We start from the raw sequence: 67,507 nt of genomic DNA on the forward strand, positions 1-67,507 counted from the left end.
CGTAAGAATGGAGTCATCATATTCAGATGTTCAAAGTCAGATTAGAGGAGACCCGTTGGATAGGACCGCCGGAAGAGATCCATCTTCAATGCCCTCTTGAAGGCTTCCAAAGAAGGCATAAGATGGATCTCTTCCAGTAAATTGTTCCAAAGTCTAGGGGCCATCGCAGAAAATCTTTTACAAAAGGTGGTTTTCAACCGGGTTTTGAGTTGTTCTAATATTTTTGTGCCAGATGTCCTGAGAGTGCGGGCGGATTGTGTAGGGAGAGGCGTTCCCTTAAGTAACTCGGGCCCAGGCCATGTAGGGCTTTATAGGTAATAACCGACACTTTGTATTGGGCCCGGAAGCTAATTGGCAGCCAATGTAGAGATTTCAACACCGGTGTAATGTGCTCTGATCTCAGTTTCCTGGTGATCAGTCTGGCTGCAGCATTCTGAATCAGTTGAAGCTTCCAAAAGTGGTACAAAGGTAGCCCCATGTAGAGCGCATTACAGAAATCTAAACAAGAGGTTACCAGCGCATGTACTACTGTTTGAAGGTCCCACTGAGCCAGGTAGGGATGCAGTTGGCCTATCAGCCTAAGTTGACACCATGCACTCCTGGCTATCGCCTCCACCTGAGATGTCAACTGTAGCGACGAGTTCAGGAGCACAAACTGCGGACTTCATTCTTCAGGGGGAGTGTGACCCCGTCAAGGATGGGCTGGGAAATCTCCTTCCCCAGACCAGGGGCACCTATCACAAGCACCTCTGTTTTCTCTGGATTCAGCTTGAGTTTGTTTTCCCTCATCCAGCCCATTACTGACCCAAGAAAGGCATCCAGAGGAGAGATGCCATCCTTAGTCACTGCAACAGTCGGAGACATAGAAAAGTGGATTTGGGTGTCATCGGCATATTGATAACACTGGGCCCCATGTCTCTGGATGATCTCTCCCAGAAGTTTCATGTAAATGTTAAACAAAGTGGGGGACAAAATAGCTCCCTGAGGGACCCCAGATGTTAGTTCTCTCTTAGAGGAGCAAGTGTCCCCCAACTGCACCATCTGGAATCTTCCTGAGAGGGAGGAACAGAACCACCAATGCCCAACTCCCTCAGGTGTGCCCCCAATGCCCAACTCCCTCAGGCGTTCCAGAAGGATACCATGGTCAATGGTATTGAATGCCACTGAAATGTCCAAGAGCACCAATAGGGCCACACTTCCCCTGTCGATGCCCAGACAGAGATCATCGACTAGGGCGACCATGGCAGTTTCAACTCTGTATCCTGCCCTAAAGCCAGTTTGAAATGGGTCCAGATAGTCGGCTTCATCCAAGACGGCCTGGAGTTGGAAGGCGACTGTCCTCTCAATCACTTTGCCCAAAAATGGTAGTAAAGAGACTGACCTATAGTTGTTCCTTATCAGGGGATCTAGAGAGGGTTTCTTTAAGAGTGGCTTAACCAATGCATGTTTAAGTGCTGATGGAAATTTCCCCTCTCTAAGGGATGCATTTATTATAGTCTGAAGCAATGATGTTACAGCATCTCCTCCCTGAACGGCGGATCAGTTTAATGGATCCTCCACCCCCAAGGGGGGGTGTGGGTAGTGGCTGTTAGGCCAACCTTGACCAGGAAATGGTCCGTCCATGACAGGGCAGTGGTGTTGATAACCTCTGCCCACGGGCTTTCCTGTTCCGTACAGAAGAGCACATCGAGTGCGTTACCCGCACAATGTCGGACCCGAGACTAAAACACCTGGAAGTTTGGAAATCACTGCAAGTCTGGATAATGGGATTCCTGAGCTGAGATATGCAATCTTCCTCTTAGAAGATGGACTCCCAAAGTTTGTACAGTGAAGAAACCAAAACAGTGCGCAAGTGTGACCCCTTCAATAATAATAATAATAATAATAATAATAATAATAATAATAATAATAGGATTTATTTATATGCTGCCCAATCACTGGGAATCCGGGCATCTTACAACAGAGGGGATAGAATCACAGAATCACAGAGCTGGAAGAGACCGCAAGGGCCATCTAGCCCAACCCCCTGCCATGCAGGAAATCCAAATCAAATCATCCCAGATAATAGATAATAGACGGTTCCCTGTCCTCAGGCTTACATTCTAAAAGACACAACACAAAAGGAGAAGGGAATGGTGAGGGAGGGAGGGGATCAGGTCCAGCATTCTTCTCTCCCTCTGAGGCCTGGACCAAGGCAGATGGACCGGAAGCAGGGCTCGACTTCTTAATCGAGGCCGGGCCTGATGGCGTTGGGCCTGTCCTTTCACTCCCTCTAAGACCAGAACATGACAGTTGGAAGGAGGGAAGGGAGGACCACTTTGGGACCACTTGGCTCAGTGCTATGGACTCCTGGGAACTGTAGTTTTGTGAGACATTTAGCCTTCACTGTCAGAGAGTTCTGATGCCATGATAAATTCCCAGAATCCCCTAGCATTGAGCCAAGGCAGTTAAAGCGGTCTCAAACTGGAATATTTCTGCAGTGTGTTTGGGATGCTTGGGGTCTGCATAAGTCAGAAATGACTTGAAGGCACACAACAAAAAGCACAAACCAGAGGGACCTATAGTTCAGGGAAGTGGTCTCCAAACTCTTCTTCCAAACTATAAATTCCAGGACTGTGCTGCCATGGCATTTCAAGCGGGCTGAAAGTGGTGGCAGAGCTGAGTCTTTGCGCAGACAACTAACTGGCCTCCTCTACGTGTGACCTCTGACCTCGGCCCTCCAAAATCCCCCCAGGACCCCTAGAACGGCCAGGGACCCCCGGCACGTGCCCAGGGCCTCCCCTGCCTCTTCCCTTTCCAGGAACAGAAGGGATCATGGGGGGGGGGGTGAATGGGAAAAATGATTAGGAGAATGCTGCAATTGCATTCATTACGCTATAATGGCTGCTGCTGGCTTTGGACGACCCTCTCGGGGTGGTTCCTCTATTTTTAAATTATGATATCAAAGCATCACAATGAAAAGAAAGAAGACTTTTTAATAATACAGTACTACTAATAATAATATACGAGCCTATATATGCATATAGCCCTTAAAATTATTCCTGTTAACTTCTGTCCGCCTTTTCTGCCCAGGAGGAGCAGAGAGATTGTGTTAAATAACAGAAGAGGGAGAAAAATAGAAAACAGAGCAAAGGGTGTTTGTGAAAAGCAGGCAGCGAAGTTAGAAAGTGGGAGCCCTGTTCAAGGAAGGACTGGACTGAAGGAAGAATAGATTTGAAGGCAGACAGGCAGGAAGGAGTAGGCTTGGAATAGGGAAGGAAGGAAGGAAGCTTGAAGGGAGGGAGGGGAAGGGAAGGAAGGAAGATAGAAGGAAGGAACATGGATGGAAAGATGGAAGATGGAAGGAAGCTTGAAGGGAGGCAGGGAGAGAAGGAAGGTAGGAATATGGAAGAAGGTGTGAAGGCAGTCAAGGAGGGAGGGCTGGGGGCTGAGCCTGGGGTCTGCCTGGGGTCCCTCTGGGCTCCAGTGGCTTTAGCCTGGGTTCCTTCCTTTTGGGGGGCCACCAAACCAACAGCCCCTCCACTCCCCTGCCCCCCCAAAAGTGCCTTGAGCCTGGGAAGCCCCCTCCCCAAATCCCCTCTCAGCTTGGGAAGCGGCTTTGGGCCAGGAATAGGGGCTTCTCTCCTCTCCTCTCCTCCCCCCTTGAAGAAGACCCTTCAGATGCCCTCCGGGGGAGTCTTCCCCTTGGATCCAGAGGAAAGGGGATCACTGGGGCTTGGCTTGGGAAGCCTCTCTGCCTGGGCTTGGGAAGCAGCTTGGGGGGCTCAGGAGTGACCCCCCCCCATGGACCCTGCCCCAATGGCTGGCCCTGAGATCTATAGGGAGAAAGAAGGGCTTGGGGTATAGATCAAGAGGGTCTCATTCCTCCCCCCAAAGAAAAGGAGGGCGACCCCTCCCCCCAAAAGGGGGATCCGTTGAGAGAAGTTGTAGGGCAGCCCCCTTGCATTGTTTTATTGAGTCCATAGCGCTTTAAGGCGGGGGCCAAGCGACGCTGGCCCTAAAGCTCATCCCAAGGATTGGATAGGATTTGCATTTGTATTGTGCTGTCTGGGTGCTTTTAAAGGGAGGCAGCCTGGAGCAGCCGGGCTGGGAGTCTGGCTGGGACTGACCCCCGAGAGAGTCCCCAATGGGGAATCCTGGCCCATAGGGAATCATTGCTTCTCTCTGGGCCACTTTGAGCGGGGGCCCTTTGGGAGCCTCCCCCAGCTGGCCAGCCCCTCCCTCCCTCGCCCTCTGGGGCGGGGCCTAAGGCCAGGAGGAGGGGCGGGCCAGCAGGGGGCGGGGCTGGGGGCGGCTCCCTGTCAGGCTTAAAAGCCAGCTGGGCTGACTGTCCCTGGCCTCTTGCTCTTCTGCTGGCCTTCCTCCTCCTCCTCCTCTTCACCTTCTTCTTCATGGCGCCCCTCTCCGGAGCCCCCCTCGAGGCCAGGCAAGAGGCCGCCCGGGTCAGGAAGGTGAGTCAATGGGCAACTCAGGGCAGGACTAGCTGCCCAGGCCTCTGAAAGAGAGCCTCCCTGGCACCTCCTCGGCGGTCTCCCCTCCAAGGGCCAGCCAGGACTGGCCCTGCTTAGCTCCCAAGAGCAGAGGGCAACCTGGGGCCTTTGGGGCACCTTAAGGAAGGCAGCTCAATTCCTAGATAGATAGATAGATAGGACAGATAGAAAGATGAATGATAGACAGATGATAGATAGATAGGCAAATGGTAGATAGATTAGGCAGATGAAAGATAGATGGCAGATAGATGAGTCTGCCTAATTATCTATCTAGCTATCTATCTATCTATCTTATGTCTGTCATCAATCTATCTGCCTATCTAGCAAGCTATCTGATAGACATATAGATAGGCAGATGATAGACAGATAGATACATATATAGATAGATGGTATAGATAGGCAGCTAGATGATAAATGATGATAGATAGGAAGATGACAGATAGAGAGATAGGCAGATCATAGATAAGGTATAGAGAGAGACAGGCAGACAGATGATATATGATCAACAGATAGATAGGCAGGCAGATCAATGATACATGACAGATATAGCAGATATTTGGGGTTTTGGAGAGTCTCCTTGGCGTTTGGACTAAAACCCAGAGCAGACCTTCCCTCCTTGCAGCATCCCCTTTGGGTTTTGGGTCCGGCCCCATGCCAGCCCCTCTGACCCCTTTCCTTGCCCCTTTTGCAGAGCCTGAAGCCCCTGATGGAGAAGCGGCGCCGGGCCCGGATCAACGAAAGCCTCAACCAGCTCAAGGCCCTGATCCTGCCCTTGGTTGGCAAAGATGTAAGTCAGGCCCCAGGGTTTCTCTTTGGGGGACTGTAACTCCCAGAATCCACACACTGGCACCGGGGGGGGGGGATCCTAAGACTCCTCCTCCATGGCTGAACACAGAGAGGCTGGTATTCTCCCAGACAGACTTTGGAAATCTTATTTTGGACTGCAGTTCCCAGAATCCCCCATCAGCATGCAGACCATCACTGCTGGCTATGATTTGCCGGCTTTTCCAGGCAGACTGTTTGGAGCCCTTGCTTTAGACTCCTGAGTTGCAGTCCAAAGAAAAGCATTGCCAAGTTCTTTCCCCACCAATTCATTGTGAAAATGTCTTGGACCTCTCTTTCTTTATACTTTTCACAGGGCTCTCGCTATTCCAAGCTGGAAAAAGCCGACATCTTAGAGATGACTGTCCAGTTCCTCCAAGATCTCCCCGGCCCCTGCGCCTCCATCTCTGGTGAGTGCGTCTACATTGCAGAATGCAGTTTGACACCACTTTAACCGCCATGGCTCACTGCTATGGAATCCTAACATTAGTTTTGTGAGATATTTAGTCCTCGGTCAGAGAGATCTCTAGTTCCATAGCAAACTACGTATCCCATAGCATGAAGCCATGAGAGTTAAAATAATATCAAACTGCATTAATTCTGCAGTGTAGAGGTTATAGTACTTCTTCCCTGTTGTTCTTCCATTAGCAAGTTTAATGCTTTGTTTAATTTTTTGAGGAACAAAATGCTTTCAGGAAAGGGCTTCCACAAATACAAGGTGTTGATTTTAAAACTACTTTTAATTATATACACACACACACACACACAATATATATATATATATATATTAAAATGGATGCTCTAAATTGTTTTTAAGGTTAGAAAGAGTTAGCGGTGATCTCATTCAAGCAGGCTTTTGAGGGATAATCATGTCAGGGAGGCTTTAATGCCATTCAGTTTTCTATGTGTATGAAATATTATCCTGTTTTTAATTAGTTAATTTTTAATTTATTTTTTAATTGCAAAATTTTTCAATGGTTTTATTTGTAAGCCACTTTGGGAGAAAGGTGGCATAGAGATTAAATAAACTGTTTTATATTATTTTAAAAATGCGGAAACTGCTTTGAGGCAGGAAAAGGGTGTCGTTTTGCACAATGAGGGCTGGAACATGGTGAAGCGACGAGGTCTTTTTGTAGAATGAGGAATGTTTGCATTCCCTTAAAGGTCCTGGAAATAAAGTTGTGCAAACTATGGTGGAGCATGTCTGCATTCAGTTCTAGACTATAGCCATGACCCTGGGCATGCCATACCATGGTGCGCATACTTCTTGTTGTGCCAGTGAAGTGTGTCTTTTAGTTGCACACCACTGCTATTTGGGGCCAGGAGCCCTGGTGGCGCAGTGGGTAAATGCCTATACTGCAGCCATTCACTCGAAACCACAAGGTTGCGAGTTCAAGACCAGCAAAAGGGCCAAGCTCGACTCAGGCTTGCATCCTTCCGAGGTCGCTAAAATGAGTACCCAGACTGTTGGGGGCCAATTAGCTTACTTGCTAATTAGCTTACTTGCTGTTCACCGCTATGATCTTTGGAATAGCGGTATATAAATAAAACAAATTATTATTATTATTATTAAAGGTTTGTGCAGCACAACCTTATGTGGAGCTTTATGCTTTACATTGGGCATTTGCAAACATTCTGCTCTATGGCAGTGCCCCATTGTATGACAGTGTCCCTCCTTGGCCCTTCCGTAACTCACATCTCTCTCTGCCCCTTAAAGACGCAGCCAACAGTTATCGCAAAGGCTACGGCGCCTGTGTCTCCCGCCTCACGCTCCTCCTCCCCAAATACAACCTCTTGAACCCAGAGGCCTGCCATAGACTCTTGGGGCATCTCCAGCAGGCCTGCGACCAACACCACCATTGCCTTCGAGACTCTGCCACCCCCCAGGACTTGTCCCAAACCTGGGGCAGGGGGCGAGCGGCCGGAAACCCACCCACAGCAGTCCAAAGACACTCGTGCCCACCGTCCCCCACAGCTCAGCCGCCAGCCCTGTGGAGACCATGGTAGGGTCTTGTTTCTCCATGGCGAAAAGCCCTGCGTGGTGCATACAGCCTCGTACTACAGAAGGATCGTTGGTGAGCCCCTGAGAAAGGATTGCCCAGCAAAGAGGGTGTCCACCATCCCTCTGCACCATTTCCAGCACCAGCCTTCCATTGGCAGATGGCTTTCTGGTGGCAGATGACCAACAGCTGGATGCCTTTTAAGCCTCTGCATTGGTGGGATCTGAGCCTTCATCTCTCCCCTGCAGTCAGGTTACAACTCTTTGTTGCATCTCTACATGTCAGCTTTCCTTTCTTTTTTGTTTTTGTAAGGGAAGGGCTATAGTTTGTGCATCGAATGCAGAAGGAGCCAGGTTTGATGTGGGACATCTCCAGACAGAAATCCTGAAATCCTGGAGAGCTGCTAGCATTGGGCAGTTTGTTCAAAAATCACCTTTTCTCCAGCGAAAGCAAAAAAAAAAAAGGTGCTCAAGAAATGGCGACATGCAGGAACTCTCTCCCTCTCAAGAAATCCTCCAAATAAACTCTGCGTTGTGCATGTATGGGAGGGGGTGACGTATACATTTCAATGAATTCAAAGTCAGCTATCAGAAACAGACTTGCAAGGAGGGTTGACTATTTAGTCAATAGTCAAGCAGCATCTAGAACTGGAAGGGGAACACTTTCCAATCTCTGTCTTTGGGGCCAGGATTTTGTTTTTCCTCCTCCCCTGGGCATCCTCTACATGAAAAGAGGGGACCATGAAGCCCATCCAGCACCTTGGACTGTTGGTTAGACATTCTCTTCTGGTCTGTGATTTGCACAAACCTGGCACAGCGGTGTCCGGACAGCACTTTAATCCTGTATATATTTGTTAGTATGCAATAAAAATGTTGCGATCGGTAAAACAAGACAAAAGTGTGTGTTTCTCTTTCTTCGCAAACAAAGAAACACGATAGATTGGACAGACAGACAGACAGACACACATACACACACACACACACACACACACACACACATATACACATGTAGGTAGAATTCAGAAACCTAGCCCTGTTAAGCCTGGGATTTGCAAAGTGATCTTTGTAGCACTTTTGAGAGGGCAGAAGAAGTTGTAGCAGAAGCTTTTGTGGGCATGGGGTACTTCCTTTGCATACTATGAATGCGCTCATGTGTTTGTACATATCAAAGTATACATGTGGGTACACATAAAGAGACACAGGTAAATATGGACCAGCGGTTCCCAAACTTTGGTTCTCAAGATGTTTTGGACTTCAGCCCATTGCAGAGACTGAACCACCTTCCTTCTGCAGAGACTATAATGGAAGGATGCAAGGCCAGAAGAGAGAGCCATGCAGAGGCACCAAAGGTGGCCTCCTCCTCCTCCTCCAGCAATGGAGGTCCAGCTATAGACCCTCCAGGCCCAGCTGAGGCCAGTGAGTTTAAACCCCCACTCCCCCAATTTAGTTTTCTTGTGATGTGCCTTCAAGTCTTTTCTGACTCATGAAGACACTAACCAAGGGGCTGTCTGGGCTGAGAGTGTGTGATGGTTTCCATGTCTGAGCAGAATCCTAGTCCAGGGCTCAAACCACTATGCTATGCTGGCCCTACAGCAGGTGAATCTGTTTGGAAAGGACAGCTTTGAATGCGCTCCTGCGGAGATGGAGGAAGGGCCAGCAGGTGACCCCCCCCCCTTCTGTCCATCCGCACCTCAGGAAGAGCAATGCAGGGGTCTTGCATTGGGAAGAAGGCGTCCCTCAGTCACAGACCTACACACAACGCACACACACCTGGCTGGAGATGTGGTTCAACATCAATAATTTGCAAAGCCTGGGAACAAGGCAGGGCAGGGCCTTGGTGGAAATGTAAGTCTCCGGTGTTGTGCCAGGACACGCCTGGGCACCCTGCGCCTGGGTAAAGGAGGCGCTGCCAAGCGCTGAGACGCAGAAGAATGGGTTGCGAAAGACCGAGGCATCACCCACCGCATCCACCCAGCCCTATTCTGACACTGAACCCACGGAGGAAGGTGAGGCAGGGCAAAGGGTAAGAAACGTCGCGGAGGGAAAAGCTGGAGCTTGGGAAAGTGACTCCAGGCGCATGCAGACGATGTAGTCATTCTCACACCATTATGATCCCACTTTAGCTGCCTATGGCTCTGTCCCAAGCAAAAGGGGGATTTGTAGTTTGGGGACGCATTAGAACTTTCTAAATGGTTCCCCCCTGGACTGTAAATCCCAGGACCCCACAAGATGCCACCCTCACAATTAAAATGGAATTGTACTGCTATAACTGCATAGATTGATGTATTCATATAATTGATTCTCAAACAGTGGTCCTCCAGATGTTTTGGACTTCAGCTCTCAAAATCCCCAAACTTGATCCAAGTCCAAAACACCTTGAGAACCAACCTTTGGGAACCTTGCTGCACTATACTTATATACTTGTGTATCTACTTACACTACATTTATATACTTGCTGCACTCCCCAAAAGCCAAGTACAAAAGAGCAAGAAGCAAAAGTATATCTAAAGTCTCCATCCCACACCCCACTTTATTCGTCCCAGGAGGATGCCGAAGGTTCAAAAGTCTCCCCCAAAAAGTGTTCATCCTCCTCTCCTTCTGGGTCAGAAAACAGCTTTGCAAGAGTTCTGGGTTTTCCAGCAAAAGGGGAGACGAAGGGCAAGGGCTGGGCGGCGAACAACCGCAAATTAAGCCATTAGAGCCAGTTCTCCCTGATCCGGATTTATTTATGAGCAAGACCTGAGCAGCAACACCAGCAGCACCAGGGGATAATAGGGCTTATCTGGCAAGAAGATCTCCTGCCTCCAGTCTCTCTGCACCTCTGGCATCTTCCACTTTTCCTAGCAAAGACGACGCCTGATGCTCCCCAACCACAGAGGTGTAAAAGCATCAGATCCAGCCTGATTTGCGGTTTATATTTTGGGACATCTAGAGCTGCTTTGGAAAGGCCCTAAGCAAAATGAAACGTCTTCCAGACTTCATTTGTGATGAGAAGACATTGGAAACCGGTGGCTGTCTTTCGGTTAGATTCCAAACATGGCTCAACATATACTGAGCTAAACTTGCACAGCAAAGCTTTTTCACGCAGTTGCATTTCTCATTATTTTATTGTGTCTTGCCTGAATTTGCATGTGGCTTGCTAACCATCGCACATGTGCATGCAGAGAAAATGGTGGTGTGTTTGCTTACCAAGGATATATATCCTTGGCCCAAAAAAGATGGCGTTCTGTATTGCAGTTGCGGATTTGTAAACTAGTTACGAATCCGTAACTGCGTTGCGTTCAGCAAGAAGATGCTTTTATAGTTATGGCCCTTTTGTCATGAAGTTGGGTGGTTGCATGGAATTGGAAAACTATAATTCCCAGCATTCCCTAGCAAAAGTGGTCTCAAACTGGATTATTTCTGCAGTGTGTGTTTTCAATCCAAGACACACTCTGCATGACACTGCCCTTGAGGATATTGAATCTTTGTAGGCTATTATTATTATTTGTAGGTTTTATTATTTGTAGGTTATTTGTAGATATTGAACCTATAGGGCTTTTTTCTTGGCAACCTTCTTCAGCGGAGGTTTGCCATGGCCTTTCTCTGAGGTTGCAAGAGTGCAACTTGCCCAAAGGTTTCCATTATTCGAAATCCTGTTCTCCAGAGTTGCCATAATAGTCCAGCGCCCAAAGCACTATACTTTAACGTAATAACTTTATCTGATCATTGCAAGAACAGCAGCATAAGACCCGAGAGAGCATTGCAGTTTCCCTCTCGGCCCGAAACTCAGCTGGCACCGGTCTCTCTGGGGCTTTGTAGCCAAATCTGCGCTGTCAGTCAACGCTTCCCAATTGAACAATGGAGGCCTTTTGCATGGCAGGGAGTGCCAGCCCAAAGCTCCCCAGGGGACGGATCCTCACCCGTCCTGCTTGCCAGGAGCTTGCTTTCTCTCCTTCTCTATGTGCCATCTCTCCCAAACGCTTTGCTGAGGCTGCACTTTCATCCCCGAAAAAGAACCTGTTGTGGCTTCTCTGATCATCCTGGTAACTCCTCGCTCTTTCCAAAGACGTCTCTTGGGAACCACCTGGGGATTCCTATGCCAACCTAGCAACTGGCACTATAAGCGTGTGCCCTATCTGACCCCTTTCATTTCCTTAGCATACTGGGCCCTCCACACTTTCTGGGGTTAGGGGCACAGGACTTCCACCCAGCAAATACACTTTTTATTTTTAACCTGAAATAATACCTCTCTAGTGAATCTCTAAACACAGTTCTGTGGCCAACATCTGGCAGACGTTGACCATAGCTTTGTACTGGAGGACCTACAAGTGCGAAGAGACATGTTTTCTCTAGGAATCCCTACATCTTCCAGTGGGACTCTATGGCCAACATCTGGCAGAGATGCTCTGGAGGACCTGGATATTCCTAGGAGTTTATTGACATTAAAGAGAGATTAAAGGGCATTTAAAGCATCCTGCAAATGAAGCAGAAATGGCAAGTCATTGCTCAAACGATTATCACACGCAATTGCACAAATAAAGTTATATCGGAAATGCATTGTCGCTGAAATCCCGAAAGTAAAAAGATGTGCATTAATGCTTCTTTGTGACTGCTTTAATGGCGGGGTTTGTTGTGCAAAATTGCTACACCTAAGTAAGCAGTTTTTCTGGTATATTCACGACATAAACTCTTGAGCATTTGCAGGATGCTTTAAATGTGCTTTAAACTCCTTTTTGATGTCAAGACCAGCCTCAGTGTGATAAGCTCCTAAGAGTCTGCGAAAGGTAACAGGCCAGGGGTAACTCCAGGTGGAACTGGGAAAGATCCTGACCTGCCTGGAACCTTTACAGAATAAAATTATATTCCTTTCCTACCCAATAAATAAAACAGATTTTAAATCAAAGCCATTTAACACCCAGCCAGAGTTGGCAACACTGGGCCAGGTGGGCCTCCATGTCTCTGACTCCCTGCAAAGGAGCTGCCTCTGTGTTTATTATGCGATGCTGCCGGGGAGAGACCCCCAAATTTGCAAGACAGCTGCATGTGGATTTTGGGAGGTGCAGTCCCAGAAAGCACCTTCCTCAAGTTCTCCAGACTTCCATTTATGACAGCCCTGAGGAAAGCTCCTTTCCTTGGTGCTCCTTCTGTTGCTGGAAGTGCACTTTTGCGCCTCGGCGTCTGCACTGTTGCTCCTGTGTGTGTTGCCTGGGCATGTTCCCAGGAGACGGCTGGGCTTGGCAGCCCGCCTTGCAGTGCGTGAGTAAGCAGTTTCACCCAGCGGTTCCAGGGATCCCAGCGGCGGCGGAGACTGCCAAGGCCCCTGAGGGAAGCAGGATCCATCCCTGTGTCAAAACCCAGCTTGAGCACCGTGGGAAAACTGTGCTTGCCTTTGCCCTCCGACGGAGGAGACACGTGTCCTGGGTGCGGCTGCGGGCACCGCGTCTCGTGGCTCCGGGGCGCGGCTGGGCAAAGGCAGATGGAGACATCTTTTCGGTCCTATGACACTTGGGTGGGGTGTGTGGGTCTGGGTGCAAACCTTCACACCAATTCCCAGTGGATGCAAGCTACACCAGTAGGGTTGCCATAACTGTCAACCTCCAAACCGGGACAAACGTAAAAAATGTAGGACAAATGTAGGACAAAATTGACAACCCCCAATGTAGGACATATTTTTAAATGGAGGACGCACGAAAAAGTAAAAGAATAATAATTTTAAAAAGCATTAATATAAACGCATGTTTCTTAGGCATGCTCAAAATGGAGGACATTTTGGCATGAGTTGGTCATACACTTTTTTTGTTGATGTTCCCTTAGCCTTGAGTAATTGGTAGATAAAGAAGTAAGGAATATTTTGTGAAAGGATATAGAAATAATTTTATGTTGATTAATAGTTGAAGTGTATGTAATATTAGCAAGAAGCAGAAAGAGTACAAATACAACTACACAAAAACAGAAGATTGGAAAGTGAAGAAGAGAAAGAAGAAAAGAAGATAAAATAGAAATTTCATATTAACAATGATGATTATATTTGCAATGATTCGAAATTAATTGATTGTGTGTAAATTGGAAATGGTTAATAATTAATAAAGATATTTCAAAACTAAAAACTATTTTGTAGTGAGTGAACACAGAACATTGGCATTGGCAAATAATCTATCAAGTAACAACCTCCTAAACACATAGACTTAGAGATTCCCTGTGGATTAGTTTTGGAAGTCATAATTCATCTGTGTTGCCTCGCCCTCTCCCCATATAGTCCGCCCCGCACTCTCAGGTCAACTGGGAAGCCATTTCTGAGGGTCCCACCCTCAAAACGCTCTACAACTGCACAGAGGGCGCTTTCAATCTCAGCCCCGCAGTCATGGAACTTGCTTCCCGAAGAGCTCCGCTCGACCTTTTTAGGAAGAGACTCAAAACCTTTCTCTTCGAACAAGCTTCCCCCCAGATGTTGTAATGCTTCCTCTCCCCACTCCTTTGCACTTGTATTTTGGCTAGTATTTGTGTGCTTTTTAAATTGTGTTTTAACTCTTGTTTTTAATGTTTGACTTGCTGTATATCGTATTGTTTACATTTATCGTTTGTTGCTATTGAAATGTTGTAACCCGCTTTGATCTCAAGGAAAGACAGGCTATAAATAAACGATTTGTTTATTTTATTTTATTTATTATACATTATATTTTATATTTATTCAAAATTTCATTTCATAGTTAATATTATATTTTATATTTTATATTGTTTTATTCTACATTTTATTTTATAGTTTATAATATAAACATTATATTTTATATTGTTTTATTTAAATTTTATTTTATTTGTAACTTTATTATTAATTATTACTTTATATTATATTATATATTTTATATTACTTTATTTTAAATTTTTCTTTATAACTTTATTTCGAATTAAACATTTATTTTAAAAAAGTATACAAAGAACAGAAGAATGAAAGATGCTTAAAACACCACAAGAATCTGACAATTATAAACTTTATTGTAACTTTATTTTATTTATTAATATTTTTATTTTACATTTTATTCTATTTATTCTATATTTTATTTTCATTCTATTGAATTTTATATTTATCTTTTATTTCCCTTCATGGCGTCATCCCTCAGAGGAGACACAGGAGGGCGCAAGGGAGCTCCTCGGTCTGAAAGGGCCGGCCCTCAGAGGCGAACAGCTAGAGCGTCTCCGTGGCGACGATCTAGGAGTTCGTCTCAGAGGGCCTACCACAGAGGCGCGCGGGGCTAGAGCGTTTCCATGGCGACGATCTAGGAGGTCATCTCAGAGGGCCTACCACAGAGTCTCGGACCCTAGAGCGTCTCCATGGCGACGATCTAGGAGTTCATCTTAGAGGGCCTACCACAGAGTCTCGGACGCCTAAAGCGTCTCCGTGGCGACGATCTAGGAGTTCGTCTCAGAGGGCCTACCACAGGCGCGCAGAGCTAGAGCGTTTCCATGGTGACGATCTAGGAGGTCATCTCAGAGGGCCTACCACAGAGTCGGGCAGGGCTAGAGCGTCTCCGTGGGGGCGATCTAGGAGTTCGTCTCAGAGGGCCTACCACAGAGGCGCGAAAGGCTAGAGCATCTCCATGGCGACGATCTAGCAGCGTCTCACAGGGCTTATCATAGAGACACGGACACCTGGACCGTCTCCATGACGACGATCTAGGAGGTCGTCTCAGAGGACCTCCCCGTCCTCGCCGCAGGCGCACTCCCTCATGTCGACGTTCTAGCCATCCGCGCTCGGAGGGCCGGCCCTCTAAGATGAGTTTCCTAGAGCGGCTCCGATGCGACGCTCTAGCCTTCCCCCACTCTTTGGCAGGCTATCTAAGATATTCCCTCCTAGAATGTCTCCGTAAGGGCTCTCTAGGCCTCTGCACTCGCAGGGCCGGCCCTTTCGGACTGGCGCTGCAGCCGCCATTGGATTTAAAGGGCCAAGGGGCTCCCGACCGCCCTCCTGTGTCTCCTCGGAGGCATGACACCCTGAAGCGAAATGACAGGCGCCTTTTTCAAGGCCAGGGAAATTGTATTTTAGTTTATATATAAAACATAATATAAAATATAAAATAAATGTTTGAAAATTAAAAGATTTTTTTAAAAAAAGGAAAAATCCACGAAGGAAAGACAAATATAATTTAAAAATACAAGATAATATAAGTAAAATTATTCAACTATTAAATGCATTTGAATTTAATATTAAGATAAAAATATTCAGGGAGAGGGTCCAGGTGACGATTTTAATTTCACGTGTTGTTTATTGTTAGGATTTTAATTTATGTGTTATTTTTTCCATTTAATTTTATAATTATAATTTAAAGGCTGATCCTCTGAGGAAGATTCCTCTTTAATCTCCAGCCCTGCTCTGTTTGGAGATGGTCAACAATGAACAAATAAAATAAAATAAGAATCGAAAATAAAAATTAAAGCATGTTTTTATCAGACCCATTAATGACAGAGGCCTCGTGAGACCAATAGGATAAAATAAATGTTGTAACCACGGAGAAACTGAAGAAGGAAACAAATGTTGCCCCAAACAACTAAGTGAATATAAATTAAATACATCTTCTGTCCACCATCAAAGTAAGTAATAATAAAAAAATTGCACTCACCGACTAAGTAAATAATAAATAAAATAAACGTGGCAATCAAAGAGTAAATGAAATAAATGTTGCACCCACAAAAATACAATAAATAAATTGCACCCACAAACAATGTAGATAAGTAAAATAAACATTGCACCTACTAACTAGGTAAATAATAGAGATTGCAACCACCAACTAAGTGAATAACTTTCATTTTACTATTAACTCCCTGAGTCTGACGTCACAAACGCCAGAGAATTCAAGGGGACCCAGAGAAGGACCAACAACGGCGTATGAGGCTAAATGGCCGCCTTTGGAGTTCGATCCCGGCTTGGTCTTTTACAAAAAGAAACCTGCTTACAAAAGAGGAACTTTAATTGTTTAAAAATACTTGTTTTAATTTTATTTGTAAATTATTTTATTTTAATTTTTTACATTTTATTATATTTTTTGTATTTTTAATTTTTTGTTTAATTTTAATTTTATTTTATTTAAATTTCACCTGTTAATTTTTTAAATTAAATTTACTTTTATACTTTTTTCAGTTTTTTAAAAATTGCATAATAAACCATAATAAAAATAATAACATAAAAATAACAAAATTAATCTGAACTAAAAGAAAACATGCAACAAAATACTTCTTTTGAAATTAAACTTTTTTCATCATTTATTTCATTTATATTTTAAATCAACTTTCTGTATTCTAGCCTTATATGACATTTAATATCCCTGACCCCTGACCCTCAGTAATTTAATTTATATTGTATATTATCTGTCATTAGATATTAAATTTAAATTTGTTTTTAAAAATAATTTTACTTGCATTGTTTTATATATTTTTTAATTTTGTTTTCTATTTTGCTGTATTTTTCCCTTTATAAAAATTTTTCATTTTTAGATATTTATATTTTATATCAACCTTATAATTATATGATAAAATGAGAAAAAATGAAAAAAATATTAAATGACACAATATATATATATATATATATATATATTATGTTTAATATATAGCTATATATAACATTTACACACACATATATATATAATTATATCTAATATTTATAATATATATACAATATTTTTTTTGATAAATATATATATAATATTTATATTTTATGTCTTCTATATATATAGATATATTAATATTATATATATACACACAATATTTATATTTATATCAAATATTTATATTTTATGTTTTATATATATATATATATATATATATAATGTATATTATAAATATATATTATAAATATATATTATGTCATATATATATTATATAATATTTATATTAGATATACATATGTATATTCCATTCCAATGGCTCCAAGGCCAGTCTGAAAAGGTTGGCCTTCCGACTGCAGAGGCCCAGAGTGTCGCCATGGACTACAACTCCCATCAGGCCCCTGAGCACCAAGCAGAGCCAAGGGAGAGTTGGTTGGGGGGGGGGAATGAGAATGAGAATGGAGTGGTTACATAGATAGATAGATAGATGAACATGGAAGTGCCAGGCACAGAGGTATCCCTCGCTTATTATTAATAATATATTATATATTAATTTATTAATAAATCCTTGCAATTTCAGTGAATAAATATATTTATTAAATTATTAATGTATTCTTGCATATAGATATACCCTTCCCCCTCCTTTCCCACCCCTGGTAAGACAGGGAGGGGGCCGCCTACCTGTCCCCTTTTTTCCCACAGTTACCTGGGTCCCCCTGGGAAGGCAAGGAGGGGGGCCGCCTACCCTTCCCCTTTTTGCCTGCGGTTACCTGGGGCGAAAGGGAGAGGGCCGCCTACTCTTCCCCCTTTTCCCCCCGTCACACGGGAACCCCGGGAAGACAGGGAGGGGGGGCCGCCTACCCGTCCCTCCTTTTTCCCTTGGTTGCCCGTGACCCCCGGGAAGGCAGGGAGGGGTGCTGCCTACCCTTCCCCCTTTTTCCCCACGGTTACCTGGGACACCCAGGAAGAAAGAGAAGGGGCCGCCTACCCTTCCCCCATTTTTCCCTGCGGTTACCCGTGACCCCTGAGAATACAGGAAGGGGGCCGCCTACCCTTCCCCCTTCTTACCCATGGTTAGCTGGGACCCCAGGAAGACAGGGAGGGGGGCTGCCTACCCTTCCCCTTTTTTCCCCACAGTTGCCCGGGACCCCCGGGAAGGCAGGGAGGGGGACGCCTACCCTTCCCCCTTCTTTCCCATGGTTAACTGGGAAGAACAAATCCAGCAGAGGGGACATCCAATTATTCAGAGTAACAGTCCATGGATTTGAATTGCAACAGACAGGGCAAGGAGACCCTCTTCTCCTAAACAGCCCCCATAAATGAAAGCCACTACAGGAAACAGAGCCATGATCTATTTTCCCGTAAAGAAAGTGTAGGGTAGATGCACATTTTGTTCAGATGGATTTTCCACAGTAACAAGAGTGCAAAACACACTGCAGAAATATCCCAGTTTGAGGCTGCTTTAACCGCTGTGGCTCAGTGCTGGGGAACCCTGGGAACAGCAGAGAAAGCGGGGAGCTCTGAGCCTGGGCCGCAAGGGCAAAGTGCTCTCCAGCTGGCACTGCCATGTAAGGACCCCCCCCCCGAGACAGAGCAAATACATGAGCCAAGACCTAAAGCACTTTCCCATGTTTAATGACATCTTAATACACTGAAAAACACTGATAGCAAATGACAGGAGTCTTGTAGCTCCTACCTGAAAAGCCACAGAGCCGTGTGGAAGATGATACCTCTGGGAAAAACCAAGCAGCAAAACCTCCGTACAAAGAAGGGAAGGCAGGCTGGGAGGAGGCACAAGCCAAAGGCTCCCCCAAAAGCAGAACCGATTAAGTCAGCTCCAGGCACAGGCTTCATAGAAGGGGTTTTTGGGGGGGCAGATGTCACCACCTTTTCCCTCCCAAACAGCAAAGGAGGCCCATGCTGTTTATAAGGACCTTCTTGTGAGGATGCTTCCTGGCATCCCAGAGGCTGGCTCTTCCACTCCAGGTGAGTGGGCCTGGATGGCAGCCTGAGGTGTCCTCCACACGGAGCTCCCCATAAGACAGCATGGTCTTTCCTGGCAGAATGAGTGTCAATGGCAGCGGATGCCCTCCCTCCCTCCTTCCGCAGGAGACACAGGTTGCCCAAACCCAGCAGGCCCCTCAGCTCTCCCCTTCCTCCTCCTCCTCCTCCTCCTCATTCTGTTCCTCCTCCTCCATCTTCTCCTCCTCTTCCTCTTCCTCGTTCTCCTCCTCCTGGCTCTTCTCTGGCTCTTCAGGATCCTTCTTCTCCTTCTCCTTCTTTTTCAGCTCGGAGACTCCTCTCTTCTCTTTCTGCTCGCACCTGTAAGCTAGAAAGACAAGGACCCCGTGTCAGTGGTCAGACATTAATGCATCAAACTTGGGCATGACAGCAGTGGGAGAGCAGCCTTCCTTCTCCTGCAGCTGTCAGGGGTCACCACTCCCACATACATACATATGTCTATTGCTGGCAGGGCCACCCTCCGAGGCCTTGGCCTTGGCTGGGACTGTTCTCTGGTACAGTCCAGCTCACAAACACCCTTCTTCTTAAAGGCTCTGGCGCATAGCTTTCCATCAGGAGTCACTGAGTGCACATCGTTCCCTCAGCTGGCGATGGCTGATCCAGGCTCAGGGCGGCTGGACTTAGCCTTGGTGCAAATCAAGCAGGCTTGCCTGCCATTCAGCCAAGGCCTTCTTCTGTGTTGCCTGCATTACTTTGCGACTGTTTTAACCCTGGAAACTGTTGGATAGCTTCTTAAATGCTATATTTATGTCTTTTAACATTTTGTGCTGCTTTGTATTTGCTCAACAACAACAACCCTGTGTCCTCTTCACAAGGAAGCTCCTTCGGGCGCAGCTTCTACAAACCTCCTCCTCCTCCTCCTTGCCCTTCCCACAATCTCCAAGGACTCAAACGACCGGACTCTCCGTCCGGAGGCAGAGCGCTCCAAGCGCAGCCCAGAAGGGGCCAGAGAGAGGGCCCTGCCTTACCTTCCAGGGCCTCCTTCAGGGGCACGAGGAAGCGCTGGAAGTCCATCTCCTCCATGGCCGAGAGGACGTCTCCCGCGTGCAGCGTCTTCCTCTTCCCCTTCATGGCGAAGTTGTTGGCGCTGTAAGGAAGGAAAGGACAAGAAGAGGCAGGCAGCAGGCCCTTCCCTCCCGGGAGGCTCCCCTCCTCCTCCCGCCTGGAGCCGGGACGGAGGGAGGGCCGCCTGCTCCTCGCTCACCAGGACGTGGCGTAGAGGACGAAGACGCTGGCCGCCCGCGAGACCGCGCTCCGGGCCTCCTTCGAGACGCTGACTCCCTCGGGAAGCTGCAAGGGAAGCGGAGGCCGAGTCAGCCGGCCCCGGCCCCGGCCCCGGCCCCAGCCCCGCCGGGCCCTTCCTTTCCTCCCTCCCTCCCTCACCGCCTCCTTGACGATCCGGGCCACGACGGCGTTCGGAAGGTTCAGGTCCTCTGGGCGCTCCGCCATTGCTCTCGCCCTCTCTGCGCATGCGCCTCTCCAAGGGGGCACCGAGACTTCCGGTGCCAGACTCCCAGAGCAGCAGCCACCGCCGGAAACCGGAAGCGCCCCGCAGCCGTCGAGGAGGAGGAAGGCAAGGCTGGCAGCCGGAAGCACGCGGCCTGGGCGCGCGGTGCACCCTGGGAAGCGGGAGGACTGAGGCGCCGCTTGGCGTCGCCTGGCAACAGGGGTCGGCTCCGCTTTGGCCCCGCCTCCCCTCCTCTGGAGAAGGCGCGAAAGAGGCTTGCGCTTGTAGGCAGGTATGCCCTTCCTTCCTAGGCGGGCTTGAGGCTGAGAGAGCGGCTCTTCCGAAGGCCAAGCGGAGGAGGCTCTTTGGAGGGCGGGCGGGCAGTTCTCTCCCGGCCCCGAGGGAAGGGGTCCCGCGGGGAGAGAGAGTGCCACGGGCGCCCCGCTCTCGACCTGAAAGCCTCCTTTCTCCTCCAGGGAGGCCAGGCTCCCCGTGGACCCCCACAGTTTGGCCCAAGGGGCTTCCATCAGGAAGCTGAAGCCACCCCCGAAGCCTCTCCGGGGGAAGGAGCCCCAGGATGGCAGGCAGCGCGGGGGCCGGACGCTGGGACGAGACCGTCTGCGACAGCCTGGCTTGCCAGCACCCGCCTTGCTGGGAGGCGCTGCGGAGGGTCGAGAGTGGGAACCCCCGGCCCGCCTTGGCAGCGCCAGGCAGACGGAGCCCTCCGGAGGACGGAGGTGAGCAGGGCCCCGCTTGCCAGGGAGCCTTGGCGAGGGAGGCAGGGGAGCCTTCCTGGGAGCCTGACCCCACGTGGCTTCGCCATCCATGTTCAGGGGAACTGCCCACCCTGAAGATTGTCAACCTTCCCCTCAACTGTTCCTGGAGAGAGAGGATCAAAGGCAGTGACAGCTATGGCTCCATTTCCAAAGCCATCTCCAGCATGAAAGACGACAGGAGCTACTTCTCAAGCTCCCCCCAGAACGAGCCTTTGATGCCCCCCGTCTCAGTCCTGAGGTTAGCAGGCCAAGCTTGGCCAAGGGCAGGGTCCCTTCTGCTCCTTCTCTGCCCGCGTCCTGGGAAGCGGGGTCCCCTTGGCACTCTGGCGCCCAAGACAGCAGAGCCAAAGCCTCAAAGTGTGCCGCTCACTTCCCGGGATCAGTCTGCTGTGTGCAGCCAGAGGAGCCATGAGTTGTAGTTGTGGCGCTGGTGCTTGCGTTTTCCATGTAGTCTTTGCTGTCTGTATGCCTTTCAGTTCGGAAAGGGATCCCTTCCCAGGACTCAACTCCCGGGTGGATTCTCAGACCCCGCACTTCTTACCAATCAGCCTCACCTGCTGGAGGCAAGCTGAGAAAGTAAGTGAGAGTTTGGATTTGCTGGGGAGGGCAGGTCTGGACAGCCCCATATCATTGCCAAAAAGGGCCCTTCAGACTGCTGCAGTGGATCTCTCCCTGTTCCCTGCTGGGCCACACAATTCCAGGTGGGTTCTGCTCCAGCCCAGCAAAGCGGAGGAGGCCAGGGGAGTGGGCTCCTCTCCATAGGGGCCACTGGAGCAGCCAGCTCTGCTCTCCCCCAGAGATGCTCTGGCGCACCAAGCAGGATAAACATCTCCCACCTTTCTGCAATGTGACCTGTGTCATGCAGAGTGTCATACGTTAGCATGGAGAAAAGGCCTATTCTTCATTGGGAGGCATGTTACAAAACCAGTCAGTACCTGTGAGACTCAGGTACCTATCAGAGAAGTTCATAAAAACTGCTGAAGGTGGATTGTGTGTCTTCAGAAACCAAATGATTAACTCTTGTGGCCTTCTTCTATGGTGTGGCATTTCTCTAGTAAGTGTCCTCTCCATATTTCTTGACAGATACAGGTGACGGATATCAGTGAATTTGCAATACACAGGCTTGGTTATCAGCTGCCCTGTGGGAACTTGGTGGTCAGGTGGATCCCATCCACCCGGCCCAAACCTTTGCGACCCCAAAAGCCAGCTGCAAGGGCGTAAGTAGCAGACCCTCCCCAGGAGGCATCTCAGACCACATTCTGCTGTGTGAGCAAGGGCTCCTGCTGTCTCCTTAATCCCTTCCTTTCTTCTCTGTGGAGGATTCAGCAACAGTAGTGGCTGGAGGAAGCAGGAAGGTCTCAGTGGGCCCCATCTGCCCCTTCCCATTCCCCTGCACCTGCCATTTCAACAGAGGTGGGAAGCTTCCCAATCCTCATAGGAACTCACCAGTGTGGCATCCTTTTGTTTAGTGTGACACCTCCTCAAAGGATGTGTGTGAAAGACCTCTTGTTGGAAAGCAACCTTGCTTTTAAGGAGATCCAAGGAGAGATGGTAAGTGGTGCTTATTGCTGTCCTTGTGTTCTGCCACCTGCTGTTAGATTGAAAGCTGCCTATCAAAAGCATCATCATGACTTTGCCCTGTTTGTTCAGTTTGTGTGCTTTTTGTGGCTTTAGCTTTGGTCTGGAACATAGACGTTTAGCAGGCGAAGACTTTCTTGGCTGAAAGGACAAGCGCTGGGAAAGTCTTCCCCCTTTAAGTTATTTGCAAAATGGAAGGAGGCCATGCCTACTCCTGCACTGCAGTCTGGCTGAGACAAGGGAGAGTGTCTTGTGGCTTGGGCAAAACAGTGTGGCTGGGCAGAGGAGCCTTGGGAACCCAGGCTGCACCTAGAGCCCTCCCCATCAAGTGCCTTTTCCTCTCTTTGCACTTTCAGGGATAGCCTTGCCTGCTCCCCCATTCCAGGGCCCTCTGCAATGCAAGGGAATGGGTTGCTGCTTTAGAGGAGGGGCAGCAGTTACAAGAGCAAGGGGTGTGTGAAAGTGTGTGCTTGGCTGGCTTCCTCTTCTTTTCTTACTAGAACAAACTCATTCCACAGAAAAGAAAAAAAATCAAGCAAAGTCCCCACCGGAGGCCAGCCTTACCTCCTTCATCTCAGGAGGAACAAGCAGGTTCCGGCTGACACATCAAGGTCAGTCCCCAAAGGCCACTTTCCGTAGTGTCTGATAGGGTGAAGGGAGAAGCCTGGAGGGAGGTACCTGGAGGACCAGGCTTTCGTCCAGACCCACTTGGCTTCGAATGTGCTGTCACCGTCCTCCCAGGCTTGACTATGTTCTTCCCATAGGTGGGGACTTTGTGGGTCTGTTCACCTGTTTAACAAAGAGTTGGGTTTTTTTATTCTGGAATAGTCCTGTAGGCAACGGAAAGAATGCCAAGGACAGTGTTCTCGGGAAAAGCCACTTCTCCTCCTGTAGCCTGTACCTAGCTCCTGTAGTGCCATCCCAAGCTGAGAGCGACCCAAAAACAGAGAGCAGAAGAGGATCGGCGTTGGAGAGCAAGCAGAAGGGTGCGCCTCCTCTGTTTACTGTGCAGAAAGCACCCAGTTTGTACAGATTTGAACCTAAGGTGGGCAAGGAAGGTCTGGTGTTTGTGTGCGTCTGGGTGGGTGACTATATCTGTTGGGAAGGGGCAATTAAAGAAAGAAACCTGCACAGATGGAGAGGCTCATGTCCCCCTTCTCTGCTCCCACACCTCTGGTTCCTTCCCCTTTTCTTCCCCCACCTTTCTCTAGATTCCTGTGAAAGAGGAATGCGCAGGAATACACAGGCAGCTCACAGTTCCCTCTGCAGGTGTGTTCACATTCTGGGTTTAAAGGTGTTCCCTGAGTCCATCAGGAAAAGCAAAGGCTGACCTACCTGTTCTGTCCGTGTCTAGGCTCAGTACCCAGCTGGCATCGGATGCCAGGCCTGATGACGCAGCTGGACAGAGCTGATGCCCCTAGCCACAGAACAGAGGGAGGAAAAGGAAAAATAACTCGGATGTTCCAGGAATCCGTAAGTGTGGCTAGAGTCGGCTGGCTCCTTTAGAGGTCTCTCAGGAGTCCTTCCTGTCCAGGGATCAACTTGGAGTGGATTACAGGGTTTAATATTGCTGGTTTGCTTGAGACATTGGTTGATTTTTTGCCATATAAAATTCCTAAGGAGCAAAAGTACAAGATGTATTGCAATGGAGGGAGTGAAAAAACCAGTCCAGTATGAAACCCAAAAGCTGAATGCAAAGTTTTCTTCTGGCTTCCAAAATGAATCTGGTGGTTGGGAAACCTGCGAAAGGGGGTTCTGCAGCAGAATGGCGGACAGCAGGAATTGAGAAGGCCCTGTCTCTCATCCTGGCCCAGCGTCCACCTTTCTTTCTGGGGACCAGGTGGGTTAGGGAGACGGGATTCTCTTCCTCATGCACTCCTCTGGGAGACATCCTGCTGGACTCTAGACAGCCTTGCTTGGTCCACCCGAGGGCTGCTGCCCTCCCCCAAAATGACTGTGAGGCCCCCGTTTGCTCTGCCTGTTGTTCCCGTAACTATGGGCCATTTCATACACTCCTCAATACCTCCTCCCCCTTGGAGGTTCACTGTGCTCTCAGGCCCCCTACCCCTCACCCCACGATGGTATCTCCCTGATTCCCTGAGGAGAGAAAATGAATGAGAACCCCATTTGAATCTGTGATGAATGGGAGCTGAGATGTGTAACTTTGGCCTACTTCCAGTTTCCACCTTTGGGGAATTTCTGAGAAATCACCACTCTGGCACTTCCAATATTCTGTATTTCAGTATCCCAACGCCACGGAGGTCATGCAGGAGCTCTTCAAAGCAGATGCATGTCATGCTGCAGCATCTCGGGTGCATGTGTACAAGCTTGGGTCAAAGCTTTGGGAGCAGAGGGTTGAGCAGGGAGAAGGGTCCATTCCTGCTATTTCTTCTCCAGTCTACAGAGGGCTGCAGGCCCCCAGGGCCCCCTGAGACCCATCCCAGGAAGAAGCAGTTGGTGAAATCTGTGGAGTGTAAGAACATGAGGAACAATCTGCTCACGGTGGGTGAGTGGTGCCGATCCCTCCTCCTGGGGTCTGACTTGCGCTGAAACAGGCCCTAATTACAGCCAGGGATCACTGGCAGACAAAGGGAGACCTTACAGTTTTGGCCTGCGTTCACTCCAATCCTGGCCAGTCCTGGCCCAGAAACGGGGCACTGTAACCTGGGGAGCACAGGATGAGCATGAGGCAGCTGAGGTTTTGAACCTGTGTGCCTTGCATTAAGGCATGTTCAGCAAGGCATGCGTTAAAGGGAGCGCTTAGTGTCCATGAGGGATAGGATGAGGCGAGGGAGTGGAGACCAAGAGGGACTTAGCTGAGGGTATCCCCTCATTGGCAGGGTTTGAGCCAAAGAGGAGCCTGGGTCTCAGCCACAATATCCCATCATCTTTGAGCAGCACCTGAGAGCTTTGGCCAGTGCTGCCTCTGGGCCCTCGGCAGCGGCATCATCTGTAGAAGGACCCTTTCCAAGGGGAGGGAAACATTGTGTTGGGGGTTCAGCTGACCCTTTTCCTATTTGGGGAACAGAAACGGGAAGGGACTGATATGGATCCTTTTCCCATGGTAAGGCCTCCTCTCCTTCCCATACACCTTTCCTGTTTTCCATTGGGGCAATTGTTGGCAAGGGAGGACCACTTGGCTATCAGGCCTCCATTTATTACTCCATGAAACTGTTGGTTTTGGCCATGGCATCCAGGCCAAACCCCCTTCCCTCTGCCCTTACTTGTTTTCTTTTGGCTTGCTTTTGCTTAGGTTACAATAACTTTGTTCCCTGCATATTGAGAACGGAGTCCCAGTGCAACCAGTACTTCAAGCATCTGGCCAACTGGAAGGAAACCCCCCCACCTCCGAGAGGCCCTCCTCCATCCGCCCTCAGCAGCAGAAGGCAGCCCATGGAAGCCCCTCTTCTGGGACAGACCCTCCCGCAGCCCCAGTCCCCCAACCCCCCTCCCCCTCCCCCCTCCCCCTTCTTTTCTGAGACCAGCGAGACTTTTTCTCTGGGCTGAACTGGGAAGCTGAACTGGGAGGCGGGTTTCCCAGTGGCCACAGTCTCTCCAGGAATGCTGGCCTCCTTTTTGAGCCGGGAAGTTTAGGGGAGAGGGGCTTAGAACTATTAAAATTCCAGCTCCTTCTGTTTGCTGCGTGTTGCCTTTCTCTTCAAAGGGCACCATCTCGAGAAGAGTGTCTCTTCCTGCCGCACAAAGGTAGGGAACACAGTAACTGCCTCTTCCCCAGGAACCTGGACAAGTTGGTAAGACGGCAGGTGCAAGATTGGTGCAAGTCACAGGAGGGAGGCACATTCATGGCTGGAGAATAGGAGGCTCTTGAGATGCAGATTTTGCTCTTTCTGGCTCCTCCGCTGACAAGGGGGAGGCAATGGCCTTGTCACAGGAGAAGCCCCCCACCATCAAGAGCCTCTTTGTGAAGCATTGCTGTGGAAACTCTCAGCAACTCAGCAGCCTGTGTGAATCTATATCATTTCTGTTGTAGCTCCTGTTCTGTAACAGTCCCCTTAACAGGCACCCTGTGTAGTCTTGTGGAAGTTGTTCACTCATAGATATGCCTACACTGCAGACTTATGTGCCACAGTGATTTTTGGTACATGGTTGGCCTGAAAGGAAATGGGGGAGCCCTCTCCAGTTCTCCCAAGCACCCCAATGCCCGGAGGCAATGCCATGCTTGCAGCTGCTAGCCAGAGGAATGGCTGTGACCCTCCTGGCTTGGTTTCCCCTTGCCAACCAGGGGCTTTCCTTGGTCGAGACCAGTAGGCAGAGAGTTCCTACCTTTCCCTAGGCAGGGCAAGGGCGGGCAGCATGGCCAGGTGTTTCAAGGGAAGGTTCGTTTGGACATCTCTGGGAGAGACCTTTAGTGCATTTAGGTTTATAATATCCTTCACAACTGGGTGTCCTCTCCAAACCTGGCCCCCTCACTCTTCTTCCTAACCTCCTCATCATTTGGAAACAGGGCAATGGTCTCCTGAAAAACTGGTACACAGAAAAATGGCTTACGGAAAAGGCAAAATGCACACTTCTTTCCTCAGGTCTGTGGTGAGGGCAGCCTCTCTTGGCAGCTATGCTGAAGAAAAGCACTCTTTTGAATCTCCCTCCCCCCCAGATGTTTTTATGCCCTTCTTGGCTCCCACCTGGGAGCCTGTGTTTTGGTATCATAATATTAAAGGTCAGGATTATCTGCTGTATATGAGGATTAATTTGGCTTCTCCTTGATTTGTACTTTCTAGTGGCATAGTCAGTGACATAAGTTGATTTTTGCAAACCATGTAAGTAAGCCTTAGCAAAGGAAAGCACATAAAACCCATTCACATGCACACAGGCGCACCTACTGCTGCCGCTTGCCTCTCCTGTGACAGAGGAGGAAGTCCTGGGGACTGTGGCCAGAGAGGTGCGCTGCCCTGTGGCCTCCGGGCTGCAGGATGGAGGCTGGGCCTTCTGGCCAAAGGGTTATCTTGCACTGAGGAAGAAGTGAAGCAGTAGGGGGCATCCTACCAAGAAAATTCGTCCAAGTTTGGGAGATGAACTGGTGGATTTCAGTGGATTCATAGGCCCTCTGGGCAAAGTCCTTTCTGTTTGCTGGAGGGTTTCTTGGCAACCATACACTTTTCCTGGGGCACGCCTCCCCTTGTTAACACCCGCCTCGCCTTCTGCCTTTCTCCTTCCCGCTAGCTTTCCTCTGGCAGCCAGTCCAGGGAAACAGAAGAAACTGCCGGGGAGGTTCACCCATTTGCAGTCCTTCTTCCTCTTCCAAACTCTGTGTCCAGTGCTTCGTTCCAAGGTAAGTGCCAACTGTTACATGCAGGAGAGTTTTGCTTTCTTTTCCTTGATCAGAGAGGTCACCGGCCTGAATTCGCTAGCCCTGAGCAGAGGACGGGTCCTGGAGATGCCTCATTCACAGGGGCACCATGGGCCAGGGTCAACTCAAAGATGGCACTCGTCAGATGCCCCGCTCCGATCCACTCATGCATCAGATTGGAGCTCCCTATCTTGGTAGACACAGTACACTATAAATGATTAGCAAAACTGCACAGAAACAACCATAAAGCTGGCAAATAAAAGCAGGAATAATCTAAAGCATCTTAAAAGTATGAAAACAGGATCAATTTTGTGGGTAGATGGCCTCAGCAAAGGGAGTACTTCCCCCCCCCATCTGAAGTATGTTGATGGACGACACTGCAGGATGGTTGTAGGGACAGGTGATTGAGATGGTGGCCATGAGCAGCTGGGCTGCTGCCCATAGGGACTGAGTTTGCTTCATTTCCATATCCTGGGGTTGGCAGACACAACGCGCAGCCCTTCTTCAGAGCCCCTCCTCATGCCTTCTCCCTTCCAGGAATGGAGCCGGTGGCATCTACAGAGGGCCTTGGCCCCAGCCAGCCTCAGACAGAGCGTGGCTCTGGTGCTCAGGTTGCACCAGAGAAGAGGTCGGCGTCGCTACTCCGGAGGCAGCGGAGGAGGATTGGCTACGCGAGTGTGAGAGGCAAGGGTAGGCACCGGAAGGGGCCTGGGGCTTAAATGGGCATTGGGTGCACCATTGAAACAGGGAGGGAATGAAGCCATGGGGCCCCAAGCCAAGTCCCTGGCCAGGTCTCTATAATCAGATCCAAACAGATGAGCTCTCCTGTTTCCTTCGTCTCTCACGCTTGGCCTGAGCTTCTTCCTGCTGGAAGTATCTTTGCCAAGAATGACCCAAAAGGCTTGCAAGCCAAACAAATTCATTGCACTGCCTTTGTTTTTATGGCAAGGTAAGAAAGTAAGCTGAAGCAGGCAAGCATCCTGACAACGGAGGAGCAAAGAAATCCCATTTTCTTTGCAGCAGCTGGCTGTCCTTGAATGGCACAGCTTTGTCACCCTTCCCCTCCGGGCGCATGGATCGTTGCCCCCACCAAAAGTGCCTCCTGCCGGTGTCTGCTGGCCAAAGGGCAGCATCGGAATTGTTCCTCACAAGTGGGTTTGCTTTAAGTAAAGGACCTCACGGCCTGCCTTTCAGCACCAGGGTATGTCCTGTGGAAGCTGAGAGGGTGCCCACCTGTTCGTGGGTGACGTCCGACCAGCCGATCAGGTGGGACAGACAGTGTCTGTGGGGATGAAGGGGCAGGAAGTGTGTCCATGCTTCTGCCGGGAGGAGATGAGCCCCAGGCAAGAAAGCAGGTGTCCTTGGAGGGAAGCACCAGAATCGGCTTCTTTGGCCTCGGAGGGGGAGGAGGCCCTGGGTGCGCTTGCTGGTCAGGTGCAGATTGGTTTTCAAATCCACCAATGGGCACCCGGAGTCTTTTGTCCTGTTCAAACAGTGGCGGTTAGAAGTCCAGGCCCCAGCGACTGCCTGCCTGCCTGCCTGCCTAGGATTAAGAAAAAGAAAAAATGCTCTTGGGCACTGCCAGTGCCCCCCCTCCTCCTCCTCCTCCTGCCTTTCCTTTGCGAAGGGAGGGGGCCATGGCACACAGCCCCTTCCCCACAGTCCCCCTCTGTGCCAGGCCAGCCAGTGACCTCTCGGAGCCTCTCTTTTGTCTGGAAACCTTTGGTGAGTCTGATGCGGGTGAGGCGGCTGAGTGCCATGGCTGTGGCTCCAGCTCTGGTTACCAGGAGCTGCTGGTCCTGGGTCAGGGGGTATCTTGGTGCCCCCTTTGTTTTCAGGCGATACGGGTGAGCCTCCCTTGCCCAGTGCCAGCAGGGGCTGGCAACCATCCTGCCACCCTCTCTGGGTACCTCTTCAGAAGAGCAGCGAGGGGGGTAAGGATCTCCTTCCCCCACAAGACGCTGCTCCTGCTGTGTAGATCTAAGGGTATGCTGGGCAGCCTCTTGTCACTGCCTCTCTTGTCTCCTCCAGGGCAGCTGAAGCTCTCCATCCGCATGCAAGGCAAGGGCCTTCTGCTCTACGGTGAGTAGCCACTTGGGGCCCCAGGACAGCAGCCCGGGATTAAAGCCAGGCTTAGTGTGGAGCAAAATGATGATTCCGGCAGCACAGACTTTCCATAGGAGGAGCTGCCCATGACCACTCAGGCCGCCAGTCCCTTGCAAGGGTCTCAGGAACAGAGGGCCAGGCAGCTGGTGGCCTGGTGCATGGAGCACTCTCCTTGGGCATAAAGCGCTTCTTTTTGCACATGTAATTTCCTACAAGGCAATGATGCTGGCCACACACTTCTCTTCTCCAGGGTGTGCTTACTCTCTGATCTGTGATATGTCTAGCACTGAGCCTCACTTGTTTCCCAGCTGGAAAATCTCAACACAAATTGCTACTACTGTACTTTTTTTTTTGTTAAAAGGCAGCTTTATTTATATATATAAATATAAATATTGGACCAAAATATAGAAAATGGATTTCACAAATTTACACGGATCAGAAAGCAAAAATTAATGTAAATGGAGAGCTAACAGAACCAGTTTATATTGAAAGAGGGACTAGGCAAGGTTGCCCTCTATCCCCTCTTCTATTCATATTGATAATGGATACCCTGATAAATAAAATTAAAAATTCGGAAACAATTCAAGGAGTGAAAATAAAACAATATCACTATAAGATACGAGCATTTGCAGACGATGTGGTAATAAATTTGGAAGACCCATTGAACAATATAACAAAGGTAATGAAAGTGATTGAAGAATTTGGTGATTATACAGGATGTAAAATTAATAAAAATAAATCGGCATTGATAACAAAAAATCTGAATAAGGAAGAGGAGAAGGAGGTACAAGAAAGATCAGAGATTAAAATAAATAAAAAAGTAAAATATTTGGGTATTTGGATCTCAAAAAAATCAAATGAACTGTTTGAAAATAATTATGTAAAACTTTGGGCGGAGGTGAAGAAAGATTTTGTGAATTGGGGAAAATTACAATTATCTTTTTTGGGAAGAATTGCGGCAATAAACATGTCAGTACTTCCGAAATTCCTTTTTCTGTTTCAAATGATCCCAATAGTAAGTTCAAACAAACCTTTTAAAATATGGGAAAAAGACATTTCGAGGTTTATTTGGCAAAACAAAAGACCGAGAATAAGATTAAAATTACTACAAGATGCAAGAGAAAGAGGAGGGCTGGCATTACCAAATTTACATCTCTATGCGGATGCTTGTAGTCTTGTGTGGCTAAGGGACTGGATAAACCTGAGGGACAGAAGTTTATTGGAATTGGAGGGAGAAGGTTTAAGTTATGGATTTCATGCCTTTTTGGTCTATAATAAAGAGAAAGTTAACCAGGTAATAAATAATCATTGTATAAGAAGAATACTACTGAAAGTATGGAATAAGTATAAAAGAAATATAATAAATAAATTCCCCATGTGGTTGTCCCCACATGAGGCTATATACAGGAAAGAAATGATAAGAAGAGAAGACTGGTTTAAGTACAGGGAATTAACAAAAATAGAACAGGGTAAAATAAGAATAAAGTCACAAGAGGAGTTAGAACAAATAGGATTTGACCCAGGTTGGTTTGCATACAGGCGTATATATGAAAGAGCAAAGCAGGATTTAAAAGAATTCGGAGAGGAAGAAAACGGGACGGATTTGGAAAAATTGTTAACTGAGGATCAGGAGAAATTAATTGGGAAAATTTATAAAAAACTCTTAGAATTAGAAATGGAAAATGAAAGGGTGAAGGATACTATGGTTAAATGGGCGAAATACATCGGGCATAATATACATTATGATCAGTGGGAATTTGTTTGGACAAGGGGATTAAAATATACAGCTTCACAAAATGTAAAGGAAAATTGGTACAAAATGTTTTACAGATGGTATTTGACGCCGGAGCGATTGGCTACAATTTATAAAAATAAAAACAATAAATGCTGGAAATGTGGGGAGACTGTAGGCACGTTTATACACTGTTGGTGGAATTGCAAATTCATAAAGAAGTTTTGGAAACAAATCAGAAATTTAATTGAAGAAATTTTACATATCAAACTGGATTTAAGACCAGAGAGCTTTTTATTGAGTATATTTGAGAAAGATTTGGAATCAAAATATGGGAAAATATTATTCTATATGACATCAATGGCAAGAATAGTAATAGCACAAGATTGGAAATCGAAGGAGGCCCCGAAGATAGAACATTGGTTAATGAAATTAATGGAAATAATAGAAATGGATAAATTGACGCAATTATTAAGAGATGAAAAGATGGGGAATGTAACAACGAAAGTTAATGAAGAATGGAAATTGGTGTTGGACTATATGAGGAAGCAATGGGGAGAAGATCTAATAGAGAATTAAGTATGTAGGATATGTAAGTTGAGTAGAACTGATTTGTTGCAAATATACAAGAATTCAAGGAGAGATAATCATACGCTGAATAAGCGTTGATTTCGTAATGAAGAATAATATAGATACAATACAACATGTGTTATTATATATGGTATGTAATGGGAAATAGAGATGCACAAGGAATTCGCCAAACATAGAGGAAGGAAGGAAGTCAATAGGGTGAATGAAGATGGGGAAGAATGAAGGTAATGAGTGGGATAAGTATTAGAGTATTTAATTTAATTTAGAAGCTACGGTATTAGGTTTGACTGGTTGTTATTGTTGTTGTTGTGGTATTTTTTATTTATTTATTTACTTTATTAGTGGTGTTTTTTTGATTTTGTTTTTGTTTTTGTTTTTTCTTTATTACTGCTGTTGATAAAAATAAAAAAATAAAAAAAAGGCAGCTTTATTTAGATCTGTGCAGCCAGCATCTCTCTCAGCCTTAGCTGAAAAAGGATCATGAACTGGGTCTCTTTGCCCCTAATTTAATGGACCCTGATTTCTAGTATTACGTGTCTGAATCGCAGAAGCAGTTTTCTACCCGTGGTCTCATTTTACAGCTCATGGGCTGCAGACAGTTAAGTTAAATTTAATACATTTCAGAAAATAAAATAAACAAGGAATTAACTATCCCCACCACCCATCCCTGCCCGCCAAACCTGGCAGATACATTCCTGACTGGTTTACCCCACAAGCTGGCAAAGGTGAAAGGCAACGGAGACCCTGCAAGGCTGCAGCCTGCTGGTCCCTGCAGCCCCATGGAGCAAGGTCTTCGGGGATGGTGTGTTTGTGTGTGTGTGTACTGGTGCATGGGGTGATTGCAACTTTATGAAGGGTGGCTCGGCCCGAGAGATTCCCCCTTCCTGGCACACAGAGCCACTGCCGCTGGCTCCTCCTCGCCAACAGCTTTCCTGGAAGGGGCTGGCATGAGATGCAGCCTCATGCAGAGAAATCCCAGCACCTCCTGTGCAGCTCAGAACCACGATCAGGATGCGGCCTCTGATGCTGAGCTTGATAGTGCTTTGGGGCCTCCGGCAGAGATCCCATCACCACAGGTTGGAGGAAGTCGGGTGCAGAAAATGCAGTTTGGCATCAGGACGTAGAGCCGCATCTGCCTCCAACCAAAGGCTCTAACTTGGATATTTTTAGAAGGCTTTTACTAATGGCAAACATTATATGCTATGAGCACACACATGCGTGCCCACATCCGCCTCTTCTACTGTGCTCTCTTCCCCACAATGGTGAATCGGGTAAGTGGCACCATTTCAGATTTCAGCGAAGGGGGTTTGCAGTTGCTGCTGCTGTTGCTTCTGCACAAGATTTAAAGGCCTGGCCCTGAAGATTAAGGAGACAGTTTGATAGATTTTGACACTCTGTGCTTTGGTTACATTTTTCCTTCCATGCAGTGTTACAAACAGTGACCATTAGCCTCTTGTTTGTCTGATTTTAGTTTCCAGAAAGAGATGTGTCTTTTGAAGACAACCGTTGGTATCTGCTGTTGAAATTTCAGTAGTGTTTCTCTCAGTGTAGCATCAATTGGCTGGGCCAAAGTATTTATGACCTGACCCAGTTCTCATCATTCAGCTTGCCATGCGTTGACCTCATACTTTCAAGCCAATGTTAGCAGCCAGGGAGCTTGTAGTAACTCTCCTGCCAGCACCCTTAGAAGAATCCCAAAGAAGCAGCTGAGGCTCTCCTAGCCAGAGCACATTACCAAATGCTATGTTTCCACCAAGATTTGTGGAGTGTGCCTCACCCCCCACTGGAACCCCCACCCAAATTAAGACCCCCAGCAGTGGATCTGGGATGGAGGAGGCACAGAGGAGAGGGAGATGTGGAGTCGAGGATTATGGGGAGTCAGCAGGAACCAAGGGATGCAAAGAGCTGGGAAGCGGGGAGGAAGGGAGGGAGGAAGCTGCCTAAGTCAACGTTTGAAGAATCCTTTCCTTTACCTGTTGGCAAAGAACCCTGCTGCCTCTTCTGTTTTGAAATACTTACCTGCTTCTCTCTCTCTCTCTCTCCCCTCAAGTCATGGAAGGAAGAGGTCTGTTGGGAAAGCAGTACCAGATCTGTGACTCCCTTGTCAAGGTGCGCTTGCTCTCTACCTATTCCTCCTCCTCCTCCTCAGGAAAGGTGCTTCAGCTGAGCTTTGCTGAGAAATCATGTGAATTTCCCTAGAGGAAATTTCCCCCTCTTCTTTCTCTCTCTCCCACTCCTTCTGCCACCTCAGATCAGGCCCTGCTCCAAACCAAGCTGCTTACTGCGTTGTCCGTAACAATTGATTTTTTGAATCTATGTGTGCGCACGCACATGTATATATATAGAGACAGAGAGGGAGGGAGGGAAGACAAAACCCTCCCCTCAGTCCACCAGCGGCAGCTGTGAGACTTGAAGGAAGGCAAAGGCAGGGCATTGCTGAGCAGGTGTGGGAGACAGGGCTCTGTGCCACATCTTGGCTGATGCTTTGGGCCAGCTGCCTGTGCCAGTTGTCTTCCCAGACTTGTGATGGCCACGGCAAAGGCTCCTTGCTTGCTGCTGGTGCCCTGCGGGGGCATCTGGCCCCTCCCTGGGAAGCAGGGTAAGGTGCCCTCCTGGGCTCCTTGCTGGCTTAACTTTGCCAGCCTCTTTACTGGCTTATGGCCTGGGACCTCCACCAGCTTTGGAAGATGGAGCAATACCTGGGGTGGCCTTGGAGGCTGCCAGAAAGCCTTCCTTTCCTTCTCTGCCTCCTTTTCCCCAAAGAAGTTGATGTGGAATTTCAGCAGGCCTGAGTGATGTTGTGCCGGGTGGAGGTCTGCTGTCAGTTTGGGGTCCAAGTAACTTCTCTTTTCTTGGAGAGCTGCTATTTTCAGAAGAACGGGGTTGGTGGCAAGTTTTTTGTGTCTGCAAGAGGGTCAGCATTATACAGTTAATTTGTCTCTCCTAATGAAGGTGTCCATTGTGCCAGATGCCGGTCGGCAGTGCAGGCAAAAGACGGAAACGGTCCCAGACAGTAGAAACCCTGTCTTCCACCAGCACTTTCTCTTGTGAGTATGGGCCATGGGTTGGGTGTCTGCCTGGGAGAGCGGCTGCCTGCCCTTATCAGCAGCACTGTCCTTTTAGGGACCCAAGGCAGGCAGACAAGAGAGCGGGTCGAGGATCCCAAGCAGAGCTAATCCTGATCTGTCAAAACCTCTGACTCCTACTGCAGTCTCTTCTGCAAGTCCCTCACCTCCCATGCGGAGGATGGAGAGCGAAAGCAGACCTCCTTCCACTCTTTCCTTGCAGCCCCAGCACCTCGGCCCTGTGTGTGGATCTGGCTTAGTGGCTGGCTGCGAGTGCGAGAGCACAAGCGCCCAGCCACACGCACTGCCTTCCTTAATGGGCAAGCTTCTCTGAATAGGCTTTCCCAAGCCTTTGCCTTTGCCATGGACCTTTGACTTTTGGGTGGGACAGGTAAACAAGGTGCCCAAAAGTTCTCACTTGCCCTTGTGCATGAAGGGAAGGGGTGCCAGGATCAGGAAGGTGACACTCCTGGGGAGATTTCAGACCCTGAATCCAGTGCAAGATATGGGTTGGGAGATGTGCCTCTCCTTGCTGTTTGAACTACCTCTTTCCCTGACTTCACTTCTGTTTCCACTCCCTCCCATGGGCATGTCTTTTGGAGGATAAAACGGGGAGCCAAACATTCCTCAGCTTGGCCTTCTCCGATGCTGAGCCAATGGAGTCGAGAGGGCAGCAGTGGGCAGCAGTGTGCACCAAGGGGCCAGGGAGAGACCTTGCCGTCAGAGCAGGATCCTGGCAGCCTCCTGATGAGTGGCCTCAGTGGAGTCATGGCTGTCTTTGTGTTCCAGCCCTTTGCGAGAGGAAGACGAAAAGAAGCGCCTGTTGGTTACTGCCTGGAACCAGCTGAGGGATTCCCGGTAAGGAAGACAGCTCACAGAGACCGTCCATTCAAGGCCTGCCATAGACCCCCATGGGTTGCCCTGGAGCCTGACTGCTGCCACCTGCAGTTCACTAGGATGCAGGTGGCCTTTGTGGGGCAGTTTCGGATCTGAGGCAAGCTTGGGAGATAGCCATGGGGTCCCCCTGGGAGAGGAGCGCGACAAGGTCAGGAAGAAGGATGAGGTGGGGAGACTTTCCTCCACTGGGCCTTGATCCTCTCAGGGAACTTTTTCTCCCAGAGAATACTCCCCCCCATTCCCCCATTCTTAGATCCCATTTTCAGCTAGAGGCTACGCAACTGCCAGCAAGGATCCGGGCCCTGTCTGCCCTTCCCAAAACATCTTACCTGAATGCTCTTGGTCCATTCTCTGAGGGCTCTGAGGTTTGGAGACCATTTGGCTCAGCATTATTGGCCACCTTACATGAGCAGGATTGATTTACTCAACTCTGATTTAATGGGTGCTTGTTTGCACTGTTTTATGTAGCCCACTGCTCTGGCGTTTTAGGAGCTAAGACAAGTACAATGGCACTGATGGCAATAACTGGTAATTCCTACAAGCTGGAGGGAGTAGCAGACAGAAGGAAAATGAGATTTGTAGTCAATTTGTGTTCATAGATACTCCTGCAAGAATGAGTGTTGTTAAAGGCCAGACCTCTGTCAGAAATGCCCTTTTTGGATGTCCCAAGCTGACATTGGGCAAGTGCCGCTTGCTTCTCTTTCTGCCAGGGAGCCACAGAGGGCTAGCAGAACAGTAGGCGGGCATCAGGACAGGAAAGGGCCATGGGTCTTGCCTGGAACGGGAGCGGAGGGGGAGTGGCAGGGCATCACCAGGCCTTCAGCACAGCCGGGGGGCCCCTCTACCCCTCCAGCACAGACCAAAGCCATGTGGCCCTTTGGCCCCTTAACTGGTGGCTTAGCTGGTGTGCCTGCAACAGCCCAGGTTTGCCTCTTTCCCCTCCAAATGCATATGCTGCCCGCCAAGAGGGCTTTTGTGGGAGGGCAGACGGGGTGGGAGTAGCCCTTCTCACCACTCTGTGACCCGTTCCTCCCCAGGCAGAGTGAACTCATCGGCTGCATGAGTTTCGGCATAAGGAGCCTCCTGAGCCGAGACAAGGTACCGGGGGGGGGGGGGGGGGGGGGAGGGGATGCTGGAATTTGGGGGGGGGGGGGGGGGGCAGGGAGGGTCCAGCTGTGGTACTTATCCCCCCCCCCCCACCCAAGAAGGGAGCCTTAGGGTCCAAAAGGCCAGGGAGCAGGATCACCAATAGGTTCCTTTCCAAGGCACTGAACCAGCTCCCATCCAGTGATGGGTTTGCAGGTGAAGTGTGGAGAGGGCGTGCGGGCAGACTTCCTCCATTGCCCCTTTGCCCACTGGCATGAACATGCACCTCTTATCATAATGATGTGCACTCTCATAGCAATTACACCCCCACTGCCGTGACACAGGCTGAATCCCAAAGAACCTGCAACTTGTGACTTTTGTTTATCTTTGTAAACCCAGGAGATCTGCGGCTGGTATTACCTGCTGGGGGAAGACCTGGGTAGAGCAAAGCACCTGAAGGTGGCCACAAGGCGGCAGCACTGGCAAAAGCTGGAGGGCTCAGGTGGGTCCTGCTGGAAGGAGGCAGGACTGTCTCTCTCCTGGAGGTGGGTGGGGTGCCTCCTGACAGGTCAGGGCTACAGCCGGATGGCTGAAGGGCTCAGTTGCCCACCCTGGCATGTTTTAAATGACTCTCGTGAGGAGGAGTGGGTGTGGGTCTGTGTCCCCTGCCCCGTCTTTCTCTCCTTGTACTCTTTTCTTGAGGGGATCTTCTGAAGCCTGGCTCTCTGGCCCAGCATTCTCCAAGGGGGGGTCTGGTGGCAGGGCAGGGGCAGCAGTTTCTTTGGCCTCGTGTGCCAGGGGCCACTCAGGGCCTTTCCCCCTATGGGTACAACGTTTGTGGACCGCTCTGTGGAGCTTGCACCACCCCTGAGAGTAGCGCTGCTCCTCCCCAGCTTCCTGGCAGGTGAGACAAACAGGTGCAAGAAATGGCCCTGATTAAAATTTGGAAGAAAAAAAACAACTTCATCTCCTTCCCCAACGGGATCAATAAGTGACATACAGACCTTTAAAATATATTTGCGGCTTGTACGATCTTTTCTGCTTGCATAACAAAATGGTTTACTGTATTCCTCATTTTTGTTGTTTCATTTTTAATTTTTTATTGTGGTGTTGGATTTTTTATTCTCATCAGCATTGGGTTACACTTTACAAAGTGGGGAATAATTTTTTAAAAGGAAAATTATTAGCAAGCCTCTTGCCAGATTGTTGGAGAGGAAAGATACAGAGAGGAGGCAGCAGCCGCAGCCATGAAGGTGGAGCCCCAACTTTGCCTGTCTCCCAGTTTGGCAGTTCCATCTTCGGGGCTCTGCTGGGCTATGAACCAGGATGGCCAAGAGGCACTGGGCAGATGAGATGGACGCGTTCCTCCTCCCTATTTTGTCTCCTGCTTTGCAGAGATGATGTTTGCCAGGCCGACTGTATTCTCCAGGAAGCAGCAGAAGGAGAACATGGAGGAGGTCCAGGTGGGGATGGGCTCCTCAGCCAGGGTCAGGGTGGGCTGAAGGGGTGGCAGCTGCTCCAGACTGATGCCTCACTCGGGGACTTGGGGCAAGGGACTTTCCAGCTCCCTCATGATCCAGGCCTAAGAAGGCGAAGGGAGGCGAGAGGTATGTGTGTGTGGGGGGGCTGTGTCTAAAGGATGGATGACGCTCTGGCAGAAGACACACAAGGACTCCTTGAATCCGTCCTCTAAACATGTTGGAGGGAGGGTCCCTCTCTTCCTGCCTGTGGCTCCTGGAAGCAGTGAGAGGAAAGGGCCTCTGGCATGGCAGGGGCAAGGGGCATGTGTGTGTGTGTAGCCTCTCTCATTTGTGGGTCTGTGTCCTTCAGTAAGTGCCCGTCCGTTGCTTTCTGATCCACAATACAAATGGAGGAGGCCTGTGCCTCCCCCCATGTCCTCTGCCTTCACAAGGCGCAGGAGCAGGGCCAGCAGAGGCCAACATCCTCCAAGTGTTTGGAGCGGGTGGCCTCTTCTCTGTGCCTGGGAACAAAGGCCGCTGCTGACCCGGGCCAAGGGCTGACAGGAATCTCTCTCTCTCTCTCTCACTTCCCTGCTCCCCACCGGCTCTCAGGAAGCCCTGGGCTTATCATCAAGCAGCACATGGCAGAGGCGGCCGGGAGGCGAGGGGTGGCTTCCTGCTATTCTTGTGCCCAGCTCTAGTTCCCAGGGCAGCCATGCCAGGAGCGCCAGAGAGGCTTGTTCTCTTGGCTGCCAGGAGGCGAAGGGGCTCTCCTGGCTCTCCTGCTCCCTGCCCTGGGGAGGGTGGGAAGGGCCAACAAGGAGCCTGCAGGCCGCAGACATGAGCCACTTCCCTGGCCTGTGCAGAGTCTGCTCGGAGCAGCGTTATTGCCAGGTTGGTTGCAGGGGAGGGGGCCAGGTGTGCCTTGGGCATGTGAAGTGGTGGGAGAAGAGGGTCTGCTTCTCTCTCGGGTGGAAGCCAATTCCTGCTGGGCACGAGAGCCAGGCCTCCTCTCTTGCCCTAGGACTGGCTGAAGGCATTTAGGACATATCTTTCAGCACTTCGGACAGAATGCGTAGCATGTTTCAGGTGTATTTTTGGCACCTTAAGTGCAAAGGCCCTTTAAGGCACACCAGTACTCTGATCTCCTGTGGAGGCTGAGAGAGTGCGTCACAGGCAAACTACAATCTGACTGGCTTTCATGGGACTCGGGGGTCTTCCGCTTACCGACTTTGTGGGTTTGTGGCTGATGAGAGTGAGGTCATACAGGCGAAAGGGGATGAGCTGCACCATTCAGCCATTTACCCCAGGAGTGCTTGCACTGTGGGTTTGTTCCTGAGGAGAGGGGCCATGTTTTTCCCCGATGGCTCAGGACCAAGAACTGCTGCCCAGCCCAGGACTTTGAAAGATTGGGTGCATGGTTGCCCTGCCTCAGATTCAGCATTTTGCATGTTGTGGGCAGGGTTGGGGTCCAAAGAATACAGTCCTTCATTGGTTACCTTCCCATCTTCCCACTGGTTCCTCTGCCTTTCTTCTTACCAGAAAAATGAAACATGTTAAGGAGGGTCAAGTGGAATGGCCTTTTGTAATGGGGCCCTTCTGGAACATTCCTCCCCAGCTCCCTCTCCCTGGTGGACAGTCCTCAGAGGTACACTGCCCCTAAGAATGGAGGTTCCATTTCTAGCCAGAATCATTGACAGCTGTGAGCGCTATTCATTTCTTTTAATATTATTGCTTCTGTAAGAGAAATGCTGGCTTGTGTTGCAGTTGTGTGCGTGAAAGAGGGGCACAGCTTTCAGCAGGGCTTTCGTTAGTTTCTGTCACTCTGGAACCCAGGACTGTCTGTCTGGGACTCCACAGGAGCCTTCAGTGGCTGGCAGGAGGGAATCTGCCCCACACTTGCCTTTCCAAGGAGTCGGAAGGGCGGATCTTTCCCCTTGGCTGGTTAAACAGGAAATATGGCAGCCATTTTGGGAATGGGCAGAACTGAGCAAGGGACACCCTTCCATGGCTCTTCCTTTGTTCCCGTCCGTCCATCCCCCAGTCAGACTGTTGTCTCTGTCCGCCTCTCCTTTTGGCTGAGGAGCTGCCCTGTGGTTTCTCCACTTTCCCAGTGTTACTTGGGGGTAGCATCACTCACTAGGCCTCTCAGTAACCTTCAATATTGGGAAAGGGAGGCGGGGGGGGGGAATTCCCCTTAGGGGCTAAATTATTGCTGGAAGGAAGGTAGTAATTTGGGCCTGGAGGAGAGTCCAGTGCTTGCCCTCCCCACACAAGGCTGGCATCTGGAGGCCCCCTCTGCCCCTGTGGCCCTGGCATTGGAAGTGGGCGACAGTAGGCAGAATGGTGCCCCTGCCCTCGCAGACCCCCGTGACATGGAAGGTGGACATTTCCATGGCCATCCCTTTTGCCTTTCCTGGCTGTCAGAGAAATGTCGAGTGGCCCCTTGGCCTTGCTCCTTTTTGGGTTTGTCTTTTCCCCGTAGAGAAGTGCAGCTCTGCCCTTTCCTTGCAGATCACCATCCTCCGTGGGAAGAATGGCTTTGGGTTCACCATCTGCTGTGACTCCCCCGTCCGGGTCCAAGCTGTTGACACTGGTAAGAGCACAGTGGGATCTGCTTTGGGCGGCAGGGTCGCTCCGGCTGGGCTTCCACTCTCAGTCCGGCTCCTTTTGTCTACCAGAAAGAGCTTCCTAGCAGCAAGGGCATCTGGGGTTGGAGTGCCTTGTACCTCATCCACAAAATGTTGCAGGGTTTAAAAGTGTATGTAAGAATACACCTGCTGCCCCCAAAACCTTCCTACTCCTTTGTGTACTGCAGAAGAATGGGGCACATCCAAGATGGGCCAGACATTTTAGTGCTGTGCATCAGGAGGATTGTGGTTGGTTGTTTTTCTCTGAGGAACCTAACTTCCTTGTTTGTGATCTTCCTAAATACTGAGGAGCCCTGTCCCGCTCTTGTGGATATGGCCACTCTGCTCCCCAGGGAATGGGGAAGACTGAGAATCCCTTGGAGGAGTGGGGGGGCTCTTTGCTCCTCTGCCTCCCTTCCCCCCAATGTTTTCTCTCCCTCCTGCAGGTAGCCCAGCAGAGAAGGCCGGCCTGCAGCAGCTGGACACAATCCTGCAGCTCAATGGGCAGCCTGTGGAGCGCTGGAAGTGTGTGGAGCTGGCACACAAGATCCGGTGAGGCAGGCGGGTGCGAATGGGCAGCGGCAGGTGGGTGGGAGCAGGACCTCCACTGCCCCCCAAGAGTAAGGGGCCCGGGCACGTCGGGCATGCCAAAAAGCAGGGCAGCCATTGGCACGCCTGGAAGGCAAGATGATACTGATATTCATCTGATGCTTAGTAGATAGACTGCCTCTGGCACTGGAAACTGCCTGGGAACCACCCACGGTCCTGTTCCCAAATTGGTTTAACCATTTCCCTCCTTATGTTGCCTTCAGTAGCAGAGCTGGTCAGGGGCCCAGTGAGGCTGCTTTGTATCCACATCTACTCCCTCTTTCTTGTCCCTGCAATAATAGGATTTTAGAGCTGGAAGGGCCCCTGAGGGCTATCTAGTCCCTATCTGACCTGTTTAAAGGCCTCTATAGTTGGAGATGGTCTGAGGCAGGTAGTCTGCCTCTCTGTGAGTAGCTTCCATCTCTCTCTATGTCCTGCCTCAGAGCAACTGAGAGGCAGGACTTCTTAGAGAAGGAGCATCCCTGCAGGAAGAGGCCAGGAGTGTTGGAGCTCATGAGGTGATGCTCAGCAAGGTGATGCTCCAGGTTGTCTGGGTCTCTCTGTGGCTGCATCAGCCCTGACTTCTCCTCCTTTGCCTTCTGCATCCTGGCTGCTGTGGGAAGAGGCCCTTCTTTGAGGTTTATGTGTGAAGAGGGAAGGAGCAGGCTGTACTTTCAGTGACTGCACTCTGGGTCTGAAGACCCATCCTACCTTCCCTCCAGGGCCCTTCTGTGGGCCAGCAAAAGCACTCTGCTGCCGGTGGGCTAATTGCTACTTGCTGCTGGTTTCACAGGCTAAGTTTTTTCCTGGCCTTTCAAAATTTTGCCCTTTACAATGAAAGCAAAACAAACAAAAAATTATGTGCAGATTTGTGTCATGGTGGCTGAGGCAGAGCAGGTCTCAGCAGCGCATGACATGACTGCCATGCTGCTCTTGCTCTTTGAAGGACTTGCCCCCAAGAGATCATCCTGCTGGTCTGGCGCTTGGTCCCTCAGGTGAGGCCTGGCCCAGAAGGGGCCACCCGCCGCTCCTCCTGCAAATCAACGCTGGACTTGCAATTGCCACCCAACAAGCGGGAGAAGAACGGTGGGGCACAGTCCCGGCCCCTAGAGCACCGCCGGAGCTGCCATGTGGTCTGTGAAGGGAGTGAAGGGCTGGTGTTGAATGGCTGGGAGCGCTACACTGAGCTCGGAAAAGTCCCCCGGCATCAGGAGCCGCAGCATCAGCGTCAGCAGCAGAGCAGCCTACCCCTTGTCTCCCGGCCCCCCTCCGTTGGGGGCAGCGACAAGAACTACATCATCCTGGCCCCTCTCAATCCCGGAAGCCAGGTAGGGACACCCTGGCTTGGCAGCCAGTTGCCCAGAAGGCCCAGCTTGGCGCTGTGGCTGATCGGCCCATTCGCCAGTTGGCCTGGCGGGGCCTTTGGGGCCCAGACCCGTTCCCTGCCCTCTTTGGGGAAATTTTCCTCCCCTTCTCAGAAAACGTACATCTGTGAGTTGATGTCCAGAGCCCTCCACTCCGTATTTTTTTTGTTGCCCATGATGATCTCTCCCAGCCGCTGGTTAAAACTCTTTTGGGGTGTCTCCTGGAGGCTCAGGGCCAGGTGCACTTTGTTCTAAAAGCTCCCCACAGAGAAATCTAGGGCTCTGGCTGAGGAGCCATCTGGGACTCCCACGCACATCCCCCCAGACATGGGCTTGCCACTGGAAACTGCCGGAGCCAGTGTCAGGTGGCTTGCCTTGAGTGAGTGGGGGGCCCTCGGTCACTTTGCAGCCCCTCCTTGCCCCTGGGAAAATATAACAGGTGAGTGGATATGGTGGGGGCTTTGGCTGCATCAGATATTTAAAAGAAACTGTTTGAATCCGGTTATTGGGTCTCATTCAGTTCATCTTTCACAATGTGCTAAAAGGGATTCCCACTCCTAGCTGGCTTCTCTCCTGAGAAGCATACAAAATATCCCCCCCCCCCCTCATTCTCCTCATCTTTCTCAGCTGGCCACAGTGGCCCAGATCCTGCACCAGGGCTCTGCCCACACAGGTCTACTCTCTCCCTGCCCCTGAAGGCCTTTTGGGGTGCCACCATCTTGCCCAAGGCAGTGCCAACTGAATTGTATTGGCTAAGAAAGGCAGAGCCTCACCCATGGCCTTCTTTCTTTGTCCCCTTCAGCTCCTGAGGCCAGTCTACCAGGATGGCAAGACCCCTCCTGGAGGTAAGTCTGTCTCTCCTTGCCGGGGTTGCCCTCAAGTGTGTCTGGCTGGGTATCAGGCTGAATGAGGGTGGCAGGATGCCCGAGAAAGCACCAAAGGTGGCAAAGGGCATGGGTGGCTACCAGAGAAGAGGCAGCAAAGGGCCTCTGGGACTGGGACTGCTCCCCTGCCTTCCAGTTCTCCCACATTTTATTCCAACTGCAACTCTGTGAGGCAGATCAGACCAGGACAAAAAGGTCTGGCTTTGTTCAGTGACCTACTTTGGTTTTATTATTTATCGATTTATATGACACTTTTCTCCTGGACTTGTACCCAAGGTAGCTCATAAAAGATAAGCTAAAAATTTATATACTTTTAAAACATCCTTAGAATCAACACATTAGACTAACAGAATTGTTAAGAAGACAATATGAAATCTCTGAAAGGCACACAAAAATTAAAAAGTAAAGCACTCTCCTCTCCATGAGAAGCCTCCCTCCAAGCAATTACTTGCTAAAAGCCTGCTTAAACTGAAGGCGAACAGCGAGGGGGGCCATCCTATCCCCCCCATGGAAGGGCGTTCCAGAGGGTGGGAGCAGCCACCAAGAAGGCCCTGCTGCATGTCCTCACAGTGGCTGGACCAAGAAAGACCCTTTCTCTGTAGATCTTAGGACACTGGCAGGTTTTCTTGTCATTGCCTGCATCTGAAGTGCCCTGGCAGCCAGGGAACGACACCCTAGAAATGCAAAGGCTGCTGCTGCTGCTGCCCAGGAGGTGCCAAAGGATCTGCCCGCTGGTCACTGGGGGAAGCGGAGGCCCCCTCCTGGGCAATAGCGGCCCTCTCTCTTTCGCCAGCCCCATTGCAGCTGGCAGAGGCAGCTGTCTCCGTGCAAGTTCCCATCCTGTGTGTGTGTAAAGAGGAGGTACACAGAGCCCATGGGAGGCCCTTCCCAAACGATTTTGCCTGCTCTTCCCACCTGCTTTCCCTGCCAAAGCATCCGCAGCCCCTTTCCCTCAGTCCCTCCTTTCCAAATCCTGGGCAGTTACCCTCTTCTGTTTCCAGAATATAATTGTGCTGTTGGTCATTGGAAGAAGGAAGAAGGTGGGAAGGCAGATGGACAGACAGACCAAAGGAAGGAGGGATTTAGAGAGACACGCATAGTCCCTGAAATGCATTGTTTTTATGCTTCCGCTAGGGAGGTGGCTAATCTTCATGTTCTAGCGCTGAGATCAGCTGCCTGCCTTCCTTTTAATGTCTCTCAGCCGCCCTACTCTCCCTTCCATGGGGCAAGCGCGGGGGAGCCTCACCTCGGTGGGCAATTCTTGGACCAGGTCTCCCTTGCTCTCAGCTGCCATCCACAGCCCCCAAACCTCCCCCTTGTCAGCTGCAAAGACAGGCAGCCTTCTTCTCCTGTGTTGTCGGACCTTTCTTCCTATTTAGAAAATGTGGCTGATGACACAGAGGAAATGTTTGGGCCCCAGTCTTCCCAAAACACCAGCGGGTGCAGACAGGAGCAGTTGGACTGGGACAGCTAAACGGCCTTGTTTTCCAACTCCTCTCCAGAGGCAAGAGCAGGAAATTTGCCGAAAGCACCAGCCAACAATAAGCCAGACTGACTTAACGTTTCCGCTCAGCTCTGTTTCCTTACTGACTCTTGGGAAGCCTCTCATGGCTGCATTTGCGGCCCTGCCAAGAAACTGGGGGGTGGTGGTGGTGGTGTCAGCCAAAAAGCAAACAACCCCCCCTCGAGGTTGTCAGGTGTGTGGAGCAGGTGAAAGAGTAGACCTTTGCACATTTCTTGGATGCGTACCCTGAACTGATCCATCTGAAAAGCAGGGGAGGGGTTGGCTCTTCCTGCTCCAGAAAGCCTCCCCCCAGCTTTATATTCTTTCCTCAACATCTAAATGCATGACCCCCATGCACACCTCCTCTTCTTCTTTTCTCCTCCTTCCAGACAGCGGGACCCACAGCAAGAAGTCCCGGCTCATGAAGACCGTGCAGACTATCAAAAGCAATGGGGGCGGCGGTAGCCCCCAGACCTGCACCCTGGACCCCCACTCCAACTACGGCACATACGTGACTCTGGCTCCCAGGGTGCTCATCTTCCCCCTCTTCGTGCAGGTGAGTCTCGGGAGCCTCCTGGCAGGATTGTGAGTTTCTTAGTAGCTCCACATTCTCTCCCACTTTTCCTCACAGCTGAAGCCCTGTGAGGTAGTCCAGGCTGAGAATGAGACCAGCCCATGGTCACCCACTACACTGTAAGCCAGTGGACATAGGGGAAGAGATGTGGGATGCCCTTCCTCTCCTGGGGCATATTGGGCTGCCTTCACAGCTTGGCTGCTGCAGGGGCCCACCTTCTATGCCCATCTTCCTGCCTCCCTGGGCAGCATGGCTGGGTCCCATTGCCTGGCAGGCACCTGATTGTGCCCCTTGGGTACCTATGGACCTGCCGCCTCTCTACCCGCCCTCCCATTTCTTCTAGGCAGCCTTTAGTAAAGAAGAGTTGCCCAACACACATGCTAAGAGCACACATTAATTTTGTGCTCCTTCTCCTTCTATGACCTCAGTGGTGGCAGAAGTGCTGCAGCTGTGATGCCTACCCCGACCCTCTCCTGACTCTTATTTTTGATTTTCTATTGCCAAGATCCAGCCAGATGTCAGAGGCCTTTAGTCAGCATGGGCAAGGAGCTGGTGTCCTTCTCAGAGTTGGGGGGAGCGGGGGTTTCTCAACCAAGTTCCATTGGGCCTCCATCTTCTTTCTAGCCTCTTGATCTTTGCAACACGGCCCGGACGCTGGTCCTGGCGGAAGAGCTGCTGCTCCACGAGATTCGGAACAAGCCCACGAAGGTAAGCGTCTTGCTGTGTCAGCACCATCCCTGATGCTCAGAAGTGTCGCCTGGATGAATGAGACAAAAGGTAACACAGTGTGGAACCTCTGTGCTCTGGGTGGTTGTGCTCATCCCCCGGCCCAGAAAGGGAGCAAAGTGAGGAATGTATGCCAGCGATGGAGCCAAGGCTCTTCTGGGAGCCCTAATGGGGCTGGTTCACCATTGGAAAACAAGACCCCTTTCTGCCTGCCTGCCAAAGGTGTGTCTTTGGCTTGGCTCCTTGAGACGGCAAACATTCATCTCTCTCACATGCATCTCTTACACAAATGCACACCAGCCTCTAGTAGGACAGTCTGTAGCTGGAGATCTTGGGGAGCTAGGCATGTCTAACTGATGGGTTGCCACCTTCCTTGTCCTACCCTGCTCTTCTGTATGTGGGATCTCTGTGCCCAGACCTTGACATGCAGCAAAAGGCCAGCTATCAATGGCATTCAGGGATACTGGCTGGCCGCTGGGGAGCTGGACTTGGCTTCTTCCCTGGCCCAACCTCTCCTCTCTCTGCCCCTTGCCCTCTTGTCCAGGTGACCCTCTTCATCTACTCCGACTTGCTGCTGTTCACCCAAGAAGAGGAGCCCGGGAAGTGCCACGTCCTCCGGAACCCCCTCTACCTGCGGGACGTCCGGCTGCAAGAGGGTGAGTCTGCCACGCTTACGGAGATGCTGGTGTGGGGTTGCCCTGTAGGTGTCAGGCAGGCAGAAGTGCCCCCATGGATGTGGAGTCCCTCCAGCCTAGCATCCTGTTTCCAGCAATGCCCAAGAGCATGGGGCCTGAGAGGGGTGCAGGGGTGCACAACTCTATGGCTTTTGGTTCTTGAGCTCCAGCCCCACATTACAGGCAGATCCAGGCCTCAAGTGCAGCCCTACACATCCCAGGCAACAGAGCTGGCGAAGGCTTCTCAGGACAGCTGCAGCCAGCCAGAGCAGAGCATGGTGTACGAGATGCAGGGCTTGGGTTTTTTGGGGGTGCTTAGAAGGACTGTGATCAGCCATCTGCCCCACAGAGGAAGCAAGCCAAAGTAGATTGGAAAAGAAGCATGTCTGGAGAGAGGGGCCCCTCTTCTTACAGGACTCTTTTTGGAGTCAAGGATTATATGATGGGCTTTCCTTGCAGATTCCTTTGAGGAGCTGAAGTTTGGCATCCTTTACCTGGCAGAGGTGAGTGATGCTGGCGCACCCAGCGCCATCCCCCTCCATCCTTCCGGAAGTGGTGAGCGAGTGAGTCTGTCTTGACAGTGGGCTTTTTCCCCCCTGAGTTACTTCCACTGAGGGAGACTGACAAAACCCTGCTTTAGAGCTGCCCCAAATGTCCCACCCCCCCCCCAAGGCCCTTGGAGTGTTTCTGGGGGAGCTGTGGATATTGCATGGGGGAGGAAGCAACATCATAAGAGGTTCCCCCCCCACACGTTTTCCTGCCAGTTAGTTTGCCCAGCGTGACTATTGCCCAAGCCTAATCGAATTGAGGCAAGCCGTTAATTCCATTAGCTGTGGTGAAGGCTGAGGGATTAAGAGACAGTGGGCTGCCGAAAGGCTCTTGATGGAGGAGAGCACTTGCAAATGTCTTTCCGGCTGCCTCTGGGGGGACATTTGGGCTCATTCTGGCATAAATGGTGTATTGGCTCAAGCTGTAGCTCTGCCACTTTGCCCTGCTCCCCTGTGCCCGCCCCACATTTCTGCCTGGTCTTCCTATCCTCCAAGTCACCCTTCCCTCCTGCTGCTCCTGGGGTGGCCCTTTTCCTTCTGCTGGGTAAAGTTGTTTCCTTGGAAAACATTGATGCGAAATGCCAGGCAAGGGCAGGGTCTGCCATCCTAAACATCCAGGTGCATGGCTTTGGCTGCTTGTGAATCTGGGGCCAGAAGCCTGGAGGGTGGCAGCTGCCCTTGCCTCCAGCTCTCTGAATGCGAGGCACAGGCCGTCTGACTGAAGGGGGGCCCTGTGGGGTTCCCTCCAACAGGATAGAAGCAGGGGCCCTCAGCACTCCTATTCCTGTGATTTGGGCTCCTGTGGGCTGGAGTTTTTTCAGTCCCATTGACCAGCCTCTGGGCGCTGCCACGGAAGAAGAGTTGCTCCGGTGGTGCTTTTGCAGAGCAGTGCTCAGGGGGGTTCCTTCCTTCCTTCCCCCCCCCCCCCCCCCCTCCCTCCCTCCCTCCCTGCCAGGAGCTGGAGTGTCTCCTCAGCCTGGAGTCGCACTCCCGTGAGCAGAAGAGGAGAGTCTGCTGGTGCCTCGCCCAGAACGCTGCCAAGCAGCAGCAGCAGGAGCTCCTCGCACCCGTGACGGTGCCCACAGCCCCTCCAGACGAGACCAAGGTAAGGCCCCTTTAGGGCGCTGGGTGCACTCTCCATCTGTGGGATCACCTTCCTCCATCCCCCCCCCCAATGATGTAGGACAGCGGGAGGTCACCTGCCGGGGGTGGGGTCTGCCACAGAAGGCAAGTGCTGCTGCTGCTGGGAAAAACGCAGAGGGGGACACCAGGGGACGGGCAGAAGGTGGGAGACCCAGCTTCATAGGATCTGGCCCCTACTGGAGTGTGGAGATGTGGCTTTGATGGTGTTTGGGGTCACCTGGGTAGACACCTGGTTTGCCAGAGGATGCCAGCCATCACTTCTCAGTGGCCCAGTGGTCTTGGGTGGCTACTGCTAGCTCAGCCCAAACACACTAGCAAGGTTGAGGCTGGGGTGGTCCTCCTTCTGAAGGTGAGGTACAGAGTGGGCAGCCAGTTGGGTGCATGATGGGGGGGAAGAGGGCAGAGATCAGAGCGCTGAAGGCAATGTGGGGAGCCAGACTCCTGTTGTGGTGCCTCTTTTTCGCCTTGCCAAGGGTTTGAGACCATAGTCCACAGACACAGAGAGAAGGGGGCCCAACTCCCAACCCTTGGGTCATAATCCCGTGGGCCTAGCTTTGCAGAGGACCCCACAGTGGATGAGAAGAAGTTATGTGCAGTCCCCCCCCCCCCGGGTGGTCTCCCGACAATTTGTCCCCATGGTGCTTGGTTTATACATTTTGCCTCAACTGGGCCCCCACTCTCGGGACCCCGGGATTTCGACTCCTTTCCCAGCATGTGGGTGACCTGCCCCTCTTCTCCTGCCAGATGTTTGAACCAGAGGCTGGGAAGCGAGAAGGGCCTATGCCCCCCTCTGGGGCCGATGGCAAGACCGAACATATCGCCCACCCTGCAACAGAGAACCCGGGTGATCAGGAGAGGCTGGTGGAAGCCCAGAGAGACTCCAAGGAAGGGGAAGAGGAAGAAGAAGAGAGGGGGGCAGAACACCCGGAGGGGGAGGAGGCTGAAGAATCCCACAGGAACCCTTCTCCCTTCATTACCTCCACCTTGCAGCTGGACAGCACCTTCAGCCAGGGTCCCATCAGTGCCCCCTTGGAGCTTGGGGGTGCAATGGACCTGTGCTTGGAAGAGGAGGAAGAGGAAGAAGAAGAAGAGGAAGAGGAGGATGAAAGTGGGGCAGCCTACCTCAACCTGGGTGGGGGGAAGCGCTGCAGCCTCTTTGCAGCCCCCTCTCCTCCACATGGGCCTTCCTGCGGCCTGAGCACAAGGAACTCCCTGCGCCGGCGCACCCACAGTGAAGGCAGCCTCCTCCAGGAAACTCAGGGGGGCCACAGCTTCACCTCTGACACCAGCCTGAACTATGCCGAGGCACAGGGGCCCCCTGCCAGCTGGACACTGCCCTCCCCAAAGAGCCTGAAGAAGCAGCTGACCAAGAATGGGGGCTCCATCCACCAGCTCACCCTTCTTTTTGTCGGCAATCGAAAGGTAGGGGAGCCCAGATGTGCTTAGTGGGGGGGGGGCTCTTCCTTTCTCAAGGCTTTTCTCAAAATAATAGGGAGAATGCAACTGGGGAAATCTTGGGGAAGGAACAGAGGCGTCCCCCATGTCTGGGACCACCAGAGATTTTGGGGAGGTCCAGAAGCTCCCTTCTGCTTCTCCTTGGTGGAAGCAGGAAGGCATTGTCCCCCTTTGGAAATACAAATGCAGCAGAGCACTGACAGACAGACCCTGTCTCAGGAAGGATTTTGGGTCAGGAGGAGGGTATGGTAATGCCCTCCACTGTTTTTTTCCCTTTGCTTTCTTTCTCCCTGCGCCGGCTATGGCTCTTCTGCCCTGCTCCCTATGGATCCAGACTGGCCCAGCCGTTTTAGCGGGGGACACCCTCAGCCCACCCCCCCCAGCAGACACCCCCTCTCCTTTTTCCTACTCCTGCTCTGGTTTTTCCACCCTATGGACTGGAAAGGCACCAGGAGGGCAGGGGTCGGGGGGGGGGGGCGGTTTATCAGAAGGCAGACACCCACACGAATTGTGTTCCCTCTCTCTATAGCCGCAGCATCCACATCTGCATCGCCTGTTGGATCCTACCTGCGTCTGTGACAGCGGAACCAGAGCAACCCACAAGCAGGAAAAGTGGAGCCTGTAAGTGCTCCCCCCCACCCCACTTTGGCCATGGTGGGCGCTGGGGAGCATGGGCTTTGCTGGGTGGGACAGGGGGAGACACTTCCCACATGCTCAGAGACTTTTGCTGGCCCCACTGGCTCCTGGGAGGCTTGTGTGCCAATGGCCATGGCTGAGGCCAAAGGGTTCTGCTTGTGCCCAGAGAGCCTTTTGGCTGCCCTTGCCTTCTCCTGTTCCTCGGATCCTGCCTGCATTGGCCTCCAGGGTCTAGAGAACAGGCAGCTGAATAGGGATGGCTCCTGCAAGCAAGCCAAGCCCCACGCCTGCTTGCACCCAGATGCTCCCTCTCCTGGCTGGGAGAGTGGCCTTTGGTGCCTTGAGCCTGATCCCTCGCTTGCCCTCAGTGGACCTGGCTGGAGGGGGGCCTGGCCTATGGGGGGCAGGGGGCAGCTTGGCTTGCTGCCTTGAGCCACTCGTCATGCCCTACAGGGCCAGGGCACTTGCCCTCCACCGGGCCATGTTTGATGGTGAGCTTTTAAAAGATGGGTGGGTTCCTCCCGGAAAGGAGGACTGGGGCATGCCCGCCCCTTCCCCACCTTTCAGGACCGTCATGGGACACAGGGGGAGCCCTGGAGGAGCCTCTGAGCATGTGTACAGTATTTCCCTGCTGCTGCCCAAGAAGAGTGGGGTCTGGTTGTCTCTCTGATGTCCCCCACTGGCCACTCTCTGTGCCCGCAGCCAACTGAAACAGAGACCGGGACGAAGGGGCAGGGGTTCTCTTGGCCGAAGGGGCGGGGCTGGGGCGCTCTGCATGCGCTCAGGGGCCTCCTTGGCCAGATCTGTGGGGCCCTGACACTGCCTTCCTGCCTCTCTCCAGGGCGAAGGACGTGAAGGAGCGACTGGGCTTCTTCCGACGTCGCCAGGAGGGCACCCCTGAGTCCAGACCTCCGGCAGAGGAGGAGGAGAGCATGGGCCTCAGGGCCGCCCTCGTCAAGTAAGGCCATGGCGGTGAGCCCCCACTCTTCTTGGGCAGCAACAGAGGGGAGGGAGGCAGGGGGCTTGTGGGGCGCAAAGAGGGCCTTTGTGTGTGTGCCCCTGTGCGTGTGAGTGCGTGAGCACATGTAGTTGGGTTCCGCGTGGATGGGATAGCCGGGGGTCCTCTGGCCGGAGGGGGCTGGAATCTGGATCCAAGTGGTCCCCTTCCTTCCTTCCTTCCTTCCTTCCTTCCTTCCTTCCTTTCTTTTCAGGCCAAGCACAGAGGAAGCCCTCGAGTGGGGACAGTCCCTGGAGAAGCTCCTGCAGCACAAAGGTAAGAGGGTCCTTCTCTCTGGGCAGTAGGATGAGGAGGGCAGGGCTCTGCTGCTGAGGCTGCTGCTCTTCCCTGCTACCCCTGATGTCCGAGGGACCGCTTTCCCTGGCTGCCCCCCAAGAGCCCTTGGCCAGCTAGAGACTGAGCCTGGCGCAGGGGCCTCCTTTGGGCTGCCCAGCCTAGCCAAGCCAAGGCAGGAGAGGCAGCCTTGTGGGGCTCCCCACAGAAGAGCACAGGTGGCCCTTATGCCTTCCTCCTTCTCAGGTGGCCAGGAAGCTTTCCGCCACTTTCTGCGGACCGAGTTCAGCGAGGAGAACCTGGACTTCTGGCTGGCCTGCGAGGAATACCGGAAGATCAAGTCCCAGTCCAAGATGGCCTCCAGAGCCAGGAAGATCTTCACAGAATACATAGCTGCCCAGTCCTGCAAAGAAGTGAGTGCCAGGAGGGAGCGTGGTCGGCCGGCTGGCGCAGGCAAGAGCCTCTCTTGTGTCCTGCGTTTGGCCAGCCGTTAATCCACCTGCCTGCCCTCATGCTGCGGGAGGTGGGCTCTCACCAACCCGCGTGTCCTGCCCTTGTAGGTCAACCTGGACTCTTACACCCGTGAGCACACCAAAAAGAACATGCGGGTGGTCACCCAGGGCTCCTTTGACCTGGCCCAGAGGCGGATATACGGCCTGATGGACAAGGACTCCTACCCGCGCTTCCTGCGCTCACAACTGTACTTGGACCTCGTTCGGCAGAAGAAAGCCAGCCCTGTGGTGTAGGCCAGACCACCCCACTCCTCCTGGGAGGCAGCCGTGGTTTATGTGGGATCGCTTGCCTTTTCGGCAAGGGACCGGAGCTGAAGGACAATGCTTTTCTCTCTGGTACGATGATAGCCGTGGGGCCGGCGATCTCACCATCACCAGACCACTGTGAAATTGGGGGCTCTGCCTCTTCCCCCCAAGAAAGAAATTGTGAAGGTGGCCAGTGCAGAAGGACAGCACCCTGAACAGGACCAAGATGGCTTTCCTGTGGTGTCTATGCAAAGGCAGCCACACCTTCCTTCCAAAGAGGAGGGCCACATTTTTGGGACTGATCAGCCCCCAGTATTGGCAGACAAAGTGACAAACAGTCCTCCTTTATTGCGCCTCTGTTTGCCCATCTCAACGTCCTCTCGGTCTCTGGCCTTATTTATTGTAATCTAGCTGGATATTGGACCAGTTGCCTCTCTCTCAATGCAGATCCCAAGTTCCTGTTGGGGAGGGCTTTCACTTTTTTACATTTAAGTGCAATATTATTGTATAGTGTTTTTGTTTGTACATTGCCTGGTGGAATTAATATGGGGAACTTGTGGGGTGCTTGGCATCCTTTCCCGGCAGCTGGGGCAGGGCTTCTCTGTGTCACAAGCAAAGGGTGCGCAAAGGGTGTGTGTGTGTGCAGAGGAGACGCGCATGTGCCTGCTTGGTCCAGGATGACCCCACCTCTCTCTCTCTCTCTCTCTGGGGCCAGGGGCTGGCAGAATGGCCCTCCTCTGGGCAGCTGCCCATCTTCTCTCTGCAGTGAATGTAAAGAAAACCCAAGAGCTATCATGGCAACTATTTAGGGTCAATAAACCGTGGAACAACAGCTTGGCTTCTGTTTCTTGCTGTGTCCTGCCCCATGCCCAAGAGAGGAAGAGGAAGGAGGCCCTTATGCCAAGCAAGAGGGGATTGGGGCCAGGGTCCTGGGGGGGTGTCTGTGGGGCCTGTGCTCCCTCCCTCCCTGCCTCCCTCTGGAGGCCCCCTTGGGTCATCTTGAGCCTCCTGTGGGTCAGAGGGAGGAACCGGGGGCTGTAGGGCCTTTCAGGGCCCCCTTGGGACCCCGGGGGAAGGGTGTCCTGTCCTGGCTCTGGCCCTCCCTGTGTGGGGCAGGGCCAGAGGCTTCAGAGGCCCCTTCTCTCTTAATCTCTCTGGCCTTGTGCCCTGATGTCCCTGAGGAGAGGCTTTGGGACCCTTCCCTCCTCCTCGTCTGCCCCCCGAGGACTGGCTGCCCCCCAAATGCCCTCGGAAGGAAGGAAGGAAGGAAGTAGGGGCCTCTTGGCTCCCAGCCGTTCCCTCAGCGTGACCTGGGTCTTTCCCACCCTTTTCTCCTCAGGAAGAGGTTCAGCGCTGGATGGAGGAGGCCTAGGCCCCACTGCCTTCACCCCTCACGGCCCCAAAGGAGGCTTGGCAGTGGGGGCTCCCTCCCTCCCCCTCCGGAGGAAGTGATGAGGGTCTCTGTTGGGGCTGGAGGCCTCTGGGCTGCCCAAGAGGAAGGCATCCTGCCCCGCTTCCCCTGGGGCTGAGAGAGTGTGACTCGGCCGGGGCTCAGCCAGAAAAAGCCCTGCTCTCTGGGCCCTCCTCCGATCGAGGGGCCTGGGCCTCCTTCTCCTCCTTGGCCTGCCTCTTGACCTCCTCTCCTTCCTCCTTCCCAGAAGCATCATCTTCTGTCCTCCCAGAAGAAGGAACCAGAGAAGGAAGGGCCAAGAGGGACGGCACCCTTCTCCGGTGAGTCCACACGCCTTCCTTTACGTAAGCATGGCTGATTTAAATGGCTGAATGGCAGGCACATGGATTGAGAAGAGGAGAGGAAAGGCAGAGTTCTGGGTGGGGCACAGCGGGCGAGGAGGAGGGCTCTTTGGCTCCCTATCTGGGGCATGCCCTGAATGGGGCACCTGGGGACCGCTCTGCCATCCGCCTTGATCTCTGCCCCTTCCTCGCCTCTGGCCAGCCAAGAGTTTCTAGAAGGAAGGCGAGAACCAGAGGCAGAACTTTTGAGGCAGGCAAAGTATTTATTCCTATCTCTCTTTCTTCCCAGAATGAGGGCCAAGGTGGTTTGCAATGTGAGGCAATGCCAAATTCTGTTAAAACTATGGCCAGTGCAAAACAATGATGATGATGATGATGATGATGATGATGATGATGATTAACCTTTATTTATGAAGTGCTGTAAATTTACACAGCGCTGTACATACAATCTTTTTAATTAGACGGTTACCTGCCCTCAAGCTTACAATCTAAAAAGACATGACAGAGAAGGAGAAGGGAGTGGTGGAGGGAAAGGGGATGAGGTCCAGCAGTTACTTTCTACCTACGAGGCCTGGACCAAGGCACACCTTTTAAAATACTGGCTGGCTTCCTTCTCAGAAGTTATGAGACCGTTAATGGCCAAGCGCCAGCCCAACTTGGCGCTTCCCATCCAGAGCGCTTCCTAGAGCCCTCCAGCTCCAGCATTCAGGCTCTGCATGCTTCCCATCAGGGCTGGGCAAACGCTCTCCAAGGGAACCCATCTTCCATTATGGGTCTTTTTGTGGTGGGCCCCAAGAACGCAACTGAGTCCAGAGTGTCAGGATGATGAACGAGAGGCAAGGGAGCCAGTCCTCTGTGCGGATGGCTGCCTTTGAGTGGCCCTCTTCTGTGCAGACACAGCCCTGTCAGTTTCGCCAAGGGAGGATTGGGATGCGCTGTGTCTCTGTCGCATGCTCCAAGCCGCCTCTCTGGCCGCTTCAGAGACGTTGGGGCAGGGCTGCCAGGGAGCTGGCAATCCATCTGGGCTGGTCCTGTTTTGCCTCCTGTGTTTTTCAAACTTGAATGGTTTGAGCAGTCTCTGAATTTTGGTTTCTTTTCCATTTCGTGATCTTAGACAATACAGATATTTCTTGTAATGCTTAAATTGTGGAGAGAAGATGGTAGCAGTCGTGGGGTTTGGAATCCACAGTTCTCTCCCTCTTGCTCCACTCAGTTTTGGCCACTTGCAACCCTGCTGTAGTAGCTAGTGTAGTTACACAAAGGTTGCAGTGTGTGCGTTAGATTATGTTGGGAAAGGAGAAGGCCCACAGTGATTATTATTGAGGTTGTTGCCACACAGGCAGTTCATTGTGACTTAAAATTTGTTAATACATTGATTAAATCTGCTGATAGATGTCTGAGCATAAAACAGGTAAACTAAATAAACAAGATCAGTTTATCTCTTTTTGTTTCCGGCTAATCGGCAGAACAGGCCTTGGATGAGAAGAGGTTGCCAATGTCCATCCAAGAAGGCAGATGTGCCTCTTCCAAGATGGCATCAGCCACCAGCGTTTTGTCAAAGCATATGCATTTAAAATCATTAACATTTGGAAACAATTGCTGCCTATCTGGAGGCATCTTGTTAAACCAGTCACATTTTTGGCCACTCGGGTAATAATTTCAACCAAAGTCATGGCACTTGGTTTATCCCATTTGCAGCCTTCTCTTTTCCCATTGAGGACAGTATGCTCTCCTTCCATTTCGGGGTGCGGAGGTTTTGCAGGCAGGGAAGACACAGTAAGGGCAAGGGAGCTGTTGCGTGAGTTAGGAAAACGGGGGTCCTGAAGCTGGTTCTGACCAAATTGCCTTCCACAGCCAGCATTGTTATCCCTGTAATGCAGGTGAGGTGGCAGCCAAAACTCCTGGCAGGGTCAAAAAGATTTGGGATAGCCTGCTTATTATTCAGTTTTGTTTCTTTTATTTGTATGCTGCCTTTCCCCATAAAGGGACTCAAGGCGGCTCAGAGATTGTCCTGTGTGCAGCTTGCAGAGAGGAAAGGTCCTCAGGAGGATGGTAAGAAATACCACTGTAGTTTGAAGGCATCTTTCATTCAGAACAGCTAACCCAACTTGATTCTGCTCCAGCCAGGTTTTTCATGAATACCGTGGAAGGGAATAAGGTTTATTTATAGTTTCAGTGTTGTGCTGGAAGGGTAGCCCTGGTCTGCTTTGGGCTCCCTCGGCGTGGGGTGTGTGTGTAGGCATGTCTTCATTCCCAGGCAAGTATTACCAGCTGCCAGGCTGACATCTTGACCCAAGTATGTGCTGCTGGCTGTAGCTGCAGCCCCTCTGCACACACCCTTCTGTGGAATATGATTGCATAACTATCCCAGAAGGTTTTGAAGATGCATTGTGTGGGCGCAGGATCAACCCGTTGTGCGAGTTCACAGGTGACCACTCTAAGAACTACAGCAACAGGTATGCGACGTATCCTTTTGGAGCTTTCCTGCCACATACAAGTGTCAACCTGTATGTTGAAAACCCACTGTCTTGTAGATCCTGGATTTTGGGCAAATCTTCTTACAGGGGAAACATGTGATGTATGTCTCCACCTGGTTTCATTTGAATATGTAGTGGGCATCTAACCGCTACAAGGGACACTTGTCTCCTGGCTCGCTGCTTGAAATGGCAAGCTGGAGAATTTACCTGTAGGTAAATAGAAGGCAGCCGGATTAATTGTGGGATTTGCTGCCTGAAGAGGTAGTAATGGTGCTGACCACCCACTTGAGAGGAGAAATCTGTAATGCAAGAGGAGGCGTGAGGCAGGAGTGCTTCTGTTCGAGTCAGTTGCCCCCAGCGTCCAGTCTTCAGCAGGAGACCCTCCTGCCCCACTTGTGGGCTTTGTGTTGGACGCTTGGGTGCTGCTATAGGAGCAGGATGCCTTTCAAAGGGCCTCTGTGGGGCAAGGGAGCGGCGGGAAGCCTCTGGCTTGCTGCCTGCTTGCTTTGTTCACTGGTGAGCAGATGAAGCCCGAGTGCCACCTTCTGGTTAGTAAGATGAACACATGAAAGAGAGGTGCAGATGCTGCAGGGAAACTGGTTAAGGCCAACTCATCACCAGCATTCTCCTTGTACTGTATTTCATTGCAGGATTCATTCCCTGCTGTTCAAAAGAAAACAAAAAGGCTAAGATCTGTAAATGGATCCAGTATGTACCAAAAGGCTGACAGCCAGCATGGTCTAGTGGTCTGAGTGTTGGACTATGACTCTGGAGATCAGGGTTCAAATCCCCACGCAGCCAGGGAAACCCACCGGTTAACTTTGGGCAAGTCACACTCTCTCAGCATCAGAGGAAGGCTATAAGAGCTTTCCTCTGAACAAATCTTGTCAAGAAAACCCTATGATAGGGTTGCCATAAGTCAGAAAGAACGTGAAGGCGCACAACGAGAACAATACACCAAAAGCAGCTGCACAAAAGAGCAGGAACACCACAAGAGCTTTGAAGGAATCCTGTACTCCATTAAGAAAGAGAATAATTTTAAAGAGTATGAAAACACAAAATGCTAAGAACTCAGGGGGGTGAGATAAAGGGGCAGCGGCCTGAAATCCTTGAGAGAAGAGGAGTCAGAAGTCTCTGTCCAGGAGGCAGAGCAGAGCCTCTGGCTGGCCCACTGTGGCCATTCCCTCAGTCCCACAGGGTTGCCATGGGTCAGATCTGGCTGCTGGGTGCCCAAGGAAGGCACCATCCCCGAACTCCCCTCTTGCCTCTTTCCCTGCTGGGACCCTTGGGAGGAGTGCTTTGGCTCTGGAGTCTGAGGGCTCTGCTTCCAAGCCCCAGGTCAGCTGGACTGGCGTCTGCAGGCTCTTCACCCATGGCACCAGTGGCACCTTGCACTCCACTCTCCAGCCACAGGCAAGAGTACTCTTCTTCCATTACAAGCGCCGCAGGTAGGCCTGGCGTCGAAAGGAACACCATGCTCAGCTGCAAGGAGACTGGTCCCTCCAGGGGGCCTGGTCCTGCGGAGGAGCTCAGGGCCGCTCTTTCCCTGGGCTGCTACAGAGGGAAGAGTGAGGCCTTTGGCTCCTGGGGGCTTGGCAGCGCAGTGGGTTCCCTGTCTTCCTGGGTTGGGAGGGAGTGGGCTGTGTGTGTGTTGGGGAGGTTGTTATGATCTACTACTACAAGATTTATTCTGAGGAGGTTGCCAAGGCCTTCCTGCCAGGCTGAGAGAGTGGGCCTTGCCCAGGGCCACCCGCAGTGGCCTCCGTGGCTGTGGCTCTCAGGGAGTCCCAGTCCAACACTTCAGAGGCTTGTGTCTGAGTGAATAAGCGCACGCTGCAGTTAAAGTCTGGCTGTAGATCTCCCCATCGGCCACTTGAGGGCGCCGCTCCTGCTAATCAATATTATTAACCTCTGTAAGCATTGTATTGGAGGAGCTTCACTGCCGTGACTTAAAAGTGTTTTCAGATAACATGCGAACATCAAACAAGAAATTTGAATCTGTGTTACTAGGCTGACAAATGGCAAATAGAAATATAAAGCAGGAGCTGTCAAGAAACAAATCCACGCAGAACAATCTGGGATGTTGCAGATCAAAGGCGGATGGTGGTTGGCACACACTGGGCTGCTTCGAGAAAATGCTCAATGAGGGAGGCATTGGGGGGCAGACAGCCGCGAAGCACCAGCACCCCTTCCCCCATTGCCATCCCAGGACCTGCCCAGGAGCCCTGGGTGCGGGAACTGTGCACTGCTACCATCCCAAGCCCTGTGCCTGTCGGAGGCTGGCGCGGCTCCCAAGGGTGCCCAGGGACAACGTCTTGGCAGCTCAGGCTTCGTCTGCCTTCAGGGAGGCCTCCTCAGGACAGACCTCTCCACAAAGGGCAGCCGGAGCCCAGAGGCCTTTGGGGGTGATGGAGGAGGCCTGTGGGGTCCTCTACTGCCCGGGATTTGGAGGTTCCTTGGCTCAGGTCAACTGCTCATTTTGCCTGCTGTTCAGAAGCCCAGAGTAGCTGGAGAAGGATTGCTAGGCAGAGCAGCATCCCATGGCAAGGGGCATGCGGGGCTTTGTAGCCAGAGCCACAGATGCCATCCGTGTCTGCGCATGTGTGCCTTCAAGTCGCCTGTTCACCTATGAAGACCCCACCAATTTCACAGAGTTTTCTCAGGCGAGGATTCCTCAGAGATGGTTTTGCCGGTTCCTTTGAAACAGAGCCTATGGCACCTGGAAGTCCCTGGTGGCCTCCCACCTGAGGACTAACCAGGGTGGGCCCTGCTGAGCCTCCAAGACCAGAGGCCTCCTTTATTCAGTGGGATTGATTCCAGGGGTGTGGTGCGCTTAGCCTTACACACAACCCTTCCGCAGCCTCCCCAGCCTCCTCCTCTCCCCGAATGCTGCGGTTTACGTCACTCTGTCCACAAATCCCCTTAATTTCAACACTATTGTTTTGAAATCCTGATTATTTAATTGTAATTTTAGTGTTGGGATATTGGGGGGGGGGTTGGGAAGGGACTAATTTTTAAGCTAATTGTATTTTCTATGAAGTTTTATTGTTGTTACCCGCCCAGATTCCTTGTGGTTGGGCGGGCTATAAATATATCTATTATTATTATAATTATTGAGTGAAGAAGTAATAGAAAGGAGTCTCAGGTGCAAAGGGAAGCCGCAAGCGAAATGGTTATGGGCCACTGAGATGGCTTCCGTGGAACCGGGCGACTGACCACTTCAGTGTTACGTACTTTTGGTGGCAAGCTGGCTCATAAACCAAGGAGTCCACTTGCCAAAAGCCCTGCCTTCAGACAGGGACGTAGCCAAGGGGGGGTTCTTGGGGTCTGGACCCCCCTTCCATTAGAAAAATGAATGGTGTGTGCTGCTGCACCGCCACACTCAAGCCCCATTATAATGGTGGCACTTAGTCAGGACCCCCCCTTCCTAAAATCCTAGCTACGTCCCTGCTCCAGACCCTTGCAATCCCTCAAGTGCACCACTCCAGAGGCGTGAGCACATCCTTTCCAGCAAAATGGGACTTTTTTCGTAAGGGGGGGGGGGGGGGGGGGGGGGGATATTACATTATATGGCGTCCAAATTAGAATAATTTACTGGGGGTTTGATCAAAATGGAGATTCAAGAACTGGCTAGTTCTAGCTGCCTCCCTGTTGGCATGAGCCCCACTGGATGCCCGCTACAAGTATTTTGCAGGAACTAGGTCAGTTATTTCTGCCACTTATTTCTGGTGAAAGGTGTCTGCAGCAAATGGAGCCTCAGAGGACAGCCGTGGCTTCATTTGGGGAGCTGCCTTCAAATGTGTACATTTTCCAGGATATGTCCAGATGACCTCCGTTTCCTGAAGAGCCATCTTTCCAAAGTCTGGCATATTTGGACATGTCACTGTAATCTAATTTGTAAGGTGCGAATTCTCCTGTCTGGATCCTCAGCTGCCATCTTCTCCCTGGGAGCTGGATCTGCATATCGGTTGCTGGTGCGGCCGCTGATGCATCTCCAAAGTTTGGGCAAGTGGTTTGGCTCGGACAACGGGCAGCTGAGCCTCGACCTCCGCTCTTTTGGGGCCAGAAGTGATGGAGCCTGGCAGAACCCTGCCTCTGCCTGAAGGCAAAGGCCTGGTGGGGGGAGCCAGTGTGCCACAATGGTTTCAGCGTTGGACTAGGACTGGAGACCAGGGTTCGAGTCCCAGCTCGGCCATGGAACCCACTGGGTGGCCTTGGGCAATAAGTCACACTCTCTCAGCCTCCTCTGGGGAAGGCAATGGTTGCAAACCTCCTCTGGACAAATCTTGCCAAGAAAATCTCATGACAGGTCCACCTTAGGGTCGCCGTGAGTCAGAAATGACTTGAAGGCACACAGCAACAAGAACAACAACAAGGGGAGCAGGATCACAAGGTGACCTATTGGCATTTCCATTGGGAAGGAGGGAGATCTCTGATCTGGAAAGCTGCTTGGTCAGAATACTGGATGATGCTGGACTGAGTGTAGCACATGGAGCTTGGAAATCGGAAGGAAGAGCAGCCACCTTCCCACAGAAGAACCCCCTCCTCTCTTGCAGAACCTCAAAGGGGTTGTTTCTTTTGCTCTTTCAGCTTATTGTGCACTGACACAAACTGTGAATCATTCATCTGGAGGGACTGGCAATTCCTTTGTTGGACTGCCGCTCTTGGACCGCTGGCTGAGGGAGGTCTCCCTCCAGACCCCCGCCTGAGCCCACCTTTGCTGCAGTGGCTTCCTCGCCTTCGCCCAAAGAGAGTGCGCAGCATTCCTGGACAGGTTTACCAGGAAGTAAGCCCCATTGAAGGAGAGTCATAACATTTTACAAGGCCTGGTTAAAACTTGCCCTTCCGCGGGCAGAATTAACTTGTGGCCATTGCTAGTTCTCAGGCCTTACTGCGTTGCACTGGGAAACCCCACAGCTTCAGTTGCCCCTTGCTAGAGGGCCTGGGCCCAAGTCCAGGTAATGGGAACAAACAGGTAATGGGAGCAACGCATGCGCTTAGCCTTGCGGGGGCCCTCCTGATGGTGTCCTCCCCTGCTGGTCCCTTGCTGCTGCTTCTCAAATCCTGATGGTTTTGCCTTATCCACCCCCCCTCTCTCTCCCCCTCTTTTTAAAACATTACCCATTCCTTACTTTTCTCATTTTTAAGATAGGTTGGAAAGGATTTTGAATGAGATAAATGCCCAGAGTTAAGAGAAAAGGAGTCCTGAATCTGAACCTGCTATTGATTTTCGTAGGGTGAGAAGATTTGGTATTAACTTCTCAGATGCAACCCTATCAATACTCTGTTCTCCAGCCCCCAAATTTTAACAGGATATGTATTTAGAAATATTGAACTAGCAAATCTTAAAATTTCTGCAAGCAAGATACATTGGCTTACCAGATTCCCCTGGAAGCCTCTGGTGAGAGTCTGAATAGTAGCCAGAGAGCCCACCTTCCCGGACTCCTTGTCTCTCCTCTGTGGGTTGGAGGAGTCAGGGCATTTCTGTGGGGGAGGCCTGGGTTCTGCCAGGCTCAGCAGGAGGCCAAACTCACTCCTTCCTTCCTCGGAGCCTTGTTGCCCAAGAGGTGCTCAGGCCGGCCGGCCAAGGGAGGAGTCCGAGGAGCTCCTGGCCCCGGGTCTCAATTTGGGGCCTTCTTTGCTTCCCCACAACTCTGCTACCAGGTGACTTCATTTCATTCTCCTCCATACCCAGATGAACAGTCATGGTATCGAGGGGTCCTCAGGAACGCTCAGCGGGGCTTCCTAGGAAAGAGCTGGGGAGCAGGAAAACCATTGCCCATCCCAGCCTGGAGATCTCAGGATGCCTTGCCTGCCACTCTTCTGCTTCCCAGAGGCAGCCGACTGGCCCTTCTGAGTCCCTGGGGCTGGGGCCTGACCCAGGCAAGGGCTCTTCTGCTCTCACTTGGTCCCTGTGGGTTTGAGGTCTTAGTAGTTATCACAGTATGAAAGACGAAGGCATGCCTTGTGTAACCAGTTCTGGTAAGTTGCCAGGGCCTTCTTGGGCACCACTGGAGCTTTAACACTGGGACAGATGGGGTTCTCAGCACTGTCTGAAGTGCGCCTGGAGGGAAAGATCCTTGCAGAGTCACTGCGTTTCCCTGAGCCAGACAGAGGCTGATGCCGGGGAAGAGGCTTCTGGGGTCAACAGCTTGAGTAGCCCCAAGGCAGCCTGCACCAGCCAAGCTTTGCCAGAGAGAAGTGTGTGTGTGTATTTGCAGAGACAACTGTAACGTATCTAGGTTATATATAATAGATGCATACATACATATCTAAACATATATAAACACTTAAACACTTGCAAGGCACATTTCGCAGATCAGCACAATATGCAAATCTGAATTCCTGATGAAAATCACAAGCCGTCAGAAATTGGAACAGGTGTCTGAAAGCATAAATATGAAGCTTTAATAAATATTTCAGTACTGACAATTTCAGAAATGTTATCTTTGAAAACATGGAAATACCGCCTCAGGAGAACCAAAATATTTAATATTTGCAGGAATGCTCTAAAGCAAACCATTCCACGTCAAGCTTGCCTCGGCTGGAAGCGGTTGCGGGTCCTTCCTGCTTTTGCGAGGGCCAAGCCGAGCCTCAGCGGACAGGGGCAGCGTGCCTCGAATCTCGGCTGCCGGGGAGCTCTCTGACCGGAGGCCTGGCGCCGGCCGCTCTGTGAAGTCGGGGCCATGGCTCTGATCCAGTGCTCGCTCTTGAGAGAGAGGCAGAGCGCAAGGGTGCCCCATGCCACCCGCTTCCTTGACGCACCATTATTTGGCACGGTGTTTAAAAGCAAGCTGTAACTGGGATTCTTCCTTCGTTGGAACGAGAGAACTATTTTTCATCACTATTTTGCAGGAGGAAAACATTGGGCTGAGAAGGGAATGGCCTGAAATGGGGGGCGGGGAATCCTGCCTCTAAAAAGGCCCTTATAAGTAACACATAGAAGTAGTCAGAAACGCTTACTTCTTGTACCAGTGCTATGCAGTGCTTTAGCGTACGACTAAAGTAATTTTGTTCCAAAGTAAACTGGTTCTATGGCTTTTGAAATGTGACTTTGCGCTGGCCTTTTTACCCATGCAGGGACGTAGCTAGGATTTTAGGAAGAGGGGGGTCCAGGCTAAGTGCCACTATTATAATGGGGCTTGGGTGCGGCGGTGCAGCAGCACACCATTCATTTTTCTAATGGAAGGGGGGGGTCCAGACCCCAAGAACCCCCCCCCGGCTACGTCCCTGACCCATGCGTCCCAAAACGCAGCGACTGGCATTTGTTGCTGGTGGCCAGTCCTCCCTCCTGGCTCAGAGCCTCCCTGTGTCAGTTGTTGTTGTTGTCGGCCCCCGGGAAGCCCTTGCCGGCCTCCGGACAGGGTGTTCTGGACCTCTCAGTGGCCTCTTTGACTGGTCCACTGAAGGCGAGGGGGCTGGGGTCTCCTCCTCCTCCATCGACCCCCAGCTGTAACCCCAAATCTCACCCCTCCTTTTGCGGTCTGTTCCCCAGAAGGACCCTCAACTCCGCCGCGGGGTCCATCTCTGGAGGAGACCTAGGAAGCCATCTTAGAATACTTTGCCACCTATTTCCAGTTTGTTCAGCTGACACTGAAAAGAAAGTAAAGGCGCCACACAGTAACCTAAAATGACGAAATGATTAATTATGCCCCCTCCCCGCCTGGAATTAAAAATGCAGACGCTGCGAGCGCAGAGCAGCAGGTTATGTATATTTCATTGTTGTATAATTGGGGCTGTCGGGTTCTTGGGAAGGTATAGAGATGGAGGCAGCCGTTTCATGTCACAAAGACACTGAGCGCACTCCGAAGTGTGTGACAACCGCACGCTCGGCTATCTTCGGTGTTCAATGTGCGTTGTGGGAACTTTGGTGCCTCAGGAGTTTCTCAGGGTCTCCGCAATTTTAGTACACATTCAGAATGTCTCTGATGGACAACTCTTAATGTGGGTCAGTCATCTGCTCAAAGGCCCAGGGAGCCAAGCTGTAGAGAATGGGACACCAAAAGGAAACTTTGTACGGGGGACAAAGACTAGCAAGGAAATGAAAACAAGCCACAGGGCTGCTGGAAAAGCTGGTTCTTGAGCAGTGAAGGGACCCTGCCAGAATCCATGAGGCTGGAAGGGAAGCTTTGCTGCCAAAAATAAACACAGGGGGAGGGTTAAGAAGTGCTCCTATTCTGCTGGGGAGGAAGGTCGAGGCGAAGGTTCGCCCCTTTGCCAGGCGTGGGCAGAGGGCACTGCAGTCCCCCTGACCCTGTGGTCCCCAGCGGTCAAGCGGGGCCTGAGCGCTCCTGGTGCTGCCACTGCCTCTTCCCACAAGGGGCAGACAGCTGGGTTGGCAGGCTGGGATCCTGGGCTCCAGCAAGCCAGGCCCTTGGGCTCCCAGTCCTGAAGTCGATGCTGAGAACTGGCTGCCTTGGCCCTTTCTCTCTTGCATCTTCTGCAGGTTTGCCCAGTGCCACCGATGAAACCCATCCTGCCCAGGGAAAGAGGGCACCCGGCACAGGATCCCGGGGGGCCCTGGAGATGAAGGAGGGGGTCCAGAGGAATCTCTCTGTTTTTTGGGGCAGATGTCTGTCAGAAAGACAGGGAGAAAATAAAACAGAAAATAAGGGCCTTCTTTAAACTGAACTGTTTGAATGGCTTTTTTATAGCCGTTTTAGTGGGCCCTCGGTATCCGCTGGGACTTGGCTCCAGGGTCACCCGGGATATCAAAATCCTCGGATGCTCAAGTGCCATTAGCTACAATGGCATGGAACAATGGTGACCCTTATATAAAATAGTAAACCCAAGGCTGGTTTTTCTAGAATTTATATAGATATTTAAATATCTTCAAGTCATGTACGGTTGGATCTTTGGGGAAGGAAGCCGTGGATGTGCTTTTACTTTTAGATGCTGTATATACCCATAACCATCCCGTCAAAATGCAAGAGCGCAACCTCTCCTGGAAGGACGGGCCCCTTCTCCTCCCATCATCCATCCAGCCTTTAGCAGGAGCACAAACATTTTGCTCGCTGGGAATTGAAACATTCTTGGGCCTCGTTGTCCTCATCCTTAGACCCTTAGTTACGTGGCCCTAGGTTTTACCCTCGGCTTATCCATGGGTCAGATCAAAACACATAATTTGGGCCCCAAAACCTGACCTCGACGTATGCGCAAGGTTGGCTTGTAGCTGAGTATATGTGGCATTCAATTTTTCAGTGCAGTTTTGAATCAGTGAAATATTGCCAGGGGTTTGTTTCCATTTCAATGTTGACTTTTTGCATGCTTTTAGCTCTGTTGTCTTTTCAATGGTAAGCCACCTTGGCTCCCAGTATTGGCAGAAGGTTAGGATGTCAATGCAAGCAGTTCTGATGTTTGATGCTGAAAGGTGGGGCGCCTCTTCGCCTGCCGGTGTCGGGGCTTCTAAAAGCCTGGCCTCCCGGGAGGACGGGACGGAGGGTGGCCCTGTCCCGGCGGAGCCTTCCTCCACTCTCTTTGCCGGCGGTGCCCCCCTTTTTATCCCCAGCGAGGAGCCTTGTTTTGCCCTCCAGGAAAGGAGGCACGGCA

General features: G+C 51.2%; 4 protein-coding genes across 10 annotated transcripts; 3 read left to right on the forward strand and 1 right to left on the reverse strand.

The window, feature by feature from the left end:
• The first annotated feature begins 4,312 nt into the window (after positions 1-4,312).
• Positions 4,313-8,197, forward strand: HES2 (hes family bHLH transcription factor 2). The gene is made up of 4 exons (XM_042477825.1): positions 4,313-4,451; positions 5,182-5,277; positions 5,629-5,722; positions 7,030-8,197. The coding sequence occupies exons 1-4, from the start codon at positions 4,392-4,394 to the stop codon at positions 7,317-7,319; spliced, it is 540 nt and encodes a 179-aa protein (XP_042333759.1). The 5' UTR covers positions 4,313-4,391; the 3' UTR covers positions 7,320-8,197.
• Positions 8,198-18,500: 10,303 nt separating this feature from the next.
• On the reverse strand, positions 18,501-20,434 carry POLE3 (DNA polymerase epsilon 3, accessory subunit). Its single transcript, XM_042478075.1, has 4 exons — positions 20,292-20,434; positions 20,113-20,198; positions 19,877-19,995; positions 18,501-19,215 (listed from the first exon to the last, which is right to left on the reverse strand). Exons 1-4 carry the CDS (start codon positions 20,355-20,357, stop codon positions 19,028-19,030), a joined length of 459 nt encoding a protein of 152 aa, XP_042334009.1. The 5' UTR covers positions 20,358-20,434; the 3' UTR covers positions 18,501-19,027.
• A 242-nt stretch (positions 20,435-20,676) lies between these two features.
• On the forward strand, positions 20,677-25,259 carry C7H9orf43 (chromosome 7 C9orf43 homolog). Its single transcript, XM_042478664.1, has 7 exons — positions 20,677-21,369; positions 21,608-21,707; positions 22,215-22,348; positions 22,601-22,689; positions 23,210-23,320; positions 24,064-24,182; positions 25,107-25,259. The coding sequence occupies exons 1-7, from the start codon at positions 20,933-20,935 to the stop codon at positions 25,257-25,259; spliced, it is 1,143 nt and encodes a 380-aa protein (XP_042334598.1). The 5' UTR covers positions 20,677-20,932.
• RGS3 (regulator of G protein signaling 3) lies at positions 23,542-54,561 on the forward strand. Of its 7 annotated transcripts, XM_042478069.1 has the most exons (29): positions 23,542-23,754; positions 23,921-23,978; positions 24,064-24,182; positions 25,107-25,215; positions 25,963-26,414; positions 27,891-27,999; positions 28,555-28,707; positions 30,049-30,099; positions 34,497-34,555; positions 35,399-35,493; positions 36,301-36,369; positions 37,446-37,506; positions 37,894-37,996; positions 38,890-38,957; positions 41,469-41,550; positions 42,031-42,136; positions 43,119-43,500; positions 44,339-44,381; positions 46,314-46,480; positions 47,123-47,206; positions 47,769-47,880; positions 48,358-48,401; positions 49,402-49,551; positions 50,334-51,011; positions 51,574-51,665; positions 52,522-52,638; positions 52,892-52,953; positions 53,218-53,384; positions 53,532-54,561. In XM_042478069.1, exons 7-29 carry the CDS (start codon positions 28,557-28,559, stop codon positions 53,715-53,717), a joined length of 3,129 nt encoding a protein of 1,042 aa, XP_042334003.1. In that variant the 5' UTR covers positions 23,542-23,754; positions 23,921-23,978; positions 24,064-24,182; positions 25,107-25,215; positions 25,963-26,414; positions 27,891-27,999; positions 28,555-28,556; the 3' UTR covers positions 53,718-54,561. The 7 variants fall into 7 exon arrangements, 6 of the variants coding, with proteins under 6 accessions (XP_042334003.1, XP_042334004.1, XP_042334002.1 ...); XM_042478070.1 differs by lacking the exon at positions 25,107-25,215 and having other exon boundaries at positions 25,963-27,999; XM_042478068.1 differs by lacking the exons at positions 23,542-23,754; positions 23,921-23,978; positions 24,064-24,182; ... (2 more) ...; positions 27,891-27,999; positions 28,555-28,707 and adding an exon at positions 29,167-29,742.
• Positions 54,562-67,507: the final 12,946 nt, after the last annotated feature.

This window comes from Sceloporus undulatus, chromosome 7, assembly GCF_019175285.1.
Source record: "Sceloporus undulatus isolate JIND9_A2432 ecotype Alabama chromosome 7, SceUnd_v1.1, whole genome shotgun sequence".
Taxonomy (NCBI): Eukaryota; Metazoa; Chordata; class Lepidosauria; order Squamata; family Phrynosomatidae; genus Sceloporus; species Sceloporus undulatus.

Coding starts and splice junctions, on each gene's coding strand:
- HES2 (XM_042477825.1), top strand. CDS start 4,392: ATGGCGCCCCTCTCCGGAGCCCCCCTCGAGGCCAGGCAAGAGGCCGCC. Junction 4,452..5,181: donor AGGCCGCCCGGGTCAGGAAG/GTGAGTCAATGG, acceptor CCCCTTTTGCAG/AGCCTGAAGCCCCTGATGGA. Junction 5,723..7,029: donor CCCCTGCGCCTCCATCTCTG/GTGAGTGCGTCT, acceptor TGCCCCTTAAAG/ACGCAGCCAACAGTTATCGC.
- POLE3 (XM_042478075.1), bottom strand. CDS start 20,357: ATGGCGGAGCGCCCAGAGGACCTGAACCTTCCGAACGCCGTCGTGGCC. Junction 19,996..20,112: donor GTCCTCTACGCCACGTCCTG/GTGAGCGAGGAG, acceptor CCTTCCTTACAG/CGCCAACAACTTCGCCATGA. Junction 19,216..19,876: donor CCTGAAGGAGGCCCTGGAAG/GTAAGGCAGGGC, acceptor TTGTCTTTCTAG/CTTACAGGTGCGAGCAGAAA.
- C7H9orf43 (XM_042478664.1), top strand. CDS start 20,933: ATGGCAGGCAGCGCGGGGGCCGGACGCTGGGACGAGACCGTCTGCGAC. Junction 21,370..21,607: donor CCCCCCGTCTCAGTCCTGAG/GTTAGCAGGCCA, acceptor TATGCCTTTCAG/TTCGGAAAGGGATCCCTTCC. Junction 23,321..24,063: donor GTTCCGGCTGACACATCAAG/GTCAGTCCCCAA, acceptor GTCCGTGTCTAG/GCTCAGTACCCAGCTGGCAT.
- RGS3 (XM_042478068.1), top strand. CDS start 29,583: ATGCTCTTGGGCACTGCCAGTGCCCCCCCTCCTCCTCCTCCTCCTGCC. Junction 37,997..38,889: donor GCAAAAGCTGGAGGGCTCAG/GTGGGTCCTGCT, acceptor CCTGCTTTGCAG/AGATGATGTTTGCCAGGCCG. Junction 48,402..49,401: donor GCATCCTTTACCTGGCAGAG/GTGAGTGATGCT, acceptor CCTCCCTGCCAG/GAGCTGGAGTGTCTCCTCAG.